The sequence below is a fragment of the Ornithorhynchus anatinus genome, chromosome 5, assembly GCF_004115215.2.
Source record: "Ornithorhynchus anatinus isolate Pmale09 chromosome 5, mOrnAna1.pri.v4, whole genome shotgun sequence".
NCBI classification, from domain to species: domain Eukaryota; kingdom Metazoa; phylum Chordata; class Mammalia; order Monotremata; family Ornithorhynchidae; genus Ornithorhynchus; species Ornithorhynchus anatinus.
Genome location: NC_041732.1, coordinates 17,495,199 through 17,556,146, shown reverse-complemented (window position 1 = coordinate 17,556,146; position 60,948 = coordinate 17,495,199). Strand labels below are relative to the sequence as shown.

At 49.4% G+C, this 60,948-nt stretch overlaps 3 protein-coding genes across 3 annotated transcripts; 1 reads left to right on the top strand and 2 right to left on the bottom strand.

The window, feature by feature from the left end:
• Positions 1 to 6,762: 6,762 nt before the first annotated feature.
• Positions 6,763 to 16,436, top strand: RAMAC (RNA guanine-7 methyltransferase activating subunit). The gene is made up of 3 exons (XM_029065844.2): positions 6,763 to 6,873; positions 13,806 to 13,985; positions 16,141 to 16,436. The coding sequence occupies exons 2-3, from the start codon at positions 13,816 to 13,818 to the stop codon at positions 16,340 to 16,342; spliced, it is 372 nt and encodes a 123-aa protein (XP_028921677.1). The 5' UTR covers positions 6,763 to 6,873; positions 13,806 to 13,815; the 3' UTR covers positions 16,343 to 16,436.
• Positions 16,437 to 17,208: 772 nt separating this feature from the next.
• Positions 17,209 to 25,616, bottom strand: C5H15orf40 (chromosome 5 C15orf40 homolog). The gene is made up of 4 exons (XM_029064504.2): positions 25,542 to 25,616; positions 22,827 to 22,962; positions 21,359 to 21,486; positions 17,209 to 18,800 (listed from the first exon to the last, which is right to left on the bottom strand). Exons 1-4 carry the CDS (start codon positions 25,593 to 25,595, stop codon positions 18,705 to 18,707), a joined length of 414 nt encoding a protein of 137 aa, XP_028920337.1. The 5' UTR covers positions 25,596 to 25,616; the 3' UTR covers positions 17,209 to 18,704.
• Positions 25,617 to 28,637: 3,021 nt separating this feature from the next.
• On the bottom strand, positions 28,638 to 53,931 carry BTBD1 (BTB domain containing 1). Its single transcript, XM_029065066.2, has 8 exons — positions 53,420 to 53,931; positions 42,335 to 42,491; positions 40,505 to 40,610; positions 39,094 to 39,291; positions 36,029 to 36,221; positions 33,379 to 33,466; positions 32,234 to 32,380; positions 28,638 to 30,704 (listed from the first exon to the last, which is right to left on the bottom strand). The coding sequence occupies exons 1-8, from the start codon at positions 53,929 to 53,931 to the stop codon at positions 30,546 to 30,548; spliced, it is 1,560 nt and encodes a 519-aa protein (XP_028920899.1). The 3' UTR covers positions 28,638 to 30,545.
• Positions 53,932 to 60,948: the final 7,017 nt, after the last annotated feature.

The window sequence follows — 60,948 nt, the reverse complement described above, 5'->3', positions numbered from 1 at the left end:
ATATACGATTGGCATGGCTATATCTAATTCCCTTCGGCTTCTGACAATTTGTACAGTCCAGCTAGGGGAGAAAGATGGTCTGCTGCCAAGAGAGCGGAATTATTCTGTTTCACGGACCTGAACCAGAGGAATGGGATGTGCTGATTCCAAGCAAATCATCGTTATTATCATTGTTATTGTGGTATTTGTTAAGCACTGACTATGTACTAAGCGCTGGGGTAGATATCCCAGCTCTGCCCTATGTTTGCTGTGTGACCTTGGGAAAGTCACTTAACTTCTCTGTGCCTCAATTCCCTCATCTGTAAAATGGGAATGAAGATTGTGAGCCCCGTGTGGGACTTGGACCGTGTCCAACCTGATTATATCCACACCAGTGCTTAGTACAGTGCCCGGCACATAGTAACCACTTAATAAATACCATAAAAAAAAATAATGGGGCCTAGAGTCCTGACCGTCTTTATGAGACTCTAAACTCATGGCGGGCAGTCTGCTAAATCTGTTGTAGTGGACTCTCCCAAGTGCTTAGTACAGTGCTCTGCATATAGTGAGTGCTTGAGAAACACTATTGATTATAGTTGTATATTATAACATCCAACACCCAATTTTATAATGGCCAAGGAGACTTGCTTTACTCATCATGGTAGGTGGGTGGGTACGAATTTGCTTGCCAATCGAGCAAGTAGCTTGTACTCATCAACTAATGATTTAAACACCCGGCGGGCAAAAGGAAACATCCTCCATCAGTCGACCAATGAGGTGGGATTCTTCCATCTGCGTGTTTCATTGCTCCCAGGATTTAGCTAGTGGGATTACAATATATTGCTCTTTCTTTTATTAACCTTACCGCTGCATCTGATTGAATAGAGCATCTTGGCTGTTCTGCTCCCACAAGGTGGAGGCACGATGAGTCCGGTAAATGTTTTAATCACTAATTAACTCATCCCCACTCTTTGCGGTTAGGAAAATGATGTCCTAAAACTGCTGCTTGGAAGTAGTGAGGTGAGAAAGGGATTTGAAGAATAGAGAAGCCAGGTGGCCTAGTGGATAGAGCAGGGGCCTGGGAGCTGGAAGGGCCTGGGTTCTAATCCCGGCTCCACCCACTCATCGGCTGGGTGACCTCGGGCAAGTCACTTCACTTCTCTGTCCCTCGTCGGTAAAACGGGGATTAAGACTGTGAGCCCTTTGTGGGTTAGGGACTGTGTCCATCCCTATTACCTTGTATTTACCCCAGCGCTTAGTAAGTACATAGTAAGCGCCTAGTCATTAAAAAAATATTTTTTAAATGGAGGACTGTCTGGCCTAGTGAAAAATGGGTTGTGCTAGAGGCATGAAAAGCATAGTGAAAGGATGCCAAAACAGAGCAAGGGAGCAGATAGGTGTGAGGGACAGAAACTGAGCGGTAGAACAAAGGGTGATGAGAAAGCTATAAGCTAAAAAGCTGGAAATTGATGGTGAAATTGATATTAGATTGATTCGAGAACATCTGCGCTCCCCAGTACATCTTTCTCTCTAAAAAACGTGTCTACCAGATGTGTGTACTCTCCCACCTGCTTAGTACAGGACTCTGTACACAGTAAGCACTCAAAAAATGATAGGTTGATTGTACTCTCCCAAGCACTTAGTACAGTGCTCTCCACACAGTACGTAAGCTCTCAATAAATTCATTCATTCATTTATTCGAAGGTCACCAATGACCTCCTTCTTGCCAAATCCAAGGGACCCTACTCCATCCCGATCCTTTTTGACTTCTCAGCTGGCTTCAACACCGTCGGCCATCCGCTTCTCCTGGAGACGCCATCCGACCTCGGCCTCGCTGACACTGCCCTTTCCCGGTTCTCCTCCTATTTCTCTGGCTGCTCATTCTCAGTCCCTTTGGTGGACTCCTCCTCTTCCTCCCACCCCCAACTGTGGGGGTTCCCTCAAGGTTGAGTTCTGAGTCCCCTCTTATTCTCCATCTAAACCCACTCCCTTGAAGAACTCATTGACTCATACGGCGTCAACTACCACCTCTATGCGGATGACACCCAAATCTCCATCTCCAACCCTGATCTCTCTCCCTCTCTGCAGTCTCACATCTCCTCCTGCCTCTAGGGACATCTCTGCTTGGATGTCCTCCCGTCACCTCTAACTTACTATGACTAAAACTGAACGTCTTATCTTCCCACCCAAACCCTTTCCTCCTCCTGACTTCCCCATCGCTATTGACGGCACCATCATCCTTCCTGTCTCACAAGCCCGTAACCTTGGCGTTATCCTTGATTCCACTCTATCGGTCAACACACACCATCAAGCCATCACTAAATCCCGTCAGGTCTAACTTCAGGGCATCGTTAAAATCTACCCTTTTCTCTCCGGCCAAACCGCTACCACATTAAGCCAATCATTTATCTTATTGTGCCTTGATTACTGCATCAGCCTTCTTGCTGATCTCCCTGCCTCTTGTCTCTCCCCACTCCACTCTGCTGCCTGGATTATTTTCTTTCAAAAACGTTCAGACCGTGTTTCCCTCCCTCCTTAAGAAACTCCAGTGATTGCCCATCCACCTGCCCATCAGAGAAAAACTTACTATTCACTTTAAAGCACTCAATCACCTCGCCGCCTCCTACTTCACCTCGCTCCTCTCCTACTACACACTTCGCTCCTCTGATGCTAAACTTCTCACTGTACCTCCATCTTGTCTGTCTCACCGCTGACCTCTCATCCACATCCTGCCTCGGGCCCGGAACGCCCTCCTTCCTCATATCAGACATAAAATCGCTCTCCCCCACTTCAGAGCCTTATCGAAGGCACAGTTCCTCCAAGAAGTCTTCTCTGACTAAGCCCTCCTCTCCTCTTCTCTCACCCCTTCTGGGCCACTTTTACTTGCTCCTTCATTCATCCTCCTCTGCAATCCTCACAGCACATATGTATATATCTGCAATTTATTTATCTATTTACTTATGTATAATAATAATAATGTTGGTATTTGTTAAGCGGTTACTATGTGCGGAGCACTGTTCTAAGTGCTGGGGTAAATACGGGGTAATCAGGTTGTCCTAAGTGAGGCTCACAGTCCTCATCCCCATTTTACAGATGAGGTAACTGAGGCACAGAGAAGTGAAGTGACTTGCCAAAGTCACACAACTGACAAGTGGCAGAGCCGGGATTCGCATCCATGACCTCTTACCCTCAAGCCCGGGCTCTTTCCACTGCGGTCTGTCTCCCCCTCTAGACTGAGAGGTGATCATGGACAGGGAATGTGTCTCCTCATTACTCATTAGAGAAGCAGCGTGGCTCAGTGGAAAGAGCATGGGCTTGGGAGTCAGAGGTCGTGGGTTCTAATCCTGGCTCCGCCACCCATTAGCTGTGTGACTTTGGTCAAGTCACTTGACTTCTCTGTGCTTCAGTGACCGCCTCTGTAAAATAGGGATTAAGACTGTGAGCCGCACGTGGGACAACCTGATTACTTTGTATCTACCCCAGCGCTTAGAACAGTGCTTGGCACATAGTAAGTGCTTAACAAATGTTATTATTATTGTTGTTATTATTACTTTATTGTAGTCTCCCAAGCACTTAGTATGGTGTTTTGTACACAGTAAGTGCTCAATAAATATGACTGACTGAATGAATAACTTTCCCAAGGTCACACAACAGACGAGTGGCCGAGCCGGGATTAGAAACCAAGTCCTCTGACTCCCAGACTGGTGCTTCCCATTATTATTTTTCATTAATGGTATTTGTTCAGTGCTTACTATGTCCCCCACCATTTATTGTACACATTTGTGATTTACTTATTTATTCATTTATTTATTCATATTAATGTTCATCATCCCTTCTAGACTGGCAGCTCGTTGTGGGCAGTGAATGTGTCTGTTTATTGTTCTATTGTCCTCTCCCAAGTGCTTAGTACAGTGCTTTGCACACAGTAAGTGTTCAATAAATATGATTGAATGAATTTAATAATTAATTATGGTATTTATTACGCACTTATATGTACCATTCATTCATCCATTCATTCAGCATGGCTCAGTGGAAAGAGCACGGGCTTGGGAGTCAGAGGTCTTGGGTTTGAATTCCGGCTCAGCCACTTATCAGCTGTGTGACTGTGTGCAAGTCACTTCACTTCTCTGGGCCTCAGTTCCCTCATCTGTAAAATGGGGATTAAGACTGTGAACCTCATGTGGGACAACCTAATTACCCTGTATCTACCCCAGCGCTTAGAACAGAGCTCTGCACCCAGTAAATGTTTAACAAATACCAACATTATTATTATTCAATCATATTTCTTGAGCGCCTGCTGTGTGCAGAGCACTGTACTAAGCACTTGGGAAGTTCAGTTCAGCAACGAATAGAGACAAGCCCTGCACACAATGGCCTCACAGTCTAGAAGGGGGGAGACAGACATCAAAAGAACTAAACAGGCATCAGTAGCGTCATTATAAATAAAAAGTACCATAGACATATGCATATCATTAATGAAAATAAATAGAATTATAAATATGTACAAATATACACAAGTGCTGTGGGTCTGGGAGGGGGATAGAGCAGAAGGAGGGAGTCGGGCGATGGGGAGGGGAGGAGGAGCAGTGGAAAGGGGGTCTCAGTCTGGGAAGGCCTCCTGGAGGAGGTGAGCTCTCAGTAGGGCTTTGAAGGGGGGAAGAGAGTTAGTTTGGCGGATGTGAGGAGGGAGGGCATTCCAGGCCAGAGGGAGGAGGTGGGCCAGGGGTCCATGGCGGGACAGGTGAGAACAAGGCCCAGTGAGGAGGTGAGCGGCGGGAGAGGAGCAGAGGGGCTGGAATGGAGAAGCAGGGAAGGGAGGTAAGGTAGAAAGGAGAAAGGTGATGGAGAGCTTTGAAGCCAAGAGCAAGGAGTCTTTGCTCCATGCGAAGGTTGATAGGCAACCTCTGGAGGGTTTTGAGGAGGGGAGTGACATGCCCAGAGCGTTTCTGTAGAAAGAGAATCCGGGCAGCAGCGGGAAGTATAGGTTGGAGTGGGGAGAGGCAGGAATTTGGCAGTTCAAAAAGGAGGCTGATGCAGTCATCCAGGCGGCATAGGGTGCCTGACTGTACTAACGTGGTAGCGGTTAGGATGGAGAGGAAAGGGCAGATCTCGGCAATATTATACATGTAATAATGGCATTTGTTAAGTGCTTACTCTGTGCCAAACACTGTTCTAAACACTGGGGTAGATACAAGGTAATCCGGTTGGACCCAGTCCATGTCCCACATGGGGCTCTCACTCTTAATCTCCATTTTACAGATGAGGGAAATGAGGTGCAGAGAAGTGAAGTGACTTACACAAAGTCACACAGCTGACAAGTGGCAGAGACTGGATTAGAATCTACGACCTCTGACTCCCCAGCCCGGGCTCTTTCCACTAAGCCATGAAGTGCTGGGGTGGATTCAAGCAAATCTGGTTGGACACAGTCGCCGTCCTTTGTAGGGGCTCACGCTTTCGATTCCCATTTTACAGATGAGTCACTGAGGCCCTGAGAAGTGAAGTGACTTGCCCAAAGAGCTCACCTCCTCCAAGAGGCCTTCCCAGACTGAGTTTCTCCTTTTCCCTCTGCTCCATCTGCTGCTTCTCTCCCCACCTCCATCTCCCCTCAGCTAAGCCCCCTTTCCCCCTGTTCCTCCCCCCCTTCCCCTCCCCTCAGTACTGTGCTCATCTGCTCATTTGTAAATATTTTTATTACCCCATTTATTTTCTTAATGAGATGTACATCCCCTTGTTTCTATTTATTGCTATTGTTTGTCCGTCTGTCTCCATGGATTGACTGTAAACCCGTCAGTGGGCAGGGACTGTCTCTATCTGTTGCCGAATTGTCCATTCCAAGCATTTAGTCCAGTGCTCTGCACATAGTAAGCGCTCAATAAATACTACTGAATGAATGAATGAATGAGTGAAAAGTTCTCTGTGCCTCAGTTACCTCATCTGTAAAATGGGGATGAAGGCTATGAGCCTCGCGTGGGACAACCTCATTATCCTGTAAATCTCCCCCGGCGCTTGGAACAGTCCTCTGCACACAGTAAGCGCTTAACAAATACCAACATCTTTATTGTTACTATTGAGTAAAGGAACGAAAGACTAAATGAACGACTGCCCGGAGCCGTACTAAGAGGTCGAGTTCGAATCCCAGCTCTGCCACTTGTGGGCTGTGTGACTGTGGGCAAGTCACTTCACTTCTCTGTGCCTCAGTTCCCTCATCTGTAAAATGGGGATTAAGACTGTGAGCCCCACGTGGGACAGCCTGATTCCCCTATGTCTACCCCAGCGCTTAGAACAGTGCTCGGCACATAGTAAGCGCTTAACAAATACCAACATTATTATTATTATTAAAAGGTGATCAGATTGAACACAGCCCGCCCCTTTCCCCTCCAGGCCCCATCCCCTCACTCTTCATTCATTCATCCATCCATCCATCCATCCATCCATCCATCCATCCATCCATCCATCCATCCATCCATCCATCCATTCATCCATCCATTCCATCGTCTCGACTGAGCCCTTATTGAGGGCAGAGCACTGGACTAAGCGCTGGGAATAAGACTGTTTAGACACCGCTTAGACCGTGAGCCCTTCGTTGGCCAGGAACGGTCTCTCTCCGTTGCCGAACTGTCCGTTCCCAGCGCTTAGTCCAGGGCTCCGCACGCAGTACGCGCTCAATCTATACGATGGAATGAACGACTGAATGAATGACTGACTGACTGACTGAATGAATGAATGCACCTCGCCCCGCCCCCTTCCGGCCCCGCCCCTCCACCCGGAAGTGGTCGGCCGGAAGTGAGCGGTGGCGCGCGAGCCCGCCGGAAGCAGCCCTCTCTCCTCCCCGTCACTTCCGGGAAGGAGCGAGGCAGCCGTTAGGCCCCGGGCGCGGCGCGGCGGCCTGAGGAGGTGAGGCGGCCGGGGGCCACGGACGGACGGACGGACGGACGGACGGACGCAAGCGGGGGACTCCGGGGCCCCTCGCTTCAGGCGGCGCTGAGGGAGCCGCCCTGAGCGGCCCGGCCGTGCGCCGCCCGGCGCGGGAAACGTGAGGCGGCCGCCGGGCCCGGCCTCAGGCCCAGGCCCAGACCCGCCGTGAGGCCGCCCCCGCCCTACGGGGCAGGACCCCAACTGCCGCCCTTGTCCCTCCCCGCCTCGCGCCTCTCCCCTCCCCCGCGGGCCGTTGGGCGGACGGTGGGCCGGAGCCTGACCTTTGACCCCAGGCCGAGACAAAGCCGCCCCTCCCCCCCCCTTATTTCTCCTTCTTTCACAATAACGCGCGTCCGCCCCGTCCCCCTCCCCCCGCCCCGTTCCCTCGGATTTACCTGGTCGGCGCTCAGTCCGTCTTATCGAATGGAAGAAGAGCGAGCGGCCGCCCTGTGCGGAGCGCTTGGCCCGCCAAGCTGGCTGTGGGCGGGGAGCGTCCCCGGGCGCTTGGCACGGCGCTCCGCAGCCCGTCAGCGCCCCAGGGACACCGCGGAATACACCACTGTTATCTGTGGCGTCGGAGAAGCAGCCTGACCCAGCGGCAAGGGCACGGCTGTTGGGGGTCAGGGGTGCTGGGTTCGAATCCCCCTCGTCGGCCGTGTGACCTGGGGCCCGCCACTGGACTTCGCTGCGCCATCTCTGAAGGGGGGCGGGGGTGAAGATGGTCAGCCCCGCCTGGGGCAGTCTCATTACCTTGAATCGCCCCCAGCGCTTAGAACAGTGTTTGGCACATAGGAAGCGCTTAACCCGTACCGTAATTATTGTTATTGAGGCCTCGCCTCCCCCTCCGTGTAAAGTCTTGGTGGGCAGGGAATGTTGTCTGTTTATTCTTTTGTCCTCTCCCGAGTGCTTAGTTCAGTGCTCTGCACCTGGTAAATCCTCAAGAAATACAACTGAGTGAAGGAGTAAAATATAACAATAAAAAGACACATCCCCTGCCCCTCTGGGCTGTAAACTTGTTACGGGCAGAGAACGCATCGGCTAATTTTGCTGGATTGTGTGCTTTCCAGCACTTAATATTCATTCGGTCGAATTTATTCAGTGCTTTCTGTGTGCAGACCACTGTACTGAGCACTTGGGAGAGAACGTTGCAACAGTAAATGGACACATTCCCTGCCCCCAGCGGGCTAACAAGTTTTACTCTCCACAATGCTTGATACAGTGCTCTGGTTATAGTAAGTGCTCAGTTGTATTTATTGAGTATTTACTGTACTAAGCTCTTGAGAGACTATAAGATAGCAGACACGTTCCCTGCCCTCGGCAAGCTTACAGTCTAGAGGAGGAGACTGACGGTAATATAAATAAATTACAGATATAGACGTGAGTGCTGTGGACCAATTAAATTGGCCTGATTAAGTAAACAGCTGGGGGTGGCCGGTGCTAATGATTAATTGCTGTTTGTTTCCTATTAGGACTGTCTGGTGTCCGGTAAATAGAAGTCAAGCAAACTTCAACGCAGCGCCCCCCCCCCCCCCCCCCCCCCCCCTTGTGAGGTAGGCCGAACAGGAGCACTGACCCCTGAAAACCAGTCTGGGTCAGGGACTGTGCGACCAACCCGTTTGTACTGTGTCTACCTACCCCAGCGCTTTAGTGCATTGCTCAGAATGGATTAAGTGCCCAATAAATGCCACGATTATCAGGTGGCTTTGTGAGCCGTTTGTTTTAAATTGTTGATTTCAACCTGTTATTCCTCCTGCCCCCCCCCCCCCCCCGTATATTCTCCCCATGCTTAGTTGAGTGCTTCACACATTGCAAAACAGTAATTTTACTAATTGAAAAGAAAATCAGCATCTGTCTAGTGGGGTTTACTTTTTTGCTTGTTTTAGGGTTTCTTTCTTAAGGTGTTAAGCTCTTACTATGAGGCAGACACTGTACTAAGTCCTGGGGTAGATGGTAAAGTTATAAAACACTATGTGTCAAGCACTGTGCTAAGTGCTAGGGTAGATACAAGGTAATCAGGTTGGACACAGTCCCTTTCCCACATGGGGCTCACAGTCATAAACACCATTTTGCAGATGAGGGAACCCAGGCACAGAGAAAGTGAAGTGAATTGCCCAAGGTCGCACAGAAGGCAAATGTGCAGAGCTGGGTTTAATAGTAATAATAATAATAACAATAATATCGGTGTTTAAGTGCTTACTATGAGCAGAGCACTGTTCTAAGCGCTGGGGTAGATACAGGGTAATCAGGTTGTCCCACGGGAGGCTCACAGTCTCAATCCCCAGGTCCTGATTCCCAGGCCCATGCTCTAACCATTTGGCCGTGCTGCTTCACGCGCTGTAAAACCATTATGGTAGCAATTGAGAAGAAAAATATGCCATTGCTGGGAATAGTTTACTTGCTCACCTCCTTCAAAACTTAGGCAGGAGGCAGTAGCTGTTTCAGCTGGTTATGTGCAGTCCCATCCTCTGCAGTCCCAAGTAGCAGATACAGCTAATTGATGTTTGGGGCATTCTGCCAATTCGGTGATTTTTTTTTTCCATCTGTGTGGGCTCCTGAGTTTTTTTTTCTTCCCCACAGTTGAGATTTCTGATCACTCTTTGAGTTAAATTTAACATGGTGAATTTTGAGATATAGGATTTGAGACCATTTTTGCCCCCAAACACCCCCTTACTTTTGCTCTAATATTTCTAGAAGACAGATTTCAATGGAGAGTTAAAATAAAACAGTTAACTCTAATGTCCCCATTCTCAAGCCTTTACTTCTCCATCTAAGGTTAACTCAGCTCCCAGATGGGAAAATTCAAGGAAAATTCCCTCCCTGCCCCCACCCATAGACTTCAGGTTTTTGTTATTGAAAAAATTAGAAATTCTGGGGTGAGAAGTAAAAAGCTTCCTATAAAGTATATTTTTTTGAATGAATGAAAAATTTTCACATTAACGGTGGCCTTTACTTTTTTCCTTTGAGCCACTTTTTAAAAAATATTAATTTCTTTAGGATAGAAACTGCCAAGTTTATGGAGGAGACGTCTATATCCTGAACTGCAAAAATCTAGACTTTTTTTTTCTAATGACATGTTAAGTGCTTGCTATGTACCAGTATACCGCTAGGTATGTACTATGTACTTGTGTACTAAGTGCTTGGGTAATAATAATGATGGTATTTAAGTGCTTACTATGTGCCACGCATTGTTCTAAGTACCAGGGTTGAGAAGCAGCGTGGCTTAATGGAAAGAGCAAGGGCTTGGGAGTCAGAGGTAGTGGGTTCTAATCCCAGTGTGGCCACTTGTCAGCTGTGTGACTTTGGACAAGTCACTTAACTTCTCCGTGCCTGTGACCTCATCTGTCAAATGGGGATTAAGACTGTGAACCCCCTGTGGGACAACCTGATTACCTTATATCCAGTGCTTAGAACAGCGGTTGGCACATAGTAAGCGCTTAATAAATACCATTACTATTATTATTCTTACAAGGTAGTCAGGTTGTCCCATGTGGGGCTCACAGTCTTAATCCCCATTTTCCAGATGAGGTAACTGAGGCCCAGAGAAGTTAAGTGACTTGCCCAAAGTGACACAACATACAAGTGGCGGAGCTGGGATTAGAACCCAGGTCCTTCTGACTCACAGGCCAGGGTTCTAGCCACTAGGCCCCGCTGCTTCTCTTTTTCTATTTGGTGCTTTTATTGCCGAAGCACTTTACATGAGTGATTTTAATTTGTTTCCCACAACGGCTTTGTGAGGTTGGGTTCAGGGATTATTCTCCTAAGGCCCCTGCCTGGGTATTCCAGTCATCCCTCTAGACCTGAGCTCATTGTGGGCAGGGAATGTGTCTGTTATGTCATGGTATAGACCTCTCCCGAGCACTTAGTGCAGTGCGCTGTACATGGCAGATCCTCAGTAAATACCATTGATTACTTGATCTCTTTCCCCTCTAGACTGTAAGCTCACACACGGTGAGCGCTCAATAGATACGATTGACTTCTCCGTGCCTCACCTCCCTCTGGACTGTAACCCTTTTGTGGACAGGAATGTGTCTGTTTATAGCTTGCTCGCCCAAGCGCTCAGTACAGTGCTCAATAAATGCCACTGATTAATTGATTGAGCTTTTTCCCCTCTGTTACATTGTACCCTTCCAAGCACGTAGTACAGTGCTCTGCACACAGTAAGAGCTCAGTAAGTACGACTGACAGGTACAAGTGACATTTAATAATGATGGCATTTGTTAAGCGCTTACTATGTGCCAAGCACTGTTTGCATCAGCTACACCCTTCGGGAAAGGGGCAAGGCCAATACCACCACCTCAAAGGAGCCACTTAGCACAATTATTGCCGTGCAGAGCCTCTCCATCAATCGTATTTACTGAGCTCTTGCTGTGTGCAGAGCACTGTACGGAGCGCTTGGGAGAAGGACAGCAGAACGGAGTCAAGGGAGTTTGTAGATGGGCAGCCGGCCCACCCGGAGAAGCCACCTCCAGACCTCTGGGGGACTCCAGGCTACCGTCCGGAGGGGCAGTTCCGTGGTCGGACCAGGTGGGCTTCCATCTCTGAATCGGGGAGAGGAAGCTCGAACCCATTGCTCGATTTCTGCCCCATTCCCTTGGGGCATTGGTGTTGGCCTTAGTGGCATTTGTTAGGCCCTTACTATGTGCCGAGCACTCTACTAAGAGCTAAGTAAATCGGGTTGGATGCAGTCCCTGTCCCGCATGGGGCTCGCAGTCTTAATCCCCATTTTCCAGCTGAGAGAACTGAGGCCCAGAGAAGAGAAGCGACTTGCTCGAGGTCACACAGCAGATAAGTGGCCGAGCGGAGATTAGAACCCAGGTCCTTCTGACTCCCAAGCCCGGGCTCTTTCCACTAGGCCACGTATTGCACATGCACAACGGTTTGTAATTACCGCTTGAGTCAGGCTAATGTATCTGGGGACTCACATTTCCAAGAGATCAAAGATTACCGTTCTGCATGCCAGTTTAACCGTACATAACGGAAATTCTGTTCTCAACACCCCAAATAAATTTTTGATAGGGAAAGCAAATACGTATCGTATATCTCAGTTCTCCCCCAAATTTATTTTGCCTCTCAGAGGTGGAAACTAGTTTTGGTTTTCCCCAGAAATTGCCCATGCCCAGGACCTTAAGCTCATTGTGAGGAGGGGATGTATCTGTTTATTGTTCTGTACTCCCGAGCGCTTCGTACAGTGCTGTGCACACAGTAAGCCCTCAGTAAATCCGATTGAATGATTGAGTTCACACTCTCACCCAGAGAATGCAAAAGTCCACCAATGCTCAGAGGGCCCTAGGTTTTTCAGGTTGCACCTAACTGCTATTCCAATAATAATGGTACGTTAAGCACTCACTGTGTGCCAAGCTCTGTTCTAAGCACTAAGGTGATACAAGTTAAACTAGTTGGACACAGGGGGGGTTCGCAATCTTAATCCCTATTTTACAGATGAGGGAACTGAGGCCCCGAGAAGTGAGGTGACTTGCCCCAGGACACACAAGCAGACATGTGGCAGAGCTGGGATTAGAACCCAGATCCTTCTAACTCCCAAGCCTATAGTAGATTTGAAACTGTAAGGAAAGTTGATGGGCAGTGCACATCGATCACAGGGCCACGAGTCCCCTGTGGAGCAGGGACTGTGTCCAACCTGGTGGGCTTGTGTCCGTGTATATAGTATGTGCTTAACAAAACCCGTTTAAAAAAATTGCGTGTCTGCGGGGGGAACACACGACAGTACATTGTGTCCTGGTGGTTTCCTCGTACAGAATGGTGCCCATCCGTTCCAGGCTATTCAGATGCCCAGCAGAAGCCAGTCTAAATATAGCACTTGTAAGAAGAGCTTTGTGTCATTAGCTATGCACCTTAATCAGTCAATCCCCATGGTGTTTATTGAGAGCGCTTACTATGTGCAGAGCACTGTACTGAGCGCTTGGGAGCAGAATTAGCACACACGTTCCCCGCACATAGCGAGCTTACTGCCTAGAGGACTGTAAAATCCCCATATTACGGAGGAAGTGACTTAGGCGAGTGACTTGCCTAAGGTCACATGGCAGACAGGTGGCGGAGCCGGGATAAGAACCCACGACCTTCTCGTCTGTGACCTTTGAGTATTGGATTTTCACCCCATCCCCAATCCCTCAGCACTTATGTGCATCTCTTAAATGACTAATTCAGTCATATTAATTGAGCACTTACTGTGTGCAAAGCACTGTATTGAGCATTTAGGCTCATTATGGACACTTTGTTATAGGCAGGGTACATGTCTGCTAATTCTGTTATATTGTACTCTTCCAAACGCCTAGTACAGTGCTCTGCACATAGTAAGCGCTCAATAAGTACGACGGATAGATTTGAGGGGAGGAGATGCGTTAGAAATGTTTCTGACCCCACACGGATCCCTGGGAAGAAATGGAAACGTGGAAACTGTATTGGAAAGGAGCCACGATCCCACTTGGTCAAGGATTCTAGTGACCGTAGCTGCCGTCTCCTCTACCCTCCTCCTCCCCCGAGGGGCCTGGAGTATGAGAAAGAAGGACTTGGGATAGGTTCTAATCCCAGTTCTGCCGCTTGCCCTCTGCGTGACCTTGGGCAGGTCACTTCACTTCTGGGCCTCAGTTCCTTCATCTGTAAAATGGGGGTGAAGACTGTGAGCCCCATGCGGGACGGACTGGGTCCAACTTGATTAGCTTGTGGCCACCCCACAGCTTAGTGCGGCGTCTGGCCCGTAGTAAGCGCTTAAGTATCATATTAGGGAGAGAAGCTGGGAACCAGCTAGTCAATCTTTACGACTGTTAGTCGGGCTGTTGGTTCACCAGTCCTGGATTCATTTTAAAATATCAGACTCTTCATTGTCGGGCCACTGACTCATTGTAAAAAGTATCTCTGCTCAAAAATGATTTGTTTGCCCTTGTGCCTCAAAGCTTTTCCAGGATGACTGACACCCCCGATGCCCTCTCCAATTATGAGGAGATGTTTGCCAAGCGGTTCTCAGAAGAAGATACAGAGTATCAAGAATACTTGAAACGCCCAGCGGAATCGCCTCCTATAATTGAAGAGTGGAACAGCCGAGCTGGTGGGAACCAAAGGAATAGAGGCAACCGGTAAAACTTTTTCTTTTTTCTTTCTTTTTCTCTAACTCGCTCTCTCACTCTGCAGTGCTTACTTTGCACTGAGAAGTGACACTCAATCAATCAATGATATTTATTAGGCACTTACTATGCGCAGAATGGCATACTAAGCCATCTCCCCACACCCCCTGCGTTTCTTTTTGTTCATTCAATGGGATTTTTTGAGCACTTACTGTGTGCCAAGCACTGTACTAAGTGCTTCGGAGAGTACAGTGCAACAATGCGTTCACCTCAGTAAGTGATGACTAACTTGGGAAGTAAAGTCATTGCAGACATTTGCTCATCCAAGCACCTGGTATTCAATTTGGTTCTCTGCACACAGGTGCCCAGGAATAATAATAATTTTTTTTTTTAATGGTATTTGTTAAGCGCTTACTATCGCCAAACGCTGTTCTAAGCACCGGGATAGATACAAGCTATTCTGGTTGGAAACAATCCCTGTCCCACATGGGACTCAGAGATGTTTCCAGATGAGGAAACTGAGGCCCAGAGGAAGTGAAGTGACTCGCCTGAGGTCACACAGCACACAAGTGGAGGAGCTGGGATAAGACCCCAGGACCTTCTGACTCCCAGGCCCGTGCTCCAGCCACTGGGCCACGCTCTGGATTGACTTTTATTATCTGAGTCGTACCTTCAGAAATTAGCCTAAACTGGCAGAGGGAGCAAGGACCTGGGTTCTAATCCTCTCGCTCCACCCCTTGCTTGCCGGAGACCTTAGGCAAGTCACTTTAGTTCTCTGGACTTTAGTGCCCTCCTCTATTAAGTGGGGATTCAATGCCTGTTCTCCTTCCTGCTTGGACCGTGAGCCCACTGTGGGACCCGGCCTAATTAATTTGGACCTCCCCCCAGCACTGGACACACAGAAAGCATTTAACAAATACCGTTCATTAGCATTTCTTTTCAAGTGAATGGGGTGGGATGTGAGCACAGATCTTAGCGAGGAGTAAAATGAAGCTTATGGCCTGCTGTCTCTTGATCACGAGCCAGTGTGTCCAAAAGGAAGGGATTGTGGTTTGGCCACCAACCAGTGATCTGATTTTTCTTGAGAATCATCATGGGTTTTTTCTGTGCACTCTTGGTGTGCTGCCTAGTTGGTCTGCGTTTGTTTTATCTTTTAATAAATATATCCAGGGTCATTTCTAGGCTCAATTTTTTTTTGATGGTTTTTAAGCGCTCACTGTGTTTCGAACATTGTTCTAAGCACTGGGTCATACTCATTCTCTACTTAAATTGCAAGCCCCATGAGGGACGGGGACTGCCCAGCCTGATTACTCTGTAGCGACTCCACGCTTAGCACAGTGCTTGAGGCGTAATCAGCACTTAATAAATACCATTGTTAATTGATATTACTAAGGGTCACAGTCGCTATATTTTTGTTTGGGGGGTACGGAATCAAGTTAACTGCTTAATGTTTAAACATGGCCAAGTTACTATATTGCTTAATTTTTTAAATTGCTCAGAGCATTTCTATAAGATAATGCGGGCAGCGGAGTGAAGTACAGAGTGGAGCAGGGAGAGACAGGAGGTTGGGAGGTCAGAAAGGAGGCTGATGCAGTCAGCCAGTCGGGATAGGATGCGTCGGCGTACTAACGAGGTAGCGGTTTAGATGGAGAGGAAAGGGCGGATTGTGGTCTGTTTTGGAATCCATCCAAGGTTGTCTTTTGTCAATGACTCGACCCTTGGGACAGATAGGAATAATCGAGTGGCTATGTACTATAGAAAAAGTAATTGATTTTTCTGAGAAACCGGCTTCAGCCAAGTGCTCAAAGTGAATGTTTTTCATTTGGGAATGCGTGTTATGTGGTGGTGTCCTCGCCCCAGTGCTTAATAAGGTGCTCAGTGAATACGACTGGATTAAAGGAGTTGTTCAGTTGTATTTATTCAGTGCTTACTGTATGCGGAACACCGTACTAAGTGCTTGGGAGAGTAACATAACAGACACATCCCCTACACACAGTGACTTCCGGTCTAAAAGGGGGAAATAGAAATAAACGACAGGTATGGATGTAAAGTGCCATGGCACTGGGAGGGGGGATGAACGAAGGGAGCGAGTCAGGGCGACGCAGAAGGGAGTGGAAGAAGAGGAAAGGGAGGCTCCGACGTCACCGCCGATGTCCTCCTGTCCTAGGTTGCCGGAAAACCGACCGTTCAGAGGTCGGGACAACAGGCGCGGCTGGGCCGGCGACCATCGACCGAACCAGTGGCAGGGCAGACCCTGGGGCAACAGCTACCAGCAGCACAGGCAGGAGCCCTACTACCATCACCACCACCATCACCACCAGTACGGCCACTACGGCTACAACCAGCGGCACCCCTACGGCTACTACTAACGCTGGCGGCCGCCCGGAGTCTCCTCCACCGCCGCGAAGCTTGTGGGCGTCTTCTCTTGTTTTTTTCCCTTTCTGTACAGAGTCTTGGGTGGGTGGGGTGGGTGGGGGGAGGGGGGCGCAGCTCGGCCCGCGGCGGCCGGGGGGGGTGTGAGGAGGCAGGGAATGCGTCTGGCCACTGGACCGAACCGTCCGACCTCCTCCTCGGGCTCGTCGCCGGCGGGTCACTCCCCATGGGGGCTTTTACCTTGGGGGGGTTTTGTTTTCTTTCCACGTCCACCCATCGCCAGGCACGAGTCACCGGCGGCCGTGATCGGGTAAGAACCGGGGGAGAGGGTCAGCTCTCCCCACGCTCTTGGATTTGGGGCGGTTTGGTGATGGTCTCGAATTTCGGCAGGTTGCCAAAACCGTCCCATCTGACGTTTAGCACGAGCAGCCACGGGTAATCTAGACCCACCCAGGCCCTTCGCTCGGTTCTGGCTCTGAAAACGGTAGCTCCTGCTCCCTGCTGAGGTTCCACCTTCCCACCTTCCCAAGAATTAATTAGGGCTAGCCAGGATGAAGATGTGAAATCCGGATGCTAGGTCGTTTAGTGACGGAGATTCTTCAGTGTTTTTTCGTGGGTTCCGATCAGTTTCTTTGGCATAGGACACGGAGGGTCTGGGGGCATTTTCTTTTAAGTACACAAGACTTCCTATTAACTTTCAAATGATAAAAGCCCGCTGCAGAGGGGATCGAAGTTAGATGTAACGCTGTACAAGTTCTATTTCAGCCTCTATTGTACGTCCTGACCTTCCTTCTAGTATGTAAAATTTAATTCAGTATTTTGGCTTGTCCTCTATTTTTGTAGCAATGATAACTTAGATCTATTTTACGTTACTCGTTTTATTCATCCACCCGGTAGCATAGACTGTTCTCTTTAAATAAACACAGTAGTTGCACGAGTTGTTTCCGACGATCCTGTTCTCTCCGTTCCCGAGAAGCACGTTTCGGGGCCATCGGACTGATGAGGATTTCTTGCGTTGGTCTCCTCCTCGTCTCCCCCCGCTCCCTTCCTTTCTCCTTGTCCTCCTCCAGCTGGGCCCCGGAAGACCCCAACCATTCTCTCTCCCCTCCACATTTCTTCTCCCTTCACTCCTACTTCCTACCACCTTCTTTCCATTTCCTTTCATCCTCACCTCCCTCACAGCCAGTGCTGTCCGTCTGTAGCTCCAGTGCCCAGGATTTGATTTCTGCCCCTGACCGGAAACAGAGCGGCACGGTGGCTAGAGCCTGGGCCTGAGAGTCACAAGGACCTGGGTTCTCATCTTGTCTGCTCCTGCGTGACCTTGGGTAAGTCACTTCACTTCTCTGGGCCTCAGCTGCCTCAGTCTGCTGACAGATTGAATGGGGATGAAGACTGTGTGCTCCAGGTAGGACCTGGACAGTGTTTCAACATGACCAGCCTGTATCTTCCCTACCAGTTAGTACAGTGCCTGGCATATAATAAGCGCTTTAAAAATACTGCTGTTATTATCATCATTATTACCGGGCTGGTTCTGCTAGCGCTGGGGACGAAACCCTAGCTTCCCCCTCCTACCTGGCCCAAGGCTCACCTCTCTCTCAGCCCCATGGTGTGGTGGCCCTGGTCCTCAGAGCTACATTTATGGGGGTAGCGAGGTGCCTGTTTTGGAGTGCAGATGGCTTTACAAGTCGCCCCTTTGCCCTGCCCACTGGCTCTGATGGTCCAGATCCCGAATATATCAGGCAGGAGGAGATGAAGATGATGATGATGGTATTTGTTAAGCACTTACTATATATCAAGCACTGTTCTAAGGGCTGGGGTAGACGACAAGCTATTCAAAGATGGACACAGTTCCTGTCTCACTTGGAACTCACACACTTCATTCCCCCACACGAGGGAACTGAGGCCCAGGGATTAGAGATGGTGACACTGCCAGAAAGCTGCCGCAGTACATATACACAGGATTTAATTTTAACACAAGTCTACAGCTCCAGTCTTGGAAACTTTAGTTCTGTTTACCACTTGTACTCACATACAATTGTGGCCAACATTGGGGCGTGGTCTTACAGCCTTGTTTATTGCCCCACATTTGCAGGGGGGGAGAAAAAACCAAAACACAGTTCTTAAGGTTTCTGAGGGGCTGAATGGTTTGAAGACAACTGATGGATAGCTGTAGGCCACAGGAAGCAGTGGGTTGCCCGGATTTTGACCTTAAATACCTCAGGACATACCCAGTGTTCTCTGCTCCTTTGTTTCTCCTGAGCCAAGATGACGTTATTGGCCTTTGATTTCTGGAAGAACCTTCTTCTGTCCAGAAATAATTTCCTCCAAGGAAAATGTCCATGTGTCGCCTTTTTCGTCTCACGTGGTCTCTGTCTGTTTTTTCAGTTTTGCCAAAATCTCATCTGGGGTGGTGGATGACAGAATCTTTATGACTTTTTCACGAGATTTACCACCCTGGGTAGAAAGGGAAATAAAATACTGGATTACGGAAAAGGCAGATGATGACTTTGAAGTCCACGACAAAGGTGGGGGGGACTCCAAAACTTGGAGGTGAGAATGGTTACCGGAAGGGAAAAGGTTCCCCAAACTCTCCCTAACCAGCCCTAAGGGTCCAGCTGCTTCTGTGTGCTCCCGCCCCGACCCCAAATCCTCCCCACGGTTTTTCCCGACTAATCACCTTTAAAGTGACTCGATGTCTTGGATAAAACAGGGGCCACTCCTTGTGGATCGAAACATTTTTCTCCAGGATTCATTTTATGATCTAGTTTGTATTTAATAAAAACTGGGAATCCTCAATTTCAACCTTGTACTAAATGCAAACTGGGTCCTAAAATGAATCCTGGAGAAAAATGTCTTATTGATAATCTTAAAGAGGAACTAAGGGAACGATTCCTTTTTTATGGTATTTCATTCATTTGTATTTATTGAGCGCTTACTGTGTGCAGAGCACTGTACTAAGCGCATGGGAGACTGCGATACAATAATAGACACATTTCTTGCAGTATTTGTTAAGGGCTTCTTCTGTGCCAGGGACTGTTCTAAGGACTGGGGGGAGATACACGTTGGGGTGGACGCAGCCCAAGTTCCATGTGGGGCTCATACTCTTCATCTCCACTATAGAAATGAGGAAACTGAGTCCCAGAGAAGAGAAGCGACTTGCCCGAGGTTACACGGCAATCATGGGGCAGAGCTGGAATTAGAATCCAGGTCCTGCACTAGGCCATGCTGCATCTCTCCTCAGGGAGGAAGGTTGGTGATTTACAGAGCTCGGCACACAGTAAAGGCTCAATAAATATGATTGATCCATCTTAAACAGTATCTCCGGACCTCTTTCATTGATTGTGAGCCCCTTGAGGAATGGGATTAGTGATCTACAGTGCTCCACGCAAAATAAGCAGCGTGGCTTAGTGGAAAGAGTATGGGCTTGGAAGTCAGAGGTCATGGGTTCTAATCCCTGCTCTGCCACTTATCAGCTGTGTGACTCTGGGCAAATCACTTAACTTCTCTGTGCCTCAGTTACCTCATCTGTTAAAATGGGGATTAAGACTGTGAGCCCTACAACCTGATTACCTTGTATCAACCCCAATGCTTAGAACAGTGCTTTGCACATAGTAAGCGCTTAACACATACCGTAATTATTAAATGTGATGGATTGAAATGAAACAGGAACTATTTGATCGATTGTGAGCCCCTCAATGAACAGGGTTTGTGTCTGATGCCCAAACTGTAGGCTCTTTCCCAGCATTCCATACAGTGTTTTGTAGATGGAAAGCACTTACAAAATACTCCCACTACTGCTGGTGTTTAAAATCACTTCAAAAGACTTCCTCCCCCACAGCAAAGACGCTTCCCAAGGACCATTGGCAACTTTCTACTCATAACTTGGAAAGCTCACCCTAGCGACACAGTAATACCAGAAAATTGAAACTTTGAAATTAGAGGGAAAACATTTCCGATGCAAAAAAAACCCACAACCAAACTAAATTGAAATTCCAAGTTGTAAATTAGCAAATTCATCTGTACATCAACAGTGGGGTGCAACTAATGTCTGTCTTCTTGTCTCGTTGTGGGCGAGGAATGCATGTCTCTTTCAAGTACTGAGTCCAATGCTCTGTACACTGTAAGCGCTCAATAAATATGAATGACTGACTACATAGGGCCAAAAAAGCACTGCCTAGTGGCTGGCTAGAGCCCAGACCTGGGAATCAGAAGGACCTGGTTTCTACTCCAGGCTCTGCCACTTCTCTGCTGTGTGACCTTGGGCCAGTCACTTCACTTCGCCTCAGATACCTCCTCTGTAAAAGGGGGATTAAGACGGAACCCCATGTTGGACAGGGACTATGTCTGACCTGATTACCTTGGATCTACCCCAGTGCTTAGAACAGTGCCTAGCACATAGTAAGCGCTTAATAAATACCATTAAAAAATAAAATTCTTGCGTTAGCCAAACAGGTGTGACCCAATCAAAAACTAAATCCCACAAAGCCTAATCAGAGGAGGAACAGAGGTGATGATTTATATTGGCTTTACTGGAGTATATTTCCTTTTCCCCTTTGGTTTTTACTTTTCCACACTACTTCTTAAAAAGAAATATCAATATAACACAAACAGGGATTGTTAGTGGTGTTTATTAATAATGTCTGTTTCCTTCTCTTATGGAGAGGGAGACAGACGTTATAATTATTGTTGTGGTGGTGGTCTCTCTTCAGCACTTACTATGTGCCAGACACTGAACTAAGCGCTGAGGGGCAGATACAAGAAAATCAGGTTGGACACAGTCCCTTATCCCTCATGGGGCTCACAGTCTTTACCCCCATTTTATAGGTGAGGTCACTGAGGCCCAGAGAAGCAAAGTGACTTGCCCAAGGGCACAGAGCATGTAAGTGGTGGGGGTGGGATAGAACCCAGGTCCTCCTGACTCCCAGGCCCAGACTCCAGTCACTAGGCCACACTATTTCCCTTTGAAAAAAAAACACAAAAGCCAAGAGAAGACAGCAAGTGGGATCACGTACCCTGTCTAGAACGACGTCGCTCTTCCTCAGCTCTAGGATCTTGGCGAGGTAGCGACAGAGCTCTGCGTTGGCCTCCCCTTCAGACGGGGGGGCTGCGATAGCCACCCCCACAGCCTCCACGCTCACATCTGCAACCGACAGACGGACCACTTGGCTGTCAGACACGCGAGGTTCATCATCTCACTCAGGCCGCGGATTAAGGCACGGACAATTCAGGACACAGAAAACCTGGGTTACCCTTAACCGGTGAACACACGCTCGCCCTAACTATGGTAGCTTTCTAAATTTCTGGCCTTCTCAGTGGCCTCTCTTGAAGACTGAGCCTGTGCTATGGACTGAACAGAAGGCCCTGGATAATGATGATGACAGTATTTGTTAAGCGCTTACTATGTGCCAGGCACTGTACTAAACGCTGAGTTGGACACAGTCCCTGTCCCACATGGGGCTCACAGTCTCAATCCCCATTCCGCAGATGAGGGAGTTGAGGCACAGAGAAGCAAAGCCAAAACAAAACCCAAGGTCACACAGCAGACAAGCGGCAGAGCTGGGATTGGAACCCATGACCTGACTCCCAGGCCTGCGCTCTGCTCCGTCATGTTACTTCTCAACCGGGTGCCAGTTTGGGTGCATTTATAATAATAATTGATGATGATAACTGAAAGCAGCATGGCTTAGAGGATAGAGCATGGACCTGGGAGTCAGAGGATGCTGCTGTGTGTGACCTTGGGTAAGTCACATCACTTCTCTGGGCCTCAGTTCTCTCATCTGGAAAATGGGGATAAGAGTGTGAGTCCCATATGGCATGAACTTGTATCAGTGCTTGGAACAGTGCGTCACACACAGTAAGGGCTTAACGAGTACCATTATTCTTTAGTATTACTACGCTTCCTCCCAGCCTGACCCCCACTGATCCATTCCCACCGGCATTCATCCTCTCCCACACAGAGGGTCCTCCCCAAAACCATGGTATTCCAAGGGGAATATGCCGGACTGGGCTTGGAAAGAAGATGGACTGGCAAAACCCCTTCAGGAGAGTTTGAGACCAAGCAGTTACGAGGGGCCGAGCACTGTGTTAAGTGCTAGGGTAAATAGAGGATAATCAGATCGGACTTGGCCCGTCCCACTTGGGGCTCTCAGTCGGAGGGGGAGGGAGAATGGGGATTTAATCCCCATTTTACAGATGTGGAAACTGAGTCCCAGAGAAGTCACCTCTAGACTTGCAAATTCATTGTGGGCAGGGAATGTGCCCGCTTAGTGTTCCTCTCCCAAACACTTAGTATGGGGCCATGCACACAGTAAGCGCTCACTAAATGCAATCGAATGAATCGGCCAAGCTGAGCTTAGTACAAGTGCTCCGCATATAGTAAGCGCTCAATAAATGCCACCGATGGATCGTGACTTGGTGCGGGCCCCAGGCTCCTTTCCCTGCCCCGCTGGGTCGGGGGCTGCAGGGACCCGCCCTCCCTACCTGTCACGGCGTTCTGCTTGGCACCGGGCTTGGCGTGGACGGCGATGGTCACGGCGCCGCTCTTGTCGACGCCAACCGGGCCCGCGGGAGGCAGGGGCTTCTGGGGCTTCTGGGACTCCCGGGCCGGACCTTTCCCCTGGAGCGGCGGGGGAGAGGAGGGAAGAGGTCACCGGGGCCCGGCCTCAGTCGCTCTGCCACCCCTCAGCCTGGTGGACCTGGGGGAACCCCCGCCCGCCCCGCCTTGCCTCACCTCCCCAGGAGGGCCATGGAAAGGCATTGGCTGCCCCTTGGAGGGCAGGGAACGTGCCTACCGACTCCGTTACACTGTAGTACTGTGCTCTGTACACACAGTAAGCGCTCAATAAATACCGCTGATTTGTTGACAGTGAAACAAGTAGGCATCAATATAAATAGATACATAAACATCGTTAATAAAATAAATAGAATAAATGTGTACATAGATACACACAAGTGCTGCGGGGTGGGGAAGGGGGTAGAGCAGAGGAAGGTGATGGGGAGGGGAGGAGGAGCAGTGGAAAAGGGGGGCTCAGTCTGGGAAGGCCTCCTGGAGGAGGTGAGATTTCAGTAGGGCTTTGAAGGGTAGTTTGAGGTAGTTTGGCGGATGCGAGGAGGGAGGGCATTCCAGGCCAGAGGTAGGACGTGGGCCGGGGGTCGAAGGTGGGGCAAGTGAGAACGAGGCCCAGTGAGGAGGTGAGCGGCAGAGGAGCTGAGTGTGTGGACTGGGCTGTAGATAGAAGGGAGATGAGGTAAGAGGGGGCAAACAGATGGAGAGCTTCCAAGCCCACAGTGAGGACTTTGTGTGAGTTTTATAGTGAGGCTCCTCCTCCGCCTCCCATCCCCTAACTCTAGGGGTTCCTCCAGGGTGAGTTCTCGGTCCCCTTCTGTTCTCCATCTATACTCACTCCCTTGGTGAACTCATTCGCTCCCACGGTTTCAACTATCAACTCTACGTAGATGACACACAAATCTCTATCTCCTCCCCTGTTCTCCCTCCCTCCAGGCTGGTATCTCCTCCTGCCTTCAGACCATCTCCACCTGGATGTCCTCCCGCCACCTCAAACTCACCATGTCCAAGACTGAGCTCCTTATCTTCCCTCCCAAACCCTGTCCTCTCCCTGACTTTCCCATCACTGAGGACGACACCGCCATCCTTCCCTTCTTACAAGCCCAAAACCTCGGTGTCACCCTTGACTCCGCTCTCTCATTCACCCCACACATCCAATCCGTCACCAAATCCTGCCTCTCTCACCTTCACGACATCGCCAAGATCCACCCTTTCCTCTCCATCCAAACTGCTACCATGTTGGTACACTCAGTCATCCTGTGCTGCCTGGCTGACTGCATCAGCCTCCTTGCTGATCTCCCAACCTCTCGTCTCTCCCCGCTTCAGTCTTACTCTTCACTCCGCTGCCCGCATTATCTTTCTACAGAAATGCTCTGGGCATGTCACTCCCCTGCTCAAAAACCTCCAGTGGTTGCCTATCAACCTTCGTATGAAGCAAAAAGTCCTCACTGTTGGCTTCAAAGCTTTCCATCTCCTTGCCCCCTTCCACCTCACCTCCCTCCTCTCCTTCTCCAGCCCGGCCCGCACACTCCACTCCTCTGCCGCCTCTAACCTCCTCACGGGGCCTCGTTCTCCCCTGTCCCGCCATTTGACCCCTGTCCCACGTCCTCCCTCCTCACCTCCGCCTCTTTCCCACCACCCCTTATTTAAGGCCCATCTCCTCCAAGAGGCCTTCCCAGACTAAGCCCCACTTTTCCTCCTCTCCCACTCCCTTCCGCGTCACCCTGACTTGCTCCCTCTGCTCTTCCCCTTCTCTCTGCCCCGCAGCACTTACCATCATAATAATAACGGTATCTGTTAAGCGCTTACTATGTGCAAAGCACTGTTCTAAGCGCTGGGGGGAGAATACAAGGTGATCAGGTTGTCCCACGTGGGGCTCACAGTCTCAATCCCCACTTTAATAATAATAATAATAATGTTGGTATTTGTTAAGCGGTTATTATGTGCAGAGCACTGTTGGAAGCGCTGGGGTGGATACAGGGTAATCAGGTTGTCCCACCTGAGGCTCACAGTCTTCATCCCCATTGTACAGATGAGGTCACTGAGACCCACAAAAGTTAAGTGACTCGCCCAGGGTCACACAGCCGACAGGCGGCGGAGTGGGGACTAGAACCCACGACCTCTGACTCCCAAGCCCGGGGTCTTTTCCACTGAGCCACGCGGCTTCTCTTATGTATTTATCTATAAATTTACTTATTTACATTAACGTCTGTCTCCCCCCTGTAGCCCGCGAGCTCGCTGCGGGCAGCGAGCGCCTCTCTTTGGTGCTGGATTGTAGTTTCCCAGGCGCTGAGCACAGTGTTCTGCACACAGCAGGCGCTCAATCGACAGAAGCCAATGTTGTTGGACGCAGGCCCTGCCCCGCGTGAACCTCCCCAGGTAACCGAGGAGGAAACTGAGGCCCGGAGGGGCAACCTCTCTTGCCCGAGGCCACGCGGCAGGGAAATGGCACGACAGGGATTAGAACCCCGGTCCTTCTGACTTCTCGCCACGAGGCCACGCCGCTTCCCCGCAAATGCCACCGCCGGAGGAAAGGGAAAGGAAAGGTGGGCCCCCCTTCACACCCCCAAACCCAGGCCTAGGCCGTGACCACCCCCGCCCTCGCCCCTCCCCCCGCCTTTCCCGCTCACTTTTTTGGGCATGGCCGCGCTGCCGGCGCGCGCCCCCCAGCCTCCGCGCAGCATCCGGGCGCCGCCTGACCCGCGCCGGCTTCCGTCCTCCGCGCGCGCTCCCCCGGCCGGCGCCTGCGCATTGCCAGCCTTCGGCGAGGGCGCGCGCTGTACCTCCGGCCGCCGCCGCCGGGGGGCGCGCGAGCCGCCCCCGTCTCCTCCGCCGAGGCGCGCGGTTCCTCCGGCCGCCGCTGGAGGGCGCTCGGCGCCTCCATCTCGTCCGCGAGGCCGGGGGAGCTGGGGCCCTTGCTCAAGGTTATGATAATAATGTTGGTATTTGTTAAGCGCTTACTACGTGCAGAGCACTGTTCTAAGCGCTGGGGGAGATTCAGGGTAATCGGGTTGTCCCACGTGAGGCTCACAGGCTTCATCCCCATTTTACAGATGAGGGAACTGAGGCGCAGAGAAGTGAAGTGACTTGCCCACAGTCACACAGCTGACAAGTGGCAGTCAGGATAGAACCCAAGACCTTCTGACTCCCAAGCCCAGGCTCTAGCCACTCATCCACGCTGCCACTCATTGAGTGCTTACTGTGTGCACAGCACTTTTGTCGTCTCCCAAGCGCTTAGCCCAGTGCTCTGCACACAGTAAGCTTTCAATAAATACGACTGACTTACTGAGAGTACAATATGATAAAGTTGGCAGAGTCGTTCCCTGCCCATAACTAGGTTACAGTTTAGAGAGGGGGAAATCAATCAATCACTCAGTGGTGCTTATTGAGCACTTACTGTGCACAGAGCACTGTACTCAGCGCCAGGGAGAGTACGATAAACAGAGTTGGTAGGCACATTCCCCGTCCCCAGCGAGGTAAGACGGGAGTCCGGGGGCCCGAGCCCCCGCCTCCGAAGCGGGAGACGGGAAGGAGGCCGGGGAAGGGGTTCCTGAGGGGGCAAGAATGGGGTTCGGTCCCGCCCCCAGGGGAGCCCAGCAGGCTCCCTCGGCCTCTTCAGTCTGGGCTTCGAGGTAGGCCTCCATGGAGGCTTCGACGTGGGCTCGGCCCGCCTCCGTTGCGGGTTTCGACGCAGGCCTCACCGTGGGCCTCGAGGCGGCCTTGGAGGGCCCGAGCCCCGGGGGAATGGACAGATGTGGCTCGCACTGCAGGAAATCAGGGGACCAAAAGCGCTCCCAGACCCCTTGCAAGGGATGTCCCAGATAAAGCCACCGATTCTTCCCCAATTCCCAAAACTGGCTGGGGAGTGCCGGGACCACTCCACGGGTCTGGGGTCAAAACGCCCTGGGGACCAGGTGGGAGTTGGCAAGAGGCACCACCTATCAGTCACTTATTTCAATTCCTGTCTCCCCTGCTTAGGACACCACCTGCCTTTACCAACTCTAGTGTATAGTAATTATATTTGTTAAGCACTTTCCATGTACTAAGTGCTTATTATGTATTTGTTAAGCACTTACTATGTGCCAAGCACTGTTCAAAGTACTGGGGAAGATGCAAGTTAGTTTGGACACTGATTTTACTGTCCGTCTCCCCTTCTAGACCGTAAGGTCACTGCGTGTGAATGAGAAGCACGCTGCTTCTCTTGAAGGCAGGGATTGCGTCTGCCAATTCCATTGCATTAGTCTCCCAAGTGCTCAGTACATTCATTCAATAGTATTTATTGAGCGCTATGTGCAGAGCACTGTACTGAGCGCTTGGAATGTACAAATCGGTAACAGATAGAGCCAGTCCCTGCCCTTTGACGGGCTCACAGTCTAATCGGGGGAGACGGACAGACAAGAACAATGGCAATAAATAGAATCAAGGGGATGAACATATTAAAACAATAGCAAATAAATAGAATCAAGGGCGATGTACACCTCATTAACAAGATGTTCTGCACACAGTAAGCATTCGATGCGTACCGATGCCTGCTGGATCAGTGAGTCAAAGGCACATGCCTCCACCTTGTGTTCCTCAAAACTGTAAACTTGCTATGGCCAAGGAAGGTGTCCACTTAATTCTGTGGTTTCGTAGTCTCCCGTGCACTTCACTTCTCTGTGCCTCAGTTCCCTCAACTGTAAAATGGGGATGAAGCCTGAGCCCCCCACGTGGGACAACCTGATGACCTTGTATCCTCCCCAGCACTTAGAACAGTGCTTTGCACATAGTAAGCGCCTACCAAATGCCACTTAGTTCAGTGCTCTGCACATAGTAAGCGCTCAAGCAATACCCTTGCTTGATCTAGCCAGAAGAGCGCCATCTAATATTTTTCAATATCTCCCCTCGTTTAAAAACCGTTTTTATTCTCCCCATTGCTGGTTAGTGGATTTTTTCCATTCGGATTAGTGGCTAGAGCACGGGCCCGGGAGCCAGAAGAAGCTGTGTTCTAATCCCGGCTCCGGCACTTGTCTGCTGTGTGACCTCGGGCAAGTCACTCAACTTCACTGGGCTTTAGTTCCCTCCTCTGTAAAATGGGGATTAAGACTGTGAGCCCCTTGCGGGACACTGACTTTGTCCAACCTCATTAGCCCCTATCTACCCCAGATCTTGGAACGGTGTTTGACCCACGGTAGGTGCTTAATGAATACTATCATTATTTCACCATTTGTCAGGTCACTGAAATCTTTCCTAGAAGAATTTTATTCATGACAATGGTATTTGCTAAGCGCTTACTATGTGCAAAGCACTGTTCTAAGCAAGAGATGAATAAGATGGGATGCTGGAAACCCATACTATAAGTTTGGAGGGTGATGCCAACTACCCCATTAACAATAATAACGATGGTATCTGTTAAGAGCTTACTTTGTGCCAAGCACTGCTCTAAGCGCTGGGGTAGATACAAGGTAATCAGATGGTCCCACATGGGGCTCACAGTCTTCATCCCCATTTTCCAGATGAGGGAACTGAGGCTCAGAGGAGTTAAGCGACTCGCCCAAAGTCACATAGCTAAGTGGCGGAGCTGGGATTAGAACCCACGACCTCTGCCTCCCGAGCCACTTTCCACTGAGCCACGTGGCTTCTTTGTATTAGAAACCCCTTTTTGGGCATAAAAAAACTACACACTTTGTCCAATTCAAATACGAGTCCAACGAAATCCCCCACGCGCAAGAGGTAAGAAAACGGTATCTGTTTTGTACAATGAATTTATTTACAGATGTTGCTTCACAAGAGTGATGTACTAATAGGAGATGCTGGTTGAACTCCGTTAACCATTTTTCTGGATTCTCCAAGGGGCCCTTCTGTACCACCTAGTGTCGTCCCCCCCCACCCCCCCCAGATGCCTGGCAGTAGCCACATGGATGAGATTTTAAAGACAACGGGACCCCCTTTTGATCGGTGGCGGAGCGGAGACCGAATTCTGACTGCTAGATAAAACTATGTTGCCATCAGCGGGAAGAGTCGACGGAAGATTTAACGTCCGGACATAGCCGCCCTCCCTGCGGTGAACTTGCTGGGAAGTGGGGGAAGGAGGAGGAGGGAAAGTTTTCTAGGAGACAGAGAGAGAACATTCCGCCCACTTTCCGATGGGGAAGCAGAAGGGAACACCGAACAAAAACTACCCATTGGCCCAAGACAGCAGGCGTGTCGCTTATTGCTGCAGGAGGAGTGAGATGTAGGTGTAATTCCATCTCCTTTCTGTGACTTTAGATTCCTGCTTGGAGTTGCTGAGGCTCGGGGCAGCAGTCTTTTCTGTCAGCTCCTTTAACATTCCTTCCCCCCCTAAAAACAGGCATATAAGCTGAAGAAAGATTTCAGAAGAAAAGTCACTCAGCCTTTTGACTACCTGAATCGCTCTCAGTCACTTTCTAAAACCCTCTTGGTCACTGAGATGGATATTTATCGCTCCTGCAGAATTTCACGCAAGATAACAGCTTTTTGGGGCGGGGGAGGGGGGGTGGGGGATTGGGATTTCTATCTTCATTTACTTTCTTCTAAGAGGCTGTGAACGCTACTCCACCCTACATCCTTCCACTCTGCTCTTTGAGGGGGGCAAAAGGATAAGCCCCAAGAATTCTAAGAACCCTTTTGGATATGAAAAGATTGGGAGAATGGGTGAAAATAGGCTAAATCCATTTCCGCCTTGTTGGCTGCGGATCTCTCGGCATTTAGGAAATTAGCAACGGGACAGCTACGAAGCCCCGACAAGGCGATGCTGATGGCTTCTGTGAGTCCCGCGCTAACCTCCTGCTATTGCGGGAGACCGCCAAGGGCCAGAAACATCTTCCTCTTAATGCCTTGTAACCGCTCGCGTCTGACACCGCGAATAACGCCGTTCAGGGTCTTGACGTAGACCGTTCGGTTTTTACGTTGTACGTCGTCGCAAGTTGCGACGTACGTGACTGCAGCTTATTTACAATGTGGAAGGCTCTGCTAGGTGACTAGCTGACTTGACCTTCTACAAACGGGTCATTTCTTAAAAACAGATGGCCCGGATTTCTCACCCGGGCAGCTTAATGCCGGTTTGACACTTCATGGGATTTCCCCACGAACCTTAAAAAAAAAAAAGGCAACCGTCCAGTTCTCACACTTCTCCAAAACAGAGGTAACCGGCGTTACCAAGATGTTTTGGAAGAGGGTCTTGCTAAGCCATCATGGACCAGCATTCTTCAACATATTCCTCGTAACGGTGGGAAACACAAAAAACAAAAACCACCGAACAAAAAAAGAAAACCGTCCTTAGAAAGCAAGGATCTGTCAATTCCAAAAACCACCAAAAGGCCATGAGCCAACCAAACTGACTAATGAAATTAAACAGGTGAAAAACCAGTACTTTCAAACAACTGCTAGCTGCCCTGATGTCTTCTTCCAGGCTTCTAAGGAAATGAAAATTTTGCTGAAGATTTTTCTACCCAGCTGATGCCCATGCAGAGCAAAAATAGGCTTTTTCTAAATCTCTCGCAAGAAACTAAAATGTTTCTTACTGCATGTTAAAATTAGGAGCATTTCAAACACTCGAAACTATCATTAGTGGCTAGTTCTTTGTGCCATTAAGATGCTTGCCGCTATAAGCGGAGATGAGCTGTCGTGCCCAATTACGTATAAAATATTATTTCTGGTATCTGTCCATCTTCTATCGATGTCCCATTGTTGTTGCCGGGCGAACTAAAAAACAAGAAGGTCGTTTTGCTTGCAGTTGCTGCTACATGTATAACTTTCTTCAACCCTTTGGTGCCGTAGTGGGAATCCGGACCCTAAATCGGAAGAAAACCAGACAGCTGTAGGGGCTTACTGAATGCTCAGGAACAGACTGTTCAAAAATAAATAGACACCAACAATTTCAAACGCTGTAACGTGTTCTATTTAGTAAGCGACTGATTTGTTATGCCACAGCGTAGCCCACTTTTAGATCTCTTTTCAACATCCAGGAATGCATCTGTACTATAAATAGACCCGAGGCAATCGGTGCACGGCCAGGCTAAGGAGAGGAGTTGAAAATACATTTTCCTCTAAAAGCCCTATTACTCATGAAACGACCTCCATCCTCTATGAACTTTTTAGGGATGGCGGGCACCCTGATGACTTTTGGTAGCCTGTTTGATTTAGCTGCGTGTCCGCCTCTGGTAAGTGTGACAACCTCCCTGAAAATAATTGCCCGTGATACCAACGTCTCTGTGTTCATCATTCGGGGCTTAGTACAATGCCTGGCACATAAGCAGCACTTACTACCATTAAAAAAAACAACAGCAACGCCCCCCCCCAACAATAAACCATCTGCTTCCTCCTCTAGACTGTAAGCTCCTTGTGGGCAGGGAACGTGTCTACCATCTCTGTTGTATTGTGCTCTCCCAAGCACTTAACACAGTGCTCCGCACAGAGTCAGCACTCAGTAAATACCATTGACTGGTTCCTCCTCCCTCGTGTCCTGGGGGAAGGAGACCGTTATTTAGACTCAGCAGTTTCTATAATAATAATAATAATAATAGTATTTAAGTGCCTACTAAGTGCCCAACACCGTACCAAACGCTGGGGTAGGTACAAGATAATCAAGGAGGAGAGAGTCCCCATCCCTCCCGGGGCTAAAACTCAAAGTAGGTGCGAGAACAAGTACTGAACCCCCATTTTACAGCTGAGAAAACTGGGGCACAAGGAAGCTAAGTGACATCCCCAAGATCACAAAGCAGACAAGAGGCAGAACCGGGATTAGAAGGCAGGTCCTTTGGCCTCCCAGGCCCGGGCTCCAGCCACTAGGCCGCACGGCTCCCTGGTTTTGTCTAGGAGGTATTTCCACTTGGCCAGAGACTGGCAGCGTGGCTAGCTTTGGAACGTGGGTTGCAATAATAAATATATAATAATAAGGGTTTTTGTTAAGTATTTATTATGTGCCAGGCATTGTAACAACCTCTGGGGTAGATACAAGGTAAGTGGGTTGAACAGTGCCCGTGCCATATAGGGCTCATGGTCTTAATCTCCAATTGACAGATAAAGTAACTGAGGCCCAGAGAAGTGAAGTGACTTGCCCAAAGTCACACAGCAGTCAGTCACTGGTATTGATTGAGCGATTACTGTGTGCAGAGCACCGTACTGAGGGCTTGGAAGAGTACAACACGACAATAAACAGACATATTCCCTGCTCACAATGACCTTAACAGCTTAGAGGAGGAGAGACAAGAGGCAGAGGCGGGATTAGAACCCAGATCGTTCTGACTCCCAGGCCTGGGCTCTGGCTACAAGGCCAGGCCGCCGCAGAGTTTAGAACCCGCTGCCTGGGCCCCCGTCTCACCTTGAGGGTGGCGCAGGCTGTATAGCACACGTTGGGCAAGATCTCGATGGGCTCTTTGAACATAACCCTGAAGGTGCTGGACGTTCCGTCGCAACTGAAGCCGGTGTCGTTCTGCCCCAGGGTCTGGTTTTTCTCGTATTCGATGATCTGCGATACAGGGAGGTCAATCAACGGGGGGCCGGCTCCAAGGGGGTGACAAGCTGCTCAAGTGAGGGAAGGTGTCGGTTCGAGGGAGAGGAGGGGACGGGCGGGGGCTAACTCCACCACTCACTTCCCTCCTACGTTCCTACGGTCAATCGCATTTATTGAGCGCTTACTGTGTGCAGAGCACTAGAGTAAGCGCAGGGGAGGGGACAATACAACAATAAACAGGCACATTCCCTGCCTAGGACAGGCTTACATTCATTCAATCCTATTGAGCGCTTACTGTGTGCAGAGCACTGGACTAAGCGCTTGGGAGAGGACAACAGGACAATAAATGGACATCCCCCGCCCACGATGAGCTTCTGGTCTAGAGGACTTAGGGTGAGAGCCGGGGTGTGGCTTGGCTCTTCAGCTCAGTCGACTGTATTCACTGCGTGCTTGCTGTGTGCAGAGCACTGGGCTGAGTGCTTGGGAGAGGACAACAGGACAATAGAACAGACACATTCCCTGCCCACAATGAGTTTACGGTGGGAACCGGAGGTGTGGCTCGGGACGGTCTAGAGGAGGAGACAGACATTAATATAAATAAATTACAAGACCCTTCGCCCCTGGATTTAGTGAGCCCCATGTGGGAGGGACAGGGACTGTGTATCCACCCCAGAGCTTAGAATATTGACACACAGTAAGCGCTTTACAAATACCACAGTAATTATTCTTGCTAAATACAACAGACCGGGAGCCCCACGCGGGACAGGGACGGGTCCCACCCGATTACCATCTATCTACCCCAGTGCTTAGAACAGTGCACGATACATAGCTAGTGCATAATATCATAATTCAGTAAGGACCTATAAAAGTATTATTTTTCCTCATTAACTGTTCAAATGTACCAACCGATCCCTAAACCATCTGCTACCTAAACCATCACCCTTTAGTGATATATCACTAAATAAAAAACATTAATTCTACCCAAGATTCTTTATAGAGTAACCCAAATATACCTGGATATTCACTTGATAATCCGTGGGCCCGTGAATAGAGCCGTATAAACCAAACCCCACGACAGAGATTCTTCTGTTAACTGTGAACCTTGTGTGGAAGAACATAAGAAAAAACCAGAGTCAGAGAGAGAGGATACAAACCAACGGCAGAACCTTTTCCTAGCAATCCGAGAATTAATCCCAAATGTCTGCTTTGGAATGCAAGGCGTTAATTGGACTGTAAACTTGTAAATGCTCAATAAATACCACTGATGATGATAACGAGGAGGAAATGACTGATTCTGTAAGACCAGAACCCGGGGCTTTGGCTTAGCTTTTTTGTACCCGGAAGGCACTACCAAAATTAATTTACACCTCCCTGTTCAGATTGCGCCCATTAGCCACCTCAAACCCGCGCACTCGAGTTTAAAAAAAAAAGAAGAAAAAAAAGGCAATGCTTTAAGCATCTGGATTTTAAATTTCCATCACTTTTCCAGATTCATTAAAAGCTATTAACGTGCAACCCAACATTGGTCAAGGTGTCTGGGAATGTCTATATATGATTTTCAAGTCCAGACTCGACACGACAGTTACGATAGACACCTGACAAATCTAAATGCCTGGACCTGAAATTACTTAGTAAGTAAGCAATTACTAGTAAGTAATTACAATTACTTAAGTCAGGAGTTATTTACTTTAAATAAGAGCTTTCACATGAAAGTTCTGCATTAATATAGGTGGAGGTGGGAAGAGGGGATAAAAAATGAGGAAAAATGGCAAAAATCATAATCATGTGGCCACCCAGCTTTATGTCAGCGACAGGTGTATTAATAAAACCCATGTCTTTCACTAGGTTGAGAAGGTTAAAGGGATAGTTCTCTGCCTATTTTTCTTGGATCTATCAATGCCACATTTCTGGGCTTTGAAAAATATAATTCTTTTTCATGCAGCCAGGGCCCTAGAATTTTCCAGTGAAACTTGGGCTTTGCTTTAGAAGTCTCGTTGTTACGGTACTCTCTCTCTCTCTCAACCTCTCACTTTCCGACATCTCTAGTGATATCGGTTTATTTTCAGTTCTGCCTACTTGGCTTTTGGTCTAACTGAAGACGAATCCCTTAATGCAGTTGTCTGTCATGTCTTCAGCACCTGCTCACGTCCCGCCGGTTACTGAGCTTACGGGATGGGTTGCAGCCAGTGACTACGCTCCGGGTTTTGGGAAACCTTTTCCCTCCACCTCATGTACTCCGCCCCGACCCCCAGTCGCGCCGTTGTCTCCTTTGTGCCGTCTCCCAGTCCCCGGCCTGGATCCACTGTTACTCATTTCCCCAGAGCTAATAATAATTGTGGTATTGGCTATACGCTTCCTACGTGCCAGGCACTGTACTAATCGCTGGGGTAGATACAAGCTAATCAGGTTGGACACAGTCCCCGTCCCACGTGGGGCTCACAGTCTTCATCCCAATTTTCCAGATGAGGGAACTGAGGCCCCAGAGAAGTGAAGTGACTGGCCTGAGGTCACCCAGCAGACAAGTGGCGGAGCTGGGATGAGAACCCAGGACCTCTCACTCCCGGGCCTGGGCTCTAATAACTAAGACGTGCTGCTTCACACCTAGGGGCAGGGCCCACCCCTTCCTCCTCTCACCCCAGTGTCGCTCACTTGGGCTCAATTTAAGAAGGTCCCAGAGGGCAACTCTGAGGCCGCAACGTGGTAAGTACAAAGTTTTGGGGGGAGGTCCAGAAAGCTGGGGAGAGAATTTTGGGGCCCAAACAGGCCCAAACCGAGAGCCCACCCAACTGGCGTCCCTTCTCCCGCGGGCATTTCTGGGCTCCGACTCCCTGCTCTCCAGTCTCGGCCCTGCTTCGCAAGGACCATGGCCAGACCGTTGCTGGCTCATTCTGGCCCTCTCCTGCCCGGGGCTGACTGGACTTTAACTGCCGTGGTTTCTCCACATGGGGCTCACAGTCTTCACCCCCATTTGACAGATGAGGGCACTGAGGCATAGAGAAGTGAAGCGACTTGCCCAAGGCCACACGGCGGACACGTGGCAGAGGTGGGATTGGAATCCAGGTCCTTCTGACTCCCAGGCCTGTGCTCTCTCCACTAGGCCAGGCTGGAACCCCTGGAGGGCAGGGACCTGGGCCTGCCTACCTTCCACACGTTTTCCCCAGAGCCAGGGACGGAGTGGGGCATGTATTTATCACATGCCCTTCATCGTAGAGAGCGAGGGTTACAGTGTGGTGTAGTGCATAGAACTCGGGGCCTGGGAGTTAGAAGGTCATGAGTTCTAATCCTGGCTCCAGCACTGGCGAGTCATTTCCCTTCTCTGTGCCTCAGTTCCCTCATCTGAACCCCTAATTTGGTACAGGGGGTGGGGAGGGACATCTAACTCGATTTTCTCATAACCACCCCAGCGCCCAGTAAGGTGCCTGGCACATAGTAAGCACTTAAATACCATATCTCGTGCCAGTCACTTCACTTCTCTGTGCCTCAGTTCCCTCATCTGTAAAACGGGGAGACCGTGAGTTCCATGTGTAACAGGGACTACGTCCACCCCAGCGCTCAGCCCAGTGGCTGGCACACAGAAAGCGCGTATCAAATACCAACATTATGACGACGACCGATGGGGTCCAGCGGAGAAGGGGCCCCGGCACCCCGCTTCGTGCCCTCTACCTGATGCGGTCGCTTGTCCCGCTGTACCCCCAGCGGCTCTCCACTTGTTGGAATCGGTTGATGCTACACTCTTTGCCTCGGAGGCAGCAGCGGGGCCGGTCGATGTATTCTACTCGGGGCTTGGGGTTGACCGTGAAATGGAGGAAGAGGTTGACCACCTCTCGATCTGACAGGATTCCAGACTGGGCAGGGCCTGTAGCAAGGGGATGGGGGTGGAAAAAAGAAAGTTACAAACCTTGAGAAACACCAAGGCGTAGTGGATAGGACATGGGCCCGGGAGTCAGAAGGTCATGGGTTCTAATCCCAGCTCTGCCACTTGTCTGTGGGGCCTGGGGCAAGTCACTTCTCTGGGCCTCAGTGCCCTCAGCTGTAAAATGGGGATTGAGACCATGAGCCCCACGTGCGAAAGAAACTGTGCCCAACTCGATTTGCTTGTATCCAACTGGGCACTTAGTACAGTGCCTGGCACAGAGAAAGCGCTTAACAAATATTATTAAAGGGCTGCAACTAACGCACAAGCATTCGTTGACGGTCATTCATTCAATTGTATTTACTGAGTGCTTATTGTGTGCGGAGACCTGTACTAAGCACCTGGGAGAGGACACTACAACAATAAACAGACACATTCTCTGCCCGTAATGAGCTGAGCACTGACTAGGAGCAGAGCACTGTACTGAGTGCTTGGGAGAGGACAATTCAATAGAGTAGGTAGACACCAACCTGTCCTCAAAATCTGGTGCTTAAAATCTGGTCGGATTCAGTGGATTCATTCATTCATTCAATAGTATTTATTGAGCGCTTACTATGTGCAGGGCACTGTACTAAGCGCTTGGAATGTACAAATCGGCAACAGACAGAGACAGTCCCTGCCCACTGAGGGGCTTACAGTCTAATCGGGGGAGACAGACAAACCATTGGTTAGATTCCCATAACCAATATAGGCAGGGGAAAAATCTTTCCACAGAACTCTGATTTTCAGGCCCCATGGATTTCTCCATCGCCTTCACACTTTTTATGACTTTACTGTGGGAGCGTCTTACTTTCATCACCCAAAGAGCTTTTCTCTCAAAACCGTATAATCTCCGATGGCATTTCTTATTCCCATTACCCAGAAATAGCTGCCTTCTGTCATTCACTTATTCAATCATATGTATTGAGCGCTTACTGTGTGCAAAACACGTTTTTCCTAAGATGACATCCCTGATGCTGAAATTCCCTTCACGTGTGTGGCTAAAAAGATGGATGTGGGACTGACCACGCATCCCACACTGGGTGCCCAAAGAGACGGTTCCATGCTGGGCTAATATTAATAATACTAATAATGACAACAATAATGTGGTAATTGTTAAGCGCTTACTATGTGTGGGGCTAAGGATTGGGGTGGATACAAACAAATCAAGGTGGAAACAGTCCCTGTCCCAACTGGGGCTCACAGTCTCCATCCCCATTTTACAGATGAGGTCACTGAGGCACAGAGAGGTGACGTGAATGGCCCAAGGTCACACAGCAGACAAGAAACGGAGCTGGGATTAGAACCCATGACCTTCTGACTTCCAGGTCCATGTGCTACTCGCTCCGCCATGCTGCTTCTCCAAATGACAATGATGCATGTGTTCCATATAGGTCCTGCCTATGTTTTGGGGATTGCCTCTATTTGCTGGTTTTGGAGAAGCCTCCACGTCCCAAGGGAAGGCAACTCTTCTTTCCGAATGTGGCCCGCCTGGACCATCAGTTTGCTGTGGTGGACTAAGCAGCGCGGTGTAGTGGCTAGAGCCCGGGCCTGGGAGTCAGAAGGACCTGGGTTCTCATCCCGATTCCGCCACTCCTCTGCTGTGTGTGACCGTGGGCAAGTCATTTCACTTCTCTGAGACCTCAGTTCCCTCATCTGAAAAATAGGGATTAAGACTGGGAGCCCCAGTTGGAGCAGGGACCGTGTCTTACTTGATTTGCTTGTATCCAGCACTTAGAACAATGCTTGGCACAAGGTAAGCATTGTTCTTCTTAGGAGAGGTGGAAAGGGGAGAAAAGGGGGGAAGTGTGGGAGGAAGACAGGAAGCAAGGCTTTTTGAGAGCCCCAGAACAGATGGCTGTCCGTTTTGCACAAAACTGGACCAATCGGAAGACACGGGCAAGGGAACATCCCCCTACCTGGGGCTAAGACTGCGAGTTCCTTGAGGGCAGGGAACGGGTCTACCAACTCAGTTACGTTGTACTCTCGCCAGCGCTTAGGACAGCGCTCTGCCCATAGCAAGCGCTCAATAAATTCCACTGATGGTCTCCCTAAGCCCTACCAGTACCTATGCAGCAAACTAGACCCAAATGAGATCCAAGTTATTTCTGAGGTGGCCACCCCTTCTTTCATCAGCCCGGAAATGACGCTGAAGAAGGATAAGCAGGTGTGGTTCCTTTTTTGGGATTGTTATTACTGTTATCGTATTTGTTAAGCGCTATGTGCCGAGCACTGTACTAAGCAGCAGGGAAGAAAATATAGGATATAATTCCTTTTCCTTCCCCCCCCCCCCAGCAAAATGCCAGTTGTGCCAGCAATTCCTGACCGCTCTAGGTGGCATGCAGGCTTCAGGTGGCCACCAAATTCTGCATAACCGTCTCTCAAAAAGGGTGTCACGATCCCAGAAAGCTCCTAGAGCTGGCTGTAAAAGGCAACAAGTGGAGCCTTTGACTTTTTCCACGGTATCTGTTAGGCACTTACTACACGCCAGGCACCGTATTAAGTGCTGAGGTAGATACAGGCTTATATTATATGGTACTTGTTAAGCGCTTAATCTACGCCAGGCACCGTTCTCAGTGCTGGGGTAAGCAGGGTGGATGCGGTCCCTGTCCCACATGGGGCTCCCAAGTCTTCACCCCATCCCCCCTTTTCCAGATGAGGGAACTGAGGCCCACGTAAGTGGAGCGACTTGCCCGAGGCCACCCAGCAGTCAAGTGGCAGAGCCGGGCTCTTTCCACCGGGCCCCGCTGCTTCCCGGGGCTATTCTGACTTAGGACCCACCTGCCCTCCAGGACCCCCAGGTCTGGGGGTGGGAGGTGGGGAGGGAAGAGGTTACCTGCTGCGAACTCTTCTATGGTCATCAGGGGGAAGCGGATTAAGGGGAGGGCTTTTCCCAGCACCCTCTGCTTGTTGGCGTACGTCACGGGGAACTGTTGTCGCTGACATTCCGCTTCGGCCCAGCGGACCACCGCCCCAAAGAGTCGACTCTCTCGGATGCTCAGCGTGTCTCTCTCCAGCACTGCGCACAGTGTGTCTGAAGGGCAGAAGACAGGAAGGAGCGGGGAAAGAAGTTAACCAATCAGTCAGTGGTATTTAGGGAGCGCTTACTATGTGCAGAGCACTGTACTAAGCACTCAGAAGACGACAATACAACAGAATTAGCAGAGAAGTTCCCTGCCCAGAACAAGCTGACAGTCTAGAGGGGGAGAGATCGGTCAGTGGTTTGTACTGAGCGTTTCCTGGGTGCAGAGCACTATGCTGGGCGCTCGAGAGTACACCATACAGGGAAGCAGCAGATAGTCTTGGGAGAATTTGTTTCCAAAAGGGAAATGGCCAGGATGCAATTTTATAAAACTCAATCCGGGAGCAGAGAAGTTGACTCGTCGGTCAGTCAATCGTATTTATCGAGAAATGTGTGAGGTGTGTAATTTGAACTACACCCAGGGCACAAAACTGAAAATGAAAACAAAGAGCTTTTCAAAACAGCAACCTACTGAGCAGGTTATAGGGCTAAACAACCAGAAAACAAAACATGTTTGGCAAAAACACCACATCCAAACATGGGGAAGCTGGCTGAGGCATGGAGGAATGTACTGCCCTCACTATGCAGAACGGAGTCGGTCAAAAATTGGAAAGTTGCCCCTAGAAGAGCAGGCAAAAATGGTTCCAGAGTCCAATCTTCTTCCATGTAAAGGTGGATCAAAGGACTCTTCATTATTATTATTATTATTTTTAATGATATTTGGTGAATGTTTACTATGTGCCAGGCACCGTACTAAGCACCGGGGTGGATACCAGTTGATCGGGTTGGACGCGGTCCCTGTCCCACATGGGGCTCACAGTCTTAATCTCCACTTTACAGAGGAGGGAACCGAGGCCCAGAGAAACGAAGCGACTTGCCTGAGGTCACAGCAGACGAGTGGCAGAGCTGGGATTAGAATCCAGTCCTTCTGGCTCCTGGGCTCTTATCCCCTAGGCCACGCTACTTCTCTACTGTTAGCTTCGTTTTCCAAAAAGAAACGTTACCAAAACGAAATGGGCTACTGCTCTGAAATCATATCTGAGGCCTATTTTCCAAGCGTCACCCTTGAAGATGGTCATTGATTTTTCTCCACCCCCATCAACGCAATCGATTTTCATCACTCTTCCAAACCCAAAAGCCTCTAGCTGCCACCAGACACATCCACAACACGCCACTAATATATACTTAGAAACAAGAAAATGCAGGTCAAAGGGGATAAACTTACCTATGTCAATATCAGTAAAACCTTCTGCACTTATTGCATCCATTGTACTTTTGTCTATAGTGTCTAGACAAAGACTAGCAAGCTGAGGTTCATCAAATAATCGAGCCTAAGCATATAAAAAAATACTTATTTTACTTTCAGGCTTCAGGTATTTTCATTTGGCACTGCAAGCAACAACAGTTACCAAATAGCTCACAAACCACGTTTGATGGGGCCTTGCTTTCAACCCAGCGTTTCGATTCAAGTACAGTTCAGTTTAATTTCAAGAATTACTCGGCCATTTCTCTAAAATATCATCGTTAAATTTTTAAGTGGATTTCAAGAGTGGATTCTCTCTGGCTCTTTCCCTCATTCCACTACCCTTCACCCTGCATTAAATTTAATCGCTTATCCAAAGAGCAAACCCCAAAAAGGAGAGCAAGCTCTCAGAGCAAGTCAGCGCCGCGGCAGTTAAATCGCTGGTTGCGGGGATGAAGACCGAGTAGGAGAACACGGTCGAAGGGATCAAAATCAACCATTTCAGGTTTTCATGCTCACTAGAACATGGATCATGTGCTATTAAAAAAGGTCAAATTTTCCCTAGGAGCAGAGCTGCATGTTTTGGTCACAGTTTAAATCCATTTTCTAATCAAATCTCTCCTCCCAGGGAAAAAGAATAACCTCTTTTGGTTATTACAGATAGATATGGGGGGGAAATAACGTTTGAAAGGAAGAGGGACAGAGGATGATGGCAGGAACCGGCTTAAATGTTCTTTCTTCATAATGCTTGCCTCTAAAACCTCTGGGGATTCAAGTGTAGACTCTTCTCCCAAATGGCAGAATTGTAAAAATTGCTCATGTAATTTGAAACTGCCTCGTAAAAGGTCATAAAAATACACCACCCGAAAAGAAATCGAGCCGGTTTTCTCTTTCTGCTCTCTATTTCGGTAGGTCTGATTGTTGTTCAGGTCGAGTGCCCTAATTTAGACCGTGAGCCCCATGAGGGACGGGGCCTGTGTCTGACCTAATTCACTTGTCTCTACCTCAGCGCTTAGAACAGTGTTAGACACATAGTAAGCGCTTAACAAGTACCATTAAAAGTATGTATATACACATACACTACAAACGGCAGGATGCGGTAAGGACGTTGTTCTCTGTGCCTCTAAAATACAGATCACTTTGGAATCAGGCCCGAAGGGTTCCTGATGATGGAGCATTTCACATCAAAGCCCAGCACGAGCAAACTGGAATGTGTCTACCAACCGTTCTAGTGTCCTCTCCCAAGGGCTCAGTACAGTGCTCTGCACACGGTAAGCTCTCAATACATACCACGGATCGACTGATACACCGTAAGCTTGTTGTGGTCAGGGAACGGGTCTACCAGCTCTTCTACTGTCCTCTCCCAAGAGCTCAGTACAGTGCTCTGCACACAGTCGGTGCTCAATCAGTATCATCAATCGATTGATCAATTCAACCCAAGTTTGGGGCAGAAACCTGGGCCCTTTAATCACGGATTCCCTTCTCCCAGTTTCTTCTAGGTTAAATTTCAAGACTGAGTGTTTAGAGATGGAATTTTCCTCTACTGGAAAAGATTTTGCTTAGGATATTCCTTGCTCAAACTATAGCGCTAAGCCTGGCTTGCCAATCTCCTCTCCCCTGTCATTCTTACGACTGAGCCCCGGTGTTTAGTACGGTACTTGGCAAGCTGCAGGTGCTTAATCATCCCGATTACGGCTAAGGAGACAGCCACGTTCACACTCTAGACCCTGGTCTGTGGTGGCGAAGGAGGAGATATGACAGACGGCTTACCGTGCTGCTTTTTCACAGTGCGCTTCCGCTCAAAGGATTTACCTGAGTTAGGAGCATAAAGGCATTATCTGCTCTAAGATGTTTTGTGAGAAAGTCCACACAATGAGCTTCCAGGGCAGGAACAGCATACTTCTTGGCCGTATAGAGCGTGGTCATTACAGTTTCTGGACCAATCTGCACTTCATCTGAATACAGAAATCTGCAGAGCAATGTAAGAAATCAGAGAAGTCACCAAAATGAATAGCCGAAGAGGAAGCTGGCGAGCACATACACAAGGCGGGGCAAAAAGTCCCCAAGAGGACAGCGAAGCAGAGAATAAAACAAAACAAAAAAATCAAAAGTATTTGTTGAGGGGCTATTGTGTGCAGAGATGGAGTACTGGGGCGAGTATAAACAGAATTAGTAGACATGACCCCTTGCCTCAATGAGCAGGTGATCTAGAGAGGAACGAAGAGTGCAAGCTGGGATGTAGGGGAGAGCTGAGTGGATAACTAGGGAGAAGGAGGCGACTGAGTGCCTTCAATCCAGCGGTCAAGAGTTTCTGCTTGATGCAGAAAGGAACGGGTGACTGTTGGAAGTTTCCGAGGAGTGAGTGAGGAGATCAATTGAACCTTCACTTGTATTTATTAAGCGTTTTCTGTGTGCAGAGCACTGTACTAAGTGCTTGAATGGAGTCCAACCTGAGTTGGTAGATATTCCCTGCCCCCATTCATTTTACAGTCTAGAGCAGGAGGCAGATATTAATAGAAAGAAAAAAAATAAAAGGTCTGTGTATAAGTGCCGTAGGGCTGGGGGGGTGGGGGTGAAGAAAAGGGAGCAAGTCAGGGGGATGCAGAAGGGAGTGAGTGGGAAAAGAGGAAAGGAGGGCTTAGTCGGGGGAGGTCTCTTGGAGGAGATGTGCCCTCAATAAGCCTTTGAAGGGGGAGAGAATAATTGTTGGATTTGAGGAGGGAGGGAGTTCCAGACCAGAGGTTGGCAGCAACATATATGGAATCGAGGTACAATGAGTGGGTTTGCTTTAGAGGAGCAAAGTGTGCGGGCTGGGTTGGAGTAGTAGAGCACTGAGGAGAGGTAGGAGGAGGCAAGGTGACTGAGTGCTTCAAAGACCTCAGACCTCTTGCTCAAGCCCAATCTCGCTTTCCCCCTCCCCCACCAAAATCTGAATCTCTCTCTCCCCACTTCCAATATGGAAGACCAATCAATGGTATTTATTGAGCACTTAAGGTGTGCAGTGCACTGTATTAAATGCTTGGAAGAATATAACAGAGTTGCTAGACACACTCCCGATTCACATGGAACTTACAAGTCTAGAGAATTTACAGTCTATAGGATCACAGCTCCCCCCACCTTCCAAGCTCTTCTAAAATCCTACCTCCTCCTCCAGGAGGCTTTCCCCAGTTAACTTTCCTCCTCTGAGGTCATCCTCCCATTTTTTTTTTTATTTAAATGGTATCTGTTAAATGCTTTTCTATGTGTCAGGCCCTGTACTAAGCTTTGGGGTAGGCGCAAGCTAATCTGGTTGGACAGTCCCCGACCCACACAGGCTCACAGGTTTAATCCCCATTTGAAAGATAAGGAAACTATCACCCCAAAATCGCACGGCAGCAGACAAGTGGCAGGGCCGGGATGAGAACCCAGGTCCTTCTCACACCCGGCTCGGGCTCGATCGCCCAGGCCACGCTGCTTCTCGACTTCACGACTTGTGTCTCCCTTACACCCGTACATTAACTATCATTGGCAACTCCTCTGCGTATGTGGATTCACATACTCTAAACAGTAACCCACAGAGTCGGCTTTCTAACCTCCCTCCTAAAAGTAACCTTTTATATTAGTCTCCGTTACTAGATTGTACACACTTTGAAGGCAAGGCCCATGTCCTTGAATGACTGTAAGCCTGTCAATGGGCAGGGATCGTCTCTATCTGTTGCCGAACTGTACATTCCAAGCGCATAGTACAGTGCTCTGCACATAGTAAGTACTCAATAAATACTAGTGAATGAATGAATGTTTGTTAAACTCTTTCCAGGCACTAAGTACAGTGTTCTGCACCAAGGAGACCCTCCATAAGTTCTATGGGTTGATGGATGAAGATATATTTTGAAAGTCAGAAACTTGCAGGTGATTCTCGAGAAGGGCAGCTATCACAGGTTCCTCCATCTTTCCAGTGGGTTTATTTTTTTCCAGGGGTAATCTTTCCATTGGGTTTATTTATTTATTTTTAAGCGCTACATGGCATGCGTGTACTAAGCGCTGGGGTAGATACAAGCAAATCAGGTTGGACACAGTCCCTCGTCCCACATGTGGCTCACAATCTTAGCCCCCATTTTAGGTGAGGTAACAGTCACAGAGAACTGAAGTGACTCGCCAAAGGCCACACAGCAATGATGAGATGATGAATGCTGATGGCATTTGTGAAGCGCTTACTTTGTGCCAAGCACTGTTCTAAGCACTGGGGGAGATAGAAGGTCATCGGGTTGTCCCACGTGGGGCTCAGAGTCTTCATCCCCATTTTCCAGATGAAGGAACTGAGGCCCAGAGAAATTAAGTGACTTGCCCAAGGTCACACAGCTGACAAGTGGCGGAGCCGGGATTAGAACCCCGGTCCTTCTGACTCCCAGGCTTGTGCTCTATCCACTAGGCCACACAACTCCTCGTCACCGAGTCCCTACCACTGCTGTCCCCGATCACCATCCTTGATAGCCTGTGGGCCCATTTTTTTTACACAAGTGTTTATGTGCTTATATTCGGCAAAAATCGAATATTCGTTATTCAAGTAGCACTGATATTAAAATGTTCCTTCTTCCGAAAGAGATCAAGAGTGACATTCCCCTTAAATCAGTAACTTTTTTACCGGCAGAGTCAGTCATAGCTCAGATGACCCAACCAAACTGCTAATAAAAACAGCCTGTTTCCTTATTCGTGAATTTCTTGGATTATGGAAAGTGATGAGCGGAGACAGTCACTTTTTTTTAATTTAAAGGTATTAAGTGCTGACCACGTGTCACACACCGTTCTAGGCACTGGAGTGGATACAAGTGAATTGGGCTGGACACAGTCCCCCGTCCCGCATGGGGCTCGGGGTCTAGGTAGAAAGGCCAACAGGAAAATTTGACCGTCAAATCCTGCTCTGATCAAAGATAAGGCAGGAGGGGGGCTGGAATCTCACCGAAGATCGCACTGAGCTGAAGATAGGTGGTACGGAGACAGGAGCAACTCAGAGCTTAGCCAGCAAAATTACTTTTAGCTCTGGCCTTTGAGTCAGAATTCAGACCTCAGCAACTCTCTGCCTGCCATTACTGTGTGAATACGAAAGGCAAGTAATGAGGCCCGGTGGATAGCATACGGGAGTCAGGAGGACCTGGGTTCTATTCACGGCTCTGCCAGCTGTCTGCTGCGTGACCTCGGGTGAGTCGCTTCACTTCTCTGCACCTCAGTTCCCTCATCTGTAAAATGGGGATGAAGACTGTGAGCCCCGTGTGGGACAGGGACGGCGTCCGACCTGACTAGCCTGTCTCTACCCCAATTCAGAGAATGGTGCCTGGCGCACAGTAAGCGCTTAAAACCAACACCATAAAAAAAGAAAGAAAAAATGGGTGTGGGCATCAACATACTTCTGGTGTGACCTCACTCTTGGTCCGAAATAACTTTTCCCTCGGTGAAATCCTGTTAGTTTTCTGAGGGGAGTCAGTAGAAGGTCCCTTGAGTTTTGCTGAAAGGGGACAACTTTTGTGGAGGCAGAACAACAAGGGCTGTGGTGATGGTGGGAGGCTTGTGGATCTCCTCAGCCAGGCTCAGGCAGGGATCGAAGACCGGCTTGGAGGCGGATTTTGCAAACTGCTGCCGAGTTTCCCAGCTGGGATCAGCAGAGAGGAGGGAGAGAGGTGGGGGTAGCAGCCCACTGAGAGGGAGCATGGCCGAGCGGAGAGAGAACAAGTCAGGGAGTCGGAGGATCTGGGCTCTAATCCAGGCCCCACCAACTGCTTGCTGTGTGTGACCTCAGTTTCCTCAACTGTAAAACGGGGCACTGAATCCCTCTTCTGCCTCCTACTTAGATAGTGAGCCCCCTATGAGATGGGGACTGTGTCCAACCTGTTAAACTTGAGAAGCAGCAGGGTGTAGTGGATAGAGCACGGGCCTGGGAGTCGGAAGGTCACGAGTTCTAATCCCGGCTCTGCCGCTTTTCTGCTGTGTGACCTTGGGCAAATCACTTCAACTCTCTGTGTCTCGGTTACCTTACCTGTAAAATGGGGATCGAGACCGTGAGCCCCAAGTGGGACAGGGACTTTGTCCAACCCTATTTACGTGTACTCACCCCAGCACTTGGTACAGTGCCTGGCATATAGTAACCACTTAAATACCACAATTACTATCATATCCACCCCAGCACTTAGAACAGTGCTCCACACATAGGACGCACATAGCAAATACCATAAAACAAGACCAACACTGACTGGATCAGGCTTGGCTCATGGAGATCGTACTCTAGGGGAGGGCAGTGAACTCTACGCCCTCAGACAGCTCTAGGGTTCTCAGGGCTTCAGCCAGTTCACCATTTCCTTGGACCTTTATTATCAACAGGGCTACAGCTCATTCTTCTTTTTTCCTTGCCCTCTTTTTTTGAGTCCGCCCTCTCCCCAAGTCTAGAAGCTTCTTTGCAAGGCTAGTTGAGGGTTTTCTTTACTCTCTCATTTGCCAATAGCTCTCCAACTCTTAGCCCAGTTGTTGGGAAGGAGGAGAGATGCGGACAAGCTCGCTGTTGGCAAGGGACAGGTCTGCCGTCTCCAGTGCAGCGTCCTCTCCCAAGTGTTGAGTACAGTGCTCCGCACACAGTAAGCGCTCGATAAACACCAAGAGGCATGAGGTTCCCATCACAAGGTAGGAGAGACACTTGTGAACTTGAACCCCTCATTTTAAAGTGATTCACCAAACACCCAGTTTCACAAATGGGCATTTGGCAAAGATGGACACTGATTACTCTTTTTAAAAAAAAAAAAAAATATATATATATATATATATATATATATATGGCATCTCTAAATGCTTACTATATGCCAGGAACTAAGCACTGTGGAAGCTCCAAGCTAATCAGGTTGAACGCAGTCCCCATCCCACATGGGGCTCACAGTCTTAATCCTCACTGTGCAGAGGAGGGAACTGAGGCCCAGACAAGTGAAGTGACTTGGCCAAGATCAAATCCAGCAGATGAGCGGTGGAGCCAGAACGAGAACCTAGGTCCTTTTGACTCCGAGGCCCGTGCTCTAACCACTAGACCATGCTGCTTCTCCTGTGACTTGGACCTCGAGTAGCAGGTAACCTGCCACGGTCCTGGGATGTCAGAACTGGCGAAAATCTCCTAAGCCTCCCTGGAAGAGGGGGAAGCGAGACTCCCTTTTGTGGTCCCCTAGGGGACCCCAAAGGGGACGCTGTGAAATCACGCAGCCCTCTTACGGTCAGCGTCAGACAAAAACCAACCATTCCATCCTCAAGTTAAGCCAACCTCCAGAAGAAGTTCAGTTCGCTGGCTCATCTGTTGGTGACCTTGAGCAAGGAGGGCCTAATGATGAGGGCATGGGCCTGTGCGTCAGAGGACCTGGGTTCTAATCCCAACTCCGCCGTCTGTCTGCTGTGTGACCTTAGGCAACTCACTTCACTTCTCTGGCCCTCAGTTCCCTCATCTGGAAAATGTGGAGTAAGAAGGTGAGCTACTCAATCAATTGTATTTATCGAGCGCTTACCATGTGCAGAGCACTGTACTGCGTGCTCGGGAGAGCACAATATAACAGTTGGTAGAGAGGTTCCCTGCCCACAATGAGTTTACAGTCTAGATGGGGAGCCAGACATTAATGTAAACATATAAATGTTGGCTCTACTTTTGGAAAAAACTAAAATGTGAATGATTAAAATTTAAAAAAATCACAGAGACAGGATTTCTAGAGGAACTTTGAAAACAATCTCAAGAAGACAGAATCTTTGGGTACTGTTTGCTCAAATGGGTAATGTATTAATAGAAACAGTCAAATAAATCTTCGCTGTCATGTTTTAAAAATATTTGGGAAGTGGTGGGAAAGTTAGTCTTTCACTTGCAAAAGTCATGGCATTTATTTTATGAGCCCAAAATGACAGGTGGAAAATTTGATTTTTCCCAGCCTGTACGCCCTTTTGTGAACCGACTAGCTTACCGGACTAAGTATGTGTGTTTGTGAAATGAACTCAGAGATTCAGCTCCCCAAATGACCTTTCTTCTTATCTGCAGATCTAAGAAATGCTTCTGCAAAGAACCTCGGTTCGGTTTTCGTTTCTGACCAGTCACCATATAGGCTCTCTTACCCTACTGCTGATTGTACTGAATTAAAAGTATTCCTATAAATGTACCTTCAAATGTGCATTCGATTTTGACTACTCTACCTGTGCTATTAAGAGTGTCATCTCCAAATGGTATGGCCTTATACCCATTCTGCCGATTTTACTGAGTTAAAATTATTCGTGTATACATATGTTTATTCAACTGTACATTTAATCTTGACTACTCTATTTGTACTGTTGAGGGTAAGCTCTGTGAGGGCAGGGAACCTATCTGTTTTCCACTTCTCAAGTGCTCAGTACATTGCAGTCCACCCAGTGGGCGCTCAATAAATGCTCACATGACTACTAGAAGAGTCCTGGAGTGGTCTGGACACCCCCCACTCAACTTCGGTACAGGACAATCACCCCAAAAGACAGGCATCGGTTCTGTTTTTTAAAGGCTTCCAAAAGAGAGTTCCCATCCTCACTTGGCAGCATCTTCCCAAGTGCTGATTAGAAAATCCTTCCAAAGCCCAAATTTTAAATCATCTGGCATGGTGAAATCTAATCGCGTCTGAGGCGAAGGACTGCTGTTTCCCAACAGTCTGGAATAATCTGACCCATAATTAACTAAATGATCTAAAACACTTCCCATTGACATGTAATTTGAGACCTCGATTATCCAAATGTATGTACATATAAATCTGTGCAGGCGTATGAAAATGGCAACCCATCAGCCTTAAATGGGGAAGAGGGACGGTGAACTTTTCGAATATCACCCTCCACTGACTCCCCCCTCCTCCCTTTCTCAACCTCACCCCACCATCCCCAAGCCCTGGAACACCTCCCACAGAGCACACATTTCCTCTCCGTTCCTGCACTCTTGCCACCGAGTCAGTCGATTGTATTTATTGAGAGCTTACTGTGTGCAGAGCACTGTACTAAGCGCTTGAGAGAGTAGTACAATATAACAAACATTCCCTACCCGCAATGAGTTTCCAGTCTAAACGGAGGAACTTTTGCTGGGTCTCTCCAGACTCAACCACTGAATCTCAGTCAGTCGAGGATATTTGAGATGATACTATGTGCAGAGCACCGCACTAAGGGCGACTTAGAGGATAGAACTTGGGCCTGGGAGTCAGAAGGGCCTGGGTTCTCATCCCGGCTCCCCCACTTGTCAGCTGTGTGACCCTGGGCAAGTCACTTTCACTTCTCTGGGCCTGAGTTACCTCATCTGGAAAATGGGGATAAGAATGTGAGCCGCATGTGGGACGGGGACTGTGTCCAACTTAACTTGTACCTACCCCAGTGCTCGGAACAGAGCTTGGCAGATGGTAAGTGCTTAACAGGTACCATTACTATTATTTGTTTTCTCATTCCCTTGGAAAACTCATTCGCTCCCACAGCTTCAACTACCATCTCTATATGGATGATACCCAAATCTCCATCTCCTCCCCTGATCTCTCTCTCTCTCTCCAGGCTCGCATCTCCTCCTGTCTCTCAGGCACCTCTCCTTGGATGTCCTCAGGTCACCTCAAACTTAACGTGTCCAAAAGAGAGCTCCTAATCTTCCCCACCAAACCATGCCTTCTCCCGGACTTTCCCGTCACTGTAGACGGCACCACTATCCTTCCCGTCTCACAAGCCCGCAACCGTGGCAGATCTTTGACTCTGCTCTCTCATTCAAACCGCACATCCCATTCATCACCAAATCCTGGGGGTCTCACCTTCGCTACATTGCTAAAATCTACCCTGTGCTCTCCATCCGTATTGCAGCCACATTAATACACTCATTCTATTCCACCTACATTATTACAACAGTATCTTTTCTGACCTCCCAACCTCCTGCCTCTCCCCACTCCAGTCCACAGTTCACTCCACTGCCCGTATCATCTTTCCACGGAAATGCTCGGGACCTGTCAACCCACTTGTCAAAAAACCCCAGTGGTTGCCCATCCACCTCTGTACCAAACAAAAACTCCTCCACCATTAGCTTTAAAAGCTGTCGATCATCTGGCACCCTCCTACCTCATCTCGCTTCTCTCCTTCTACAACCCAGCCTGCACTCTTCCCTCCTCCTGTGCCCCCGCCTCTCCTTTCTCGCCGCTGACCCCTGGCCCACGTCCTGCCTCTTGCCTGGAATGCCCTTCCTCCTCAAATCAGACAGTGATTCTCCCCCTCCTTCAAAGTCTTACTGACGGCACATCTCCTCCAAGAGGCCTTCCCTAAGCCCCTCATCTCCCACGCCCTGTCACCTTTGCTCGTCCCCTTCTCTGCCCCACAACACCTATGTATATATCTGTTATTTTATTTATTTATATTGATGTCTGTCTCCCCCTCTATAGACTGTGAGCTCATTGTGGACAGGGACTCTTTATTGCTGGATTGTACTTTCCCAAGCATTCAATACCGTGCTCAGCACACAGTAAGCGCTCAATAAATACAACTGAATGAATGAATTCAAGCTCATCAGGTTGGATGCAGTCCCGGTCCCACATGAACTTCACAGTCTTCATCCCCATTTAACAGATGAGGGAACTAAGGCCCAGAGAGGCCAAGTGAATTGCCCAAGGTCACAAAGACACGTGGCAGAGCAGGGATTAGAACTCAGGTCCTTCTGTCTTCCAAGCCCGGGCTCTAGTTGCTAGGCCATGCTACTTCCCCACAAATGCCATCGATTGAGGAAGAGGGGGACCACCCCCACCCACCCAATCACACACATCCCAAAACCAGGCCTAGGCCATGGAGAGCCCCCCCCCCCCTTCTCCGCCCCGGGCCTGGGAGCCAAAGGACCTGGGTTCTAATCCCAGCACTGCTGCCTGCTTGCTGTGTGACCTTGGGCAAATCCCTGTACTTCTCTGGGCCTCAGTTTCCTCATCTGTAAAATGGGGATTCCATATCTCCTCTTCCTCCTATTTAGATAGTGAACTCCATGTACGATAGGGACTGTTTCTGGCCTGGTTAACTTGTATCTACTCCAGCACCTGACAGGGTGCTTGACACAGAGTAAGCACTTAATGAATACCAAAAAATATCCTGCCAGCAACTCCAGTTCAACAGGTGCCAAACTAAACTCTTCATCTTCTCCTGCTAAATCTTCTCCTCCTCATAATCCTATCACCATTGACCTCAACACTATCCTCCCGATGGCCTCACCTCTACTCAAATGATCACCAGGCTCTGTCATACCTTCCGCACTGCTTTCTTCCCCATTCTCAGACTTTCTCCCTGTTCCCTGTGTCACTTTGCTAAAATGCCATTCTCTCCACTCCTCAAAAAACTCCGATGGTGTCCCGCCCCTCTCCACGTTAAGCCGAAACTCTTAATCACTGGCTTTAAGGCAACTGGGTCTCTCTCTCTCTCTCTCTCTCTCTCTCTCCAATTGAACCCACTCTTCTTCTGTAACACCCCAGCTCACACTTTTCGCTCCTCCTATTTCCCTGTGCCTCGTTTTCATCTCTCCCAGTGCCTACATCTTGCTTATGCTCACTTACCTTGCCTGGTAATCTCTCCTCCAAATTGAAAAGATTGAGCCATCAACCCATTACTGAGCGCTTACTGTGTGCAGAGCACTGTCTTACATGCACGGGAGAATAAAGCAAAGTTGCCCACAAGGAGCTTCCAGTTTAGAGAGCGCAGCTTTGCCCACTTTCACGGCCCAGTTAAAATCAGATGTCTTCCAGGAAGCCTTCTCTAATTTCAAGACTCTTCAGTTTTTAGTCCCCACTTCTACCTCACCTTAGCCCTTGTGTTCTCACCACTTCCCAAGGCATTTATGTACATCTTCGACACCTTACTGTTTAAACACTAACCAGTCGATTAACAGTACTGAGTGCCTACTGTGTGCAGCGAACTGTACTAAGTGCTCGGGAGAGCTCAATACAACTGAAGTAGCAGGCATGTTCCCTTTCTTTCCTCCTTTTACCTGTAACTTGAGTATCTATCTTCCCCACTAGACTCTAAGCTCCTTGAGGGCAGGGATCATATTCTACTCATTCTTTTGTCCTCTTCCAGGCATGGAGTTCAATAGCTACTACTGGCTGATTCTGGTCCGAATTTTTTTTGAAGGAAAATGATTCGGGCAACAGAATGGAGTAAGGACTAGAGTGGGGAGAGCAGGAGGCTGGGAGGTCGGCAAGGAGGCTCATACAGAAGTCACGGCAGAAGAGGATGCGCGACTGCGTTAACATGGTTGCAGTTTGGACGGGAAGGGGTGGATTTGGGCGATGTGGTGAAGGTCGAATTGACAGGATTTAGCGATGGGTCGAAAATTGGGTGGAATGACAGAGTGGACTCAAGGTTAGGGGTTTGCGAGTCAGGAAGGATGGTGGTGCTGTCCATAGCGATGGGAAAGTGAGCGGGAGGGCAGGGTTTGGGTGGGTTCTTATTCTCCCAAGCGCTTAGTACAGTCCCCCCCTCCCACACAGTGTTTAATAAATATCACTGATTAACTAAGCCCCAGGGCCCGCCCTCTAGGCTCCCAGCACGGTGTAGTGGCCAGAGCCCGGGCCGACGAGTCAGAAGGTCACGGGTTCCAATCCCAACTCCGCCACTTGTCTGCTGTGTGGCCCTGGACAAGTCACTTCCCGGGTCTCCGTTCCCTCATCCGTAAAATGGGGATGGGGCCCGTGAGCCCCGGGTGGGACGGGGGCCGTGTCCGCCCCGGGGCTTCGTACGGTGTCTAGCACAGAGTGAGAGCTTAGCGAATCCCACAACTGTGACTCAAGGCCCGAGCCCCCGCCCCGTCCCCTCGCCCAACGGTCGTCGGCCTCTCCCCGCTGCCCAACGGTCCCCGGCCCTCTTCCTCCACCTCCTCCTCCTCCTCCTCCCGCTCGTGCCCCCGACCTGAGCAGGGCCAGGAAGGCGGCGGGCTCCACGTCGGGCAGCTCGATCTCTGCGGAGGTGGTGGCCATGCCCCCGTTGAACATGGCGTCGAAGACGGCGCTGCCGGCGGCCAGGACGAAGCGGTGTGCGGGGATGCGCTGGGGCTGGGGCGGGGGCTGCGGCGGGGGCTGCGGCCCGCCTCCCGTTCCCGGAGGCCCCGGAGGCCCCGGCGGCGCGCGGGCCTTGCCCAGCACGAAGCGCACGTCGCTGAGCAGCTCCGTGTTGAAGAGGAAGGCGAAGCGCTCCTTGAGCGAGGCCTTGGTGGCCTGCCAGTTGTACTGCGGCTCCCGCTGCAGGCCCGGACCCGGACCCGGACAGGAGCCGGGGGGCGGCGGGGGCGGCGGGGGCGGCGGCGGCGGGGGCGGAGGGGGCGGCAGCGCCCGCTGAGGGCCCGGCTCCCCCGCCGCCGGCGACCCCGGCTCCCCCGCGGACGGGGAGAAGGACGAGGACGCGGACGCGGCGGCGGCCGCCATTTCCCGCCCGGGGGCGGGCAGCGGCGGCGGAGGCGCTTCAATGGCCGGGGCCCGGCCCGGGGCCGCAGCCGCACCGAGGCCCCATGGCTCCCTCAGGCGCGCGGGCCCGCGCTCAACGCCGCCGCCACCACCTCGCCCGCCAGCGCGCCTGCGCCTCTGCCCCGCCCTCGCGCGTCGCCCCGCGCGCCTGCGCCTTAGCGCCCGCTCCCGCCTCCGCCCCACCCTCGCGCCTGCGCCTTAGCCCTTGCGCCTTGGCCCTTGCGCCTTAGCCCCCGCCCCCGCCCCGCCCTCGCGCGTCGCCCCGCGCGCCTGCGCCTTAGCGCCCGCTCCCGCCCCCCCCGCCCCGCCTGCGCGCCTGCGCGCCGGCAGCCGCCTCCACCCGCTCTCGCGCCTGCGCCCTCACGTCCTGCCTGAAGAGGCGGGGCTGAATTCTAAAGAGTGGGAGGAGGGAAATAAAGGAATAGGTGGGGTGAACCCTAAGGATCGGGGAGGGAGGAGAGAAGCGGCAAAAGTTGGCATTTAGTGGATTCGTGGTCTAGTGGGTAGAGCCCGGGTTTGGGAGTCAGAAGGTCACGGGTTCTAATCTCCCCTCTGCCACTTGTCCGCCGGGTGACCTTGGGCAAGTCACTTCGTTTCTCTGGGCCTCAGTTACCCTAGCTGCAAAATGGGGATTGAGACTGGGAGCCCCACGTGGGACAGGGACTGTGTCCAACCCACTTTGCTGGGATTCACCCCCGTGCTTCGAACAGTGCCTGGCACCTAGTAAACACCTAAATACCATTATTATTAATTTGGGGTATTTTTGAGAACTTAAATACCATTATTATTATTATTAATAATTGTGGCTTTTTTTTGGAGCCATTACTATACGCCAGGCACAGCACTAAGCGTTGGGGTGGAAACAAGCAAATCGGGTCGGACACAGTCCACAGCTTTTTTATATGGGTTGCTGTTGAACCCTGAAAGCAACGCGGCCTCGTGGCTAGAGCCCGGGCCTGGGAGTCAGAAGGACCTGGCTTCTAATGTCGGCTCCTCCACTTCTCTGCTTGTGTGACCTTGGGCAAGCCACTGCACTTCTCTGCACCTCCATTACCTCATCTGTAAAATCGGAATGAAGACTGTGAGCCCCTTGCGTCCAACCTGATCACTTTGGATCCACCCCAGCGCTTAGAACGGTGCCTGGCACATAGCAGGAGGTGCTTAACAAATACCATTTAAAAAAACCTTTAATGAAGTACATATTGGCTATCAGTCAATAACCAAAGAGTGATTTGTGTGTGTGGAACTTATGATTTGGAGAGATGGCTCTCATCGGCGGGGAGGGGAATTAGTTGTTCCTCCATACCTATGAAATATTTTTATTCATTCTGTCATTCGGTCGTGTTTATTAAGCCCTTACTGTGTGCAGAACACTACAATAAGCACTTGGGAAAGTACGGTACAACAATAAACAGTGACATTCCCTGCCTGCAGTGAGCTCATAGTCTTGTATTTGTTAATCAGTGGTATTTATTGAGCACTTACTATGTGCAGAGCACTGTACTAAGCACTTGGGAAAGTACAAACAGCACAACTGGGAGAGATGATCCCTGCTTACTAAGGGTCAAGTACTGTGCTGAGCGTTGCGGTAGATACAAGATCTCAGTGGAAAGAGCCCGGGCTTGGGAGTCAGAGGTCATGGGTTCGAATCTTGTCTCTGCCACTTGTCAGCTGTGTGACTATGGGCAAGTCACGTCACTTCTCTGTGCCACAGTTACCTCATCTGTAAAATGGGGATTATCTGTGAGCCTCATGTGGCTCAACCTGATTACCTTGTATCTACCCCAGTGCTTAGAACAGTGCTCTGCACATAGGAAGCACTTAACAAATACCAACATTATTATAATGAGGTCAGATATAGTCCCTTGTCCCACGTGGAAATCACAGTCTAAAGGAAAGGGAGAACAGATATTATTCCTGTGCTTTTGGCGGATACACAGGGGTAGTTTGGAGGTGCATGAGCCTGGAGTCCCTAAGAAAACCCCTACCATGGCTGTATAGTGCCAGTGAAAATTAGGGCTGTTAAACTAGAAACCAGTGACTCGGTGTGCAGGGAATATGTCAACTAACTCTGTTCTACTGCACTCTCCCAAGCGCTTAGTCCAGTGCTTTGCACAAGGTAAGCGCTCACTGATTAAGGCAAGCAGTCACTGAGGCATACATGAGAAAGAAGTTACTTTTAATGTCTTGTTTCCCCATCTAGACTGTTAAGTTCTGTAGGGAAGCAGGGTGGGCTAGTGGAGAGAGCATGGGCCTGGGAGTCACAATGGCCTGGGTTCTAAACCCGGCTCTGGTACTCGGCTGTGAGACCTTGGGCAAGTCACTTCACTTCTCGGTGCCTCAGTTTCCTCAACTGTAAAATAAGGATTAAATCCCTGTTCTCCCTCCTCCTAGGCTGTGAGCCCCACGCAGGACAGGGACTGTGTTCCACCTAATTAACCTGTCCCTGCCCCAGCGCTTAGGACAGTGTTTGACACACAGTAAGCATTTTACAAATACCATGAAAAAAAGCAAACAACCCATTGTGGGCAGGGAACAGGTCTGCTAACGTTGTTTTTATTGTCCTCTCCCAAGCGCCTAGTCCAGTACTCAGCACCTAGTAAGCGCTCAGTAAATACCGTAGATGACGATAATGATACCACAGATCTGACTCTGGTCTCAGCCATAAAACAAGTTGGCCCTTTATACCATCTGTTGGATTTTTCCCCCGGAAGCTCAGCCTCTACTGAAGTCATTCAATCGTACTTACTGAGTGCTTACTGTGTGCTGAGCACTGTGCTAAAGGCTTGGGGGAGTACGATACAATAAAATCCAGACCTGAATCTACAGTCTCTCCCGGTGCCGTGGGTTTTTGTTTTTTTTTTTTACTGTAGCTGTTGTTGAATCCTGACTTCTCATGCCAGCTGGGATGATTACAGAAATAATATATGCCACCCTGCGTTCTGATTTATAATTAGAACAAAAGCCAGACCAAAAGGAGCAATACATCTCAGCAAATAGAATCGAGGAAGACATTAAGAGCATGGGGTTGGGAGGCTGCACAGTAAGCACTTCATAAATACCATTATTATTATTATGGTATTTAAGCACTTACTACGTGCCAAGCACTGTTCTAAGCACTGGGGTAGTTTGAAGATAATCAGGTTGTCCCACGTGTGGCTCAGAGTCTCAATCCCCATTTTTCAGATGAGGGAACTGAGGCCCAGAGAAGTTAAGTGTCTTGCCTAAGGTCACACAGCAGATGTGGCAGAGGTGGGATAAGAACCCTCGTCCTCTGACTTCCAAGCCCAGGCTCTTTCCACAAAGCCACGCTGCTTCTCTAATAATCCTGGCTCTGCTGCCTGTCTGTTGTGTGACCTTGGGCAAGTCACTTCACTTCTCTGGGCCTCAGTTCCCTCATCCGTGAAATGGGGATTAAGACTGTCAGCCCCATGTGGGCCAGGGACTGTGTCCAACCTGATTACCTTGTCTCTACCCCGGCTCTTAGAACAGTGCTTGGCACACAATAAGGACTTAACAAATGAGCGCTTAACAGATGAGGAGCAGCATGAGGTAGTGGCCAGAGCATGGGCCTGGAAGTCAGAAGGTCATGGGTTCTAATCCCCGCTCTACCACTTGTCTGCTGCGTGATCTTGGACAAGTCACTTCACTTCTCTATGCTTCAGTTCCCTCATCTGTAAATGGGATTGAGACTGTGAGCCCCACATGGGACAGGGACTGTGTTCAATCCGATTTGCTTGTATCCACCCCAGGGGGGACTAACAAACACCATAATTAAATACCATTGAACAGTAAGCGTTATTATTATTATTAAATAATTAAATAATAAAAAATTATTATTACAAGTTGAAGAGGAGAGTAAGCAGATTGAGAAGCAGCGGGGCCTAGTGGACAGGGCATGGGCCTGGGAGTCAGAGGGACCTGGGTTCTAATCCCGGCTCCACCACCTGTCTGCAGTGTGATCTTGGGCAAGTCACTCTGCTTCTCTGGGCCTCAATCACCTCATCTATAACATGGGGAATTAGCCTGCGAGCCCTCTGTGGGACAGAGACTTGGCTTGTATCCACCCCGGTGCTTAATACAGTGCCTGGCACATAGCACTTAACAAATACCACAAAGAAAAAATAACTTAAAAGGAAGGAAAGTTCAGGGAGAAGAGTTAGGGATGGATCCACTTGTCCTGTCTGTGGCCTGGAACATCCTCTCTCTTCATATTCAACAGACTATTCCTCTCCCCTGCTTCAAAGCCTTACTGAAGACCTATCTCTTCCAAGAGGCCTTCCCTGACTGAGCCCTCCTTTCCTCTTCTCCCACTCCCTTCTGCTTCGCCCTGATCTGCTCCTTTTATTTCCCCCACCCCCAGACCTACAGCACTTATGTCCATATCTGTCATTTATTTATATTAATGTCCTTCTCCCGCCTCTAGATTCTAAGCTCTTTGTGGGCAGGGAATGGTCCTCTCCCAAGAGTTTAGTACAGTAAGCGCTCAATACAATTGACTGACTGATTGATCCAACATGGAAGAGGGAAAGCGAAGCAGCATCGATAAAGACTTGTTCCCTTTAATCATCTCCCTCCTCCCACCCAGCCCCACAGCACTTATGTACATATCTGTCATTTAATTTATTTCTATTAATGCCTGTCTCCCCCCTAGACTGTAAGCTCTTGTGGGCAGGGAATGTGTCTATGACACTGTCCTGTCCCCAGTACTTAGTATAGTTCTCTGCACACAGTAAAGGCTCAATAATTACGATTGATTGACTGAAACAGAGTTATGGTGAGGTCTCACCGATCCCAGAAGATTCCCTGGTATGTGTGTTGCCATGAGCCAAGGGGAAGATCCTTTTTGTGTAAGGATGAGGCATTGTAACTATAAATAGAAAAGTAAGGTCACTCACAGAAGGCAAGAAGAGAGATTCTATATTCACTACTTCAGGGCCGAATGAGAAGCCCAAGCGGAGCAACATAAAGTGTTTTCCCACCTTAGCAGAACAGGATAGAGCATTCTCCCACTTAAGCAGAATAATATATAGCATTCTCCCTGTTAAACAGAACAATATAGAGCATTCTCCCACTTAAACAGAATAATTTAGAACATTCTCTGGCTTAATCGACGTAGCATTCTCCCACTTAAGCAGAATAATCTAAAGCATTCTCCACCTTAAACAAATTATTATTATTATGGTACTTTTTGAGCACCAAGCACTGTTCTAAGCACTGGGGTAGACACAAAATAGTCAGGTTGGATACAGTCCCTGTCCCTCATGGGGCTCACACGCTTAATCCCCATTTTCCAGATGAGGTCTCTGAGGCCCAGAGAAGAGAAGTGACTTGCCCAAGGTCACACAGTAGCCAGGTGGCAGAGTCAGGATTAGCACCCATGACCTTCTGACTCCCAGGTCCGTGCTCTCTCCCCTAAGCCATGCTGCTTCTTTTTTTCCTGCTTAAAGAGAAGAATATATAGCATTCTCCCACTTTTGCAAGGTGAAAAATGAGTCAGATTTCCCAGAGTCCATGGAAAGGCCTTTATGGCTGTGGGGCTGCCGGGAGTATTGGCAACATCCTAAACTGTTATCAGCTGGAAACACTAACGCTTGGAGTCATCCAAGGGAGAGACTGGAACAAGGAGATTGAAAATGGGCCTGATTAGGAGAGCCATTGAGCAAACCAAAGAGTGTGCTAATCTCCTTCAATCAGGAACAGCTTCTTCCAAACCTACCAAGTCCTAATAACAATAATAATAATAATTATGGTACTTCTTTAGTGCTTACCGTGTGCCAGACACTGTTTTAAGCACTGGGGTAGATTCATTCATTCAATCATATTTATTGAACGCTTACTGTGTGCAGAGCACTGTACTAAGCACTTGGAATGTCCAATTCGGTAACAGATAGAGACAATGCCTGCCCAACAACGGGCTCACAATCTCAAAGGGGGAGACAGACCGCAAAACAAGTAGTCAGGCATCATAAAGTTAATCAGGAGAAGTACCCCAGTGCTTAGCACATAGTAAGCGCTTGACGAATACCACTAAAAAAAAAAAAGCCCACCAAAAACATCTGGTGGCATGACACCAGAGAGGGTGAGGTTAACAGGGGGTGGGGTGAGGTGGGCACGTTTCTCCAAAGCAGAAGCTGGGGGTGGGGATGTCTGGGTCTCAGACCGAGGATGGGGCAATCATTCATTCATTCACTCGCATTTATTGAATGCTTACTGTGTGCAGAGCACTGGACTAAGCGCTTGGGAGAGTCCAATAGAACAACAAACAGAGGCATTCCTTGCCCACAATGAACTTACAGACTACAGGCGGGGAAACAGACACCCACCACCTATAGCTCCAGAGTCACTGCTGGGGAAGATGGGGAGATCGAAATTGTTGACTCTAGACCCAAATTTCAGTCAATCAATCAATGCTATTGAGCGTTTTCTATATGCACAGCCCTGTGCTAAACACTTGGGAAAGGACAACGCAACAATATAATGGACAGATTCCCTGCCCATAGAGAGCTTACAGTCTAGAGAGAGTAAAAGATGAGATATTCATTCATTCAATAGTATTTATTGAGCACTTACTACATGCAGAGCACTGTACTAAGTGCTTGGGATGTACAGTTTGGCAACAGATAGAGACAATCCCTGCCCAACATCGGGCTCACAGTCTAAACCATCTCCCCACTCCTCAAGAACGTCCAGTGGTGGCCCACCCACCTCCGCATAAGACGGAAACTCCTCCCCAGCGGCTTTAAAGATCTCCATCCCCTGGCCCTCTTCCCCTTGTCAGCTGTGTGACCGTGGGCAAGTCACTTCACTTCTCTGTGCCTCAGTTCCCTCATCTGTAAAATGGGGATGAAGACTGTGAGCCTCACGTGGGACAACCTCATTCCTCTTTACCCCAAGCGCTTAGAACAGTGCTCTGCAGATAGTAAGCGCTTAACAAATAGCAACATTATTATTATTACCTCGCCGGTCTCCTACCAC

What these genes read in the sequence shown, in the direction of transcription:
- RAMAC (XM_029065844.2), top strand. Translation starts at nt 13,816, where the DNA reads ATGACTGACACCCCCGATGCCCTCTCCAATTATGAGGAGATGTTTGCC. An exon ending in CAAAGGAATAGAGGCAACCG is followed by an intron (nt 13,986 to 16,140) that starts GTAAAACTTTTT and finishes CTCCTGTCCTAG; the next exon opens with GTTGCCGGAAAACCGACCGT.
- C5H15orf40 (XM_029064504.2), bottom strand. Translation starts at nt 25,595, where the DNA reads ATGCTGCGCGGAGGCTGGGGGGCGCGCGCCGGCAGCGCGGCCATGCCC. An exon ending in CAAGCAGAACGCCGTGACAG is followed by an intron (nt 21,487 to 22,826) that starts GTAGGGAGGGCG and finishes TGTCGGTTGCAG; the next exon opens with ATGTGAGCGTGGAGGCTGTG. An exon ending in GCGACGTCGTTCTAGACAGG is followed by an intron (nt 18,801 to 21,358) that starts GTACGTGATCCC and finishes CTTTCTACCCAG; the next exon opens with GGTGGTAAATCTCGTGAAAA.
- BTBD1 (XM_029065066.2), bottom strand. Translation starts at nt 53,931, where the DNA reads ATGGCGGCCGCCGCCGCGTCCGCGTCCTCGTCCTTCTCCCCGTCCGCG. An exon ending in CCTTTATGCTCCTAACTCAG is followed by an intron (nt 40,611 to 42,334) that starts GTAAATCCTTTG and finishes TTATATGCTTAG; the next exon opens with GCTCGATTATTTGATGAACC. An exon ending in GGGACAAGCGACCGCATCAG is followed by an intron (nt 33,467 to 36,028) that starts GTAGAGGGCACG and finishes CTTCCACACAAG; the next exon opens with GTTCACAGTTAACAGAAGAA.